This window comes from Canis lupus, chromosome 1, assembly GCF_048164855.1.
Source record: "Canis lupus baileyi chromosome 1, mCanLup2.hap1, whole genome shotgun sequence".
Lineage (NCBI taxonomy): Eukaryota > Metazoa > Chordata > Mammalia > Carnivora > Canidae > Canis > Canis lupus.
Genome location: NC_132838.1, coordinates 91,563,786 through 91,635,874, shown reverse-complemented (window position 1 = coordinate 91,635,874; position 72,089 = coordinate 91,563,786). Strand labels below are relative to the sequence as shown.

Below are 72,089 nucleotides of genomic sequence, written 5' to 3'. Positions count from 1 at the left end.
TCTGCCCTTCCAACGGTCTTTCCACTTGGCAGAGAGAACACGGGCCAGCCCTAGGTCTCTTCACAGAGCTTCTCATGCAAGGAACCCAGGTGGCTCCTGCCCTAAGCACTCAGATGCTACCCGAATGCTGCAAGAGAGGAAGCTCGTGCACGTACCTCAGTGCAGGAAGTGGGCATTCTTACAGCACTGCAGGTAGGAGGGTGAGTATTTTCACTTGCCTCCAGAAACTTCCCTGAAGTTTTAGCAAAATGGCTTTCCTCCTGTTTGGCGGAGCCACTCAGTGAGTAGCACAACCCGTGACTCCACCGGTACATGCCTCCATGGCTGATTAGCATGAGCAGTTGGGGTGAGAACATGCCCTTGGCTCTATGTGAGTCAGATCTGCAGCGGGAATCTTCCAACAGGAAAAGATGGAACTCCTTTTGAAAAGTTCTTGTCACCACCCACTAATGCAAGACTGTAGGCCTCTGCATGTTCTTCCCCTTCCCCCAGGTTTCTCAGAAATCCTTCCATAGTACATCCAGGGAATCCAAAGAAGAAGTCAAGTTAGTTGCCATGCACTGTCTCTGCTTTTGTTTTTCTGACACTGCTCCCCATGTCCTGTGCTTGGTGTGGGTCCAAGTGTGATGTCTACTTCTGCCTTGACTACTAGATATTGATACATTTGCCCGTCCCGATCACCTTACCAGGGGGACTGTAGCCTCCGATGGGCCCAGCTGCTCCTTTGGCAGGCCGCTGCCCCCAGGGCTCCTCCACCACCAATGGCCAAGTACCCATGAGATACCATAGCTGTTCAGAATCCTGTTGTGAAACGGGGGTGGAGGTGCACTTTTCCTCTCTTTAGCCTTCTGTTAGCACTAGAGGGTTCTCAAAGCAATAACCTATGTGCTCTAAGATCTCAGCTCTGGATCTCCTGAGCAGCTCTATCATTTTTACTTCTATTATCTCAGCTTGCCTCAGGACTCAGACATAGGGTGGAGGACTAGGCCAGGAGCTCATCCAAGTGACAGATGCTCTGATGTATTCATAATCACCTCTCCCTGGCTCTGTTCCTAACCGAGCTGCACTTGCTTCCTTTTTTCCATCCTGATGAGACCTGCCTGGGAGGCTCCTTAGCTCATCATACAAATCGACTTATGGCAGGCCCACCTTGCCTGTTTGCCAGACTCACAAAGCTCACCCCCCACATATATTGTCCAAGTGCAATTATGCTATATATTTTTCTATTTGCTGTCCCTCTCTCCATTTGTTCTATAAGGACATTTGAAACACTCAGCCACTTTGACAGCCTCTTAAGTGACAAAATACATTAACCAGAGATTCAATCAGTCATCTTCTTCCACATTCTATTAGTGGAGTAATGTTTCAAAAGGTTATAATTAGGATGAATTTGTTTGGCAGCTAATGAGGTCATCATGCATCAAAAATGTGGAGTAAAAAGTTGGTCTCTGTTTTCATTGGTATTCAAGAGTATGTGTAGCAGTAGAGACAGTAAAACACCTGATTTGAAGTGTAAGTTGTAATTGTTTCAAGCAGCTTAAATCCCATCATTAGGTAAAAGAGAAAAAAAAATCCATCATTAGGTGAATGTACCACTATTCTCGGCTGGGCATTTTTTTATTTTCGGCTGGGCATTTTGTGCAGGTGCATGTATATGGGTTTCTGTGTATAAGTTTCAGAGACATTTAATCACCTCCTCCTTCCCAAAATAATGTGTTTCGTTTTTTTGTTTTGTTTTGTTTTGTTTGTTTGTTTGTTTTTTATGGGTAGGACATTCTAGTGCAGAACATAACATATAAAGTTGTGGGTGTTGTTGGTGAATAAATTTCATGGATTGACAGGTAGCTCAGGGTTAGAGCAATGATTCCTTTTTTTAAAGGATTTTTCATCCAACTCTCAAACTGTTGCAAATTTGGAAGTTTTACATTTAATTAACAAAACAGATGACCAGTGTGGTGCTAGTAAGTGTGTACTGGCTCTCCAGGAAGGGGGCATCAGAGGAAAGAGCAGATTTGTGGCATGATCATCTACTTTCCTGATGTAAATACTTCCATCCTGTGGGGTTTCAAGATGTCAACGTGATGAACATGAACTTGGGAAGAGGTGCACAGGAGTGCACAGTTCTAGAGTATTTAAACCACATAGACACAATGCATGACAGTAACCTCAGAAACAGAGATGAGAGTAAAATGTAAAAAACTAAAAAGCAAGTGATGGGTTTTGGGACTCCTGGGTGGCTCAGTGGTTGAGTGCCTGCCTTGGGCTTAGGTTGTGATCCCGGTGTCCCGGGATTGAGTCTCACATCGGGCTTCCTGCATGGAGCCTGCTTTGCCCTTTGTCTGTGTCTCTGCCTCTCTGTGTGTCTCTCATGAATAAATAAATAAAATCTTAAAAAAAGAGAAAGTGATGGGTTTTGACTATTTATTACCTTTGTTTTTAATGTAAGTTATTTGGTTATGAGTTGACTTATCTTAATTTTAATAATGGCTGTGTTTAAGGAGCCACATTCACAAAATGCGTGAAAGGTTAACGATCAACTCTTGGGAACTGGTAGGAATGGACTCCAGTGCATTAGCACCTACATCCTGTTACTCAGGACTGTGGTACTTGGACTGGGATCCAAAGATCCCACTTTGGAAACTGAAAGCTACACAGTCTCATGAACACTCTGTACCATGAACACTGACAAATAGATGAGAACTGGTGGGTTCTCCATCATTTGTGGATGACGTCAGAGTGGACTTTCATCATCATAAAACCCCAATTCCTTAGAATCCTTAGGAAAACCTCTCAGTTGACTTGTTTTTAATGTTTTTATAAAATAAACAATTTATAAGTCTGATTTAGTGTTTGCTCAGAAAGGTTTCTAAGGCAATATATTCATTCATTTCTTAAAAGAAAAAAATCTCTGCTCTGGAAAAGGCTTGCAGGTTGGTATCATAAACATCCTATGTACCATAAAAAGACCAACAGACAACCAAATGAACAACAATACAAGGAAAGGTAAAAGAACACAAGTCAGGAAGGGAAGGTGCGCGGATGGTGTGATCTGCATCTGCAGCCCCACCCCCACCCCCCAGCTGGCCACCATCCCCCGTTCCAGTCTGCCAGCAGACATGACAGGCCTGGCAGGAGGGGCTCTGCCCAAGCAGATGTGCAAGTGCTCAGCCGAGGCAATCACATCCCTTCCCTCTGGAATTTGGACTGCAGGAAAAGAAAGGATTTGTCCAGTCAGTGATAGGAGTTGAAGCTAAAACAAGGTCATGAGGTAGCACCTGGGCCAGGTAGTGAGTTATAAGTAGAAATTATGAGCCAGCAGAGGGGGAGCGATGTGCCGAGGGAAGAAGGAGACAATTCTGCAAGAGGGAGAAACGAGTAGCTCGTCTCCAATCGATTTAAATCCCCGTCAGCTGGCCCGTTCTGGGCCATGCGTAATCTTTTTAATAAGCCAAGGTGAAAAGTAAGGGGGAGGGAGGGAATATGCTACACAGCACTCACTGCATCATAGGTAGGATCCTTAATTGTACAGAAAGAGGAACTGAATTTAGTACTTGTGCTGTTTTTTGTTTTGTTTTGTTGTTTTTTTTCTGTTTTGCCAGTGTTTGCTGTGTGGATCCTTAAAATGCTGAACAGAAGAATGGACAAATGTTTTCGTGGGAACTCTATACATGAGACAGAACATGCTTCACATGGGTCATTTCTTAGATTCATCCTTAACTGCAAAAGCCTCGAATTATTAAATAATTCAGAGAAGACATTTTACTGGGAGCTAAGTATTCATGGTTCAGCTACGTAGCTTTTCGAGAATTCAACCTGAAATAAAAGTCAGATAATCTTGGAGTACCCTTTGAATATCATGTATCAAAGGCAGCTGTGTGACAAAATTAAAGTCAAGCTTCTCATTTGTCACGTCTTCCACAGCCCCAGCCAGCATCCCATGTGACTGCTGTAGGTTTTCTGGTGATAGCGCTTAGGCAGGGTACTATCTTCAAAAAAAAAAAAAAAAAAAAAAAACTTGGAAAAAGTAATATTTCCATGAATTTCTGTAATATGCAAGGTTCTTTGTTTACGGTCTCCCATTGGAACTCCTTAGTGGTAGGAGATAGGTAGGCATTATCATCCCCATTTTTCACACGGGAACACTGAGGCTCAGAGAGTTGGTGCCCTACCTCATGTCGCACAGCTACAGAGTATGGGAGCTGGGACTTCAGCTCCAGTAATGATGACAACAATAGCTAAGATTTACTGAGCTGTAGCCACGTGCCAGCATTGTCATAAGTATGTATCATCCCCATTGGATGGATGAGAAAACTGAGAATACTCCTCACCCAAGTCACTAACACTTAAGAAGAGATAAAGGTTTTAAATGCTGATTTTTAAGTTTGTAGGCTTTCTTTGAAGCTGTGAGCCAGTTAGTAGCTGACAGTGGGGGCAGGTTTGGAGAACAGAGGAAGCTCATCGTATGGGGTCTGAGGGCTAAAGACCAAGGGAAGTTAGCTGAAGCAGGAATGGGAAGTTTTATTTTTTTATTTTTTATTTTTTTTAGGAATGGGAAGTTTTAGAGATACATTACTGATTGGAGGCAGGCCACTTAGGACTGGAAACTGGGAAAACAAGTGAGAAAAAGTATAATATCTGAAGAGGTAGGGAGTGGACATGATGGAGGACAGAGATTCAGTAAGCTGGATTTTAGGAAGCTATTGGTTGGTGTCTTTCCTCAACGATGGAAGAGTATATCTTGGTTTTCTAAAAAGCAGAGGCTCTTCCCTAGGGCCTCTGGGAGATTGAGAGAACAAGTCTTTTGGCCAAGTAGAGGACAATGAGGGAGAGCTAATTACTGTATTATTAGATATACTGGAGGTCAATGAATATTTGCCTTTGCTATAAAATTATTTACCCATTTGGAGCCCATACCTTCAAGACTTGCTTACACTACATGATTTTAGCCTCAGGCCCTAAGTGACTGGATGTTGCAGCAAATATCCTTGTATCATGGTGGCCCTGAATTCTGCTACCGACTGGTGAGTTTTCTGTTCTAGGGATACCCGTACTGGCTTCATCATACCCTAAGTATAAAACACAACAATAAGATTACTTTCTAAAGTACCTGGGTCAAGCGTTTATTGTATTTACAGATATCCTGAGGCCATCCAGATGGAGAATCTGGAATCATCTCTAACATTTCCACAAACCCACCCATATTCTTTTGCCCCCCCCCGCCCCTTGCTATGATCTTGTGGATTGCCAGACTGGCATCATCTTTTGCCTGAATTTGTACCAGGGCAGTTACACACCCCCTTCTCATCCATCATCTCTGGTGGATCTCTTCCTTCCTGGAGCTTCAGTCACCTGACAGATGCCAAAGTTCCCATGTGCATCCCCTCCCCTGATCTGACTTCACATCTGTTCACTGACCATGCTCACTTGCATGTCCCATTGGCACTTCAAACTCAACATGCCTAAACCAGGACCAATAGCTTCCTCCTGCCCCCGCCCAAACCAACTGCTCAAATGTCCGACATCGGTGTCAAGACCTTCCTATCTGCACGAGCCAGAAGTCTTGGTTGTTAGCTTCCATTCTTCCCTCTCCATCACCAGTATAATAAGTTGGTGTAACTGGACGTGATATAGCCATGCCAGCCCTCTTCAGACTAATGCACTCTCTAAATGGCAACGAGATGCGCTTTCTAAAATGCAGATGGGATCACGTCATTCCTCCAGTGTAAAAACCCCTTAATTGCTTTCTGTGCTCTCAGGATAAAATGGCAGCTCGTTGGAGTGACTCAAGAGGTCCTTGCCCATTGAGAGCTCCCCACTCCCTTCAGGTCTAACTTCCTGTCACCTCCACACTTGTACTTCCTTTGGTATACGCTGCTCCTTCCCTGCTTCTGAGCCTTCATTCCGGCTGCTTCCTTGCCAACATTTATCGCTTATGACCTTCCACTTCTTTAATTCAGATTACTTTTCAAATCCCAGTTTAGATGTTGCCTTCTCCAAGAAGCCTTCCGTGATTCTAGAGATCAGGTTAGGCGTTCCTCCTATGAGCATATACTACATTAGCACTTGGTACAGTCTGCTGAAATTGAAGTTTTTTCCTCTGTCACTGGGCTTATCACCTTAAGGGCACGGACCTGTTCATTTTCAATTGCAAAACAGCGCTTAGTACTGCATCTGACACAGGCTTGATATTCAGATTGCTTATGCTATGTACACTGTATCCAAAATACCTACCTGTCGATTAAATAATAATGGCATCAGTGGAAATTCAGTGGGCAATGAAGCCTTATTTGAGGTCCCCAATGCATTATACTAATATGAAGGCAGCTGAGAATTGTTGCATATCTTCTTGTAATCTTTTGTCCCAGAGGCATTTTAATGGAAATTTGAGTCATTCTTTTCAAATTCACTTCCATTTACTTTACAAAATGACTTCAGCACCTGTCTCTCTCTCTCTCTCTCTCTCTCTCTGTACCAGTGTTTTGGAGGCTTTAACATTCCTCTTAATGACTTCATTTCCACTTGGCCTCAACCACACCAGCTGGCCAGACCAGAGTCACACAGAACTGTCCCATGTCTGCATCTAAGACTCTGAACTTCACTTTGGAAACTCTGCTTCCTGTCCTCCCATTCTCTCACCATCAGAGTCAGCATGTCCAATGCCTTCTTCTGGCTTCTTGAAGCTTCCTGGTTCGGGGTCTAGCCCACCTGTTGTGTCACCTTGCCTCTCTGGTACAGACCTCGACACCGGCTGTTCTGACGATGTGTCTGCCATCATATCCAGATCCCTCAATCTCTTTAGATTTAACCACTTGTCAGTGGTTTGGAACCTGCCATGGAGGGTTTGCTAGGGCAGCAACAACAACTCTAAGACGTCTCTAGGATCAATGTCTTAAGATTCAAGCAGAGTTTCTGGACATCAGAAAGGCCCTCAATTAGTAGGGTGCTGGGTGGGTGGGACAAAAGAAATTGGGAATGTGTGTGAAGGCATTTTGTGGTTGATACAATGACAAGGGAGCTTCCTCAGCATTTAGCAGATGGGAATTGACAGCGTGCACAGGTAAGAAAGCAGTGTCCTCCCCTCGCAAATGGGGACGGCCCCTCCTTCATACGGTATCGCCACAGCCACGCTGCGCAGGTCCCCAAGACAAGTACCATTTATTCCACTTTTTGAGCTCCTTTGACAGTGACTCTTCAGGACCACCTGGGTTTGTAGTAGGTGTTCAAGAAAGGCTTGTGAAAAAAGAGTTCTGTGTCCCTACAAAATTGTATGGGATGAGAGTTTTTGTGGCTCGACCAGTGACTTCCCATTGACATACATTTTAATTTCAGAGGCGCTTTATCTCCACTTCTGATTGACTCTTAATTGGCAGTGGCTCCTAGCACTGAGAAAGCTCAGTTATTAAAATGGAACCCTGCAGGGAATCCATTTGTAAAGCGATAAATCCTTTTATAGTGTGAATAATCACCCATTAATTGATCTGGTTTGTAAATTTGAATTTTCATATGCTGCATTTTTTTCCCCTTAAATGTGGGCACAACCACAGTCTCCTTACTATCATCTCAGAGTTCAAGAACGGTCTAACATGGACAACAGTTATTCTGTCTCACAACTGAGTCCTTTCTAGGAACTTCCAGGCTTTCCCTTCTATTAACTTCTTTTATAGGACATCTGGAACAAGTCTATTTAAATAATGATTCGTTGCTTGTGAAACTATTGGTCCGTTCACTTCGTTTTAAAAAACAGCAGAGAAACTTATTTGTCGCTGGGGTTCTCTGGGCTGCTCCTCACAGACTTTAAAATGGTATTGTTTCTAGAGAGTTTTCTCTAATAGAGAAAGGCTGTCCGCCTCCCAAACTTTCTCACTAACGAAACAGAGTCTCAGAATGGCCCGCAGAACATTGCCACGTAAGTATCGGTGGCTGAGATGACAACAGAATTCAGATCACCTCATCTCTCATTACAGAGCTGCCTCTTGGGCACCTTGGGTGGCTCAGTGGTTGAGCATCTGCCTTTGGCTCAGGTCATGATCCCGGGGTCCTGGAATCAGGTCCCACACTGGACACCCCGCAGGGAGTCGGCTTCTCCCTCTGCCTATGTCTCTGCCTCTCTCCCTGTGTCTCTCATGAATAAATAATAAAAAAAAATTATTTAAAAGGAGCTGCCTCTTGACTAAAGAACATTTTCTTATTTCTGTGGAAGTATATTCAGGATGGCTTCCCATGAATGACATGATGCTGTTTTGAGCAATGGTCACCCAGCAAGTCACCTTAGAGAGTGTCACAGGTGTCTGTCTATATGGCCCATTCATATGAATTCCATTCCTAGCTTATTTTCTAGAAATGAACTCTGTTACACTAGGCTTTCCATGGGTAAACCCATGCTTGATAATATTTTGCCCTGCTGCTTTGGGTATTATAACAGTTCATGCAGAAAGTACTGGATTAGCCTCATCATAGATGATGATGGGGGATACAAATGTGCACGGAATATTATTACCAATAATTATAGAGGGAACAGTTAGCCTGGTGTTCAATCCAGGATGCCCTGGAGTGTAGGTTATAACAAAAAGAATCTTAAATGGTCTGAAGATACCTGTTTCTCAAGTAATAGTCCCATAGGGGTCTTGGGTAACATTAATTAATATTTAGCATAACTACAGGAGGTTTTTTTTTTTTTATTACTTAAGGTTGCTATGGCATGCTTTTTTTTTTTTTCATTTCCATTTCAGCTTTTTTTCCCCCGCCCCTTTCAGATTGACACGGGCATCATTCTCTATAATATATTTTCCTTCTATTATTCTGTCCTTGGGTTTATTAATCCATCATTTTATTTGGCCCTGCTTTTCAAATGTTAGATATGAGCAGTGATATTTGTCTTGGCTAGCAAAATACACGGGATGTGAGGATTCAATCTGAATGCGTCTTTCTTAGGTTCTTTTATGTCTCCACGAGAAACCCAGGAGACATGCCTCCTCTGACTTCATTCTCCTCTGCGTAACCCCCTCCCTATCCATACTGGAGCCAGATCCTGAAAGCTGGTTAATTATTTCCCCATCCAGGAGGGTGGGAGAAGCAGGGAAGGGAACGTACAGGTTTATCAGAAAAACCTAAGTGGCGCTGCCTCAGCACAGTGGCCTCTCCACCCAAAGAGTGGGTTACAAGCTAGAGACAATAACATTAAAAGCAATATTTCTGTCATGAGGCCTTCTCAGAGCTGTGAAACTAACCTGCTTGTATTTTTTTTTTCTACAGCCCCATAAAAGGGCTCGCAGCCAGAAAGTACAAATCCCATAGGCTGCTATTATGCTGATGACAGTGAAGAAAGGGGGAAAATTGTTTCGTTGCTGAATTGCAGATATAATTATGACATTTTATATATTTTGCAGCCTGTACCAAAGAGTTGTATTAATATCTACTATGCCCTATAGCAGGAGAGAAGTTAGCACCTTAATGCAGGGCACTCAAGGTTCTGATTTTGCTCAGATTGAATCCCCTGGGCTATTTACTAATATGAATTTTGTGGTTAAAGGGAAATTCACAAGCAGGTGATAATGGCTGCATCTTTTGCAGGACCAGCTGATTCATACAAATCATTCGTCCCGGCGCAGGGAGTGAAGCTAATTGCGCTTGGACAATGTGTCTTTCACTGCCAAGATCCGCAGCCGAAGAAGTCTGCTTACTTCAGCCAAAGATGGATACAATGGAGAAAAAAATTTAAATACGTAGCCAGAGCTCACGAGAGAAAGGTTTGGGGGTCAATTTGTTGGGCTTGCAAATCAATGCAATTATGACGGAAGAAGCCGAAACTTCTGTGAGTAAGGTCACCTCGTAGCCAAGTGCTTGTCTGTCGAAGACGGGTGTAAGAAGGAAAACCAGAACCCGAACCAGAACATCCATCGTCACGTTCCAGCGTGGCTCAGACCGCCAAGGCTGGGGTTGGTGATCCAGTCCATACCTTATATTGAAAATTAAGTATTCCTGGTGAACAGTGAGCCAATAAATATACAAACAACATTTTGGGAGATGCAGAATAGACAGGGAAATAAAATGTATAGTAATGAAATATTCATAACCTTGCATTTTATGGACCTCAAACACTGGTTCCATGATTTACACTATTTCTGTATGTAGTAGTATGGGATCTGCCGAACAATAATAAAGATAACATTAGGATGCTACCGCCTTGGTGTCACGGAGAAGGGAGAATTAATCGGCGTCGCACGATCGCTGTAAACTGGAGGAAATGGAAGCACATATAGGTGGTTGCTTCCCTGCACACTTCACGCTTGGCCCATGGAAATGGAGGAGATGAGAAATACAGTAATTATGAAAATGACGTGTGTCAGCACCCAGCTCCATACAAATACCCACATTACTCTCCCAGCTGGGGGTTGCTCAGGGGCGCTGGTACAGACCAGCTGCTCCCAAGAAAAATGTGGCGGTGATGACTTCGCCCGGAGAATTACCTTTCGAGGACATCTCGGCCCACCGGGCCCCCACGCTCACCACGCTGCATGGAGCTTGGTGGTCTCCTTGCATAGGAAGGGGTGACCTGGGGTCGTGGCTCTGGCTCTTGCCCTGGCGCCCTGGCCCAGCCCGGGTTGGGAGGGCCGCGGAGGCGCAGAGGAAAACCCGGGAGGGGCAGGTGGACAGCCCCCCGTCCTGCTTCAGAGGCCCCGTCAAACCTGCCTGCCCTCTCTCTGCGCCTCCATCTGAGAGCCAGCCTCCACTCTGGTTTCTCCTGTCCCAGGTGTCACGGCCACAGCTGCAGGCGCCGGGTCCTCCAGGCCGGGCCCATTCCCGCGCATCTTCACGGAGGCCCCGATCCCAGCGCCCTGGGCCCAGATGCAGCTACAGTAACGGGCGGTGCTCCGAGAGCACCAGCGAGTCATCTCCGCGCTTCTCCCACGTCTCCCACACTCGCTAGGGCCCCATTCGTCACCGGGACCCTGGTCCCACCCCTCCCACTTTTTAAATGAACAAAATCCATTAGCCGTCAACTTGCCTCTAAAGTATGAACCCAATACTCAGACTACACCCGCTACTAAAATTCCTATAGGGCAAGCGTGAATCATTCTCATTAACATTTCAGCATTTATCTTTTGTCACTTACCTTGTCACGGTAAGTCACCATCCCTGCCATGTTTCTTAATGAGACCACACAGTAAGCCACATTTCCTTCGGTTATATATTAGACTTTTGATGAAAATGACTCCACCTGCTTCTAGTTCTTTTGAGACTTATGGCGCATACTCGTTTCCCACACAATGACAAAACTTTTTGAGTGAATAAATGATCCATTACAGAGAGTCAGACGTTATACCCATACTGGTGACAAATACACACAACCAACAGATTAAGTAGAAATCTTGGGGGATAAATTGCTTTTCCTCTTTGCTCAAGCCTCTATTTCAATTGCTCACACCTGGGAGTATAGTGATGCACGAAGGGTCACAATAGTATATCCTCAGGAAGTGTTGAAGGAGCGAGTCAATGAATTTCAAGGTCCCAGTGAATTTTTCTTGCTTCTATGTGGGATGAGGGCAGCTGTCATGCTGTTCCAAAGGAATTAAATCAAGTCAAGAGTGGCTTAGTAGGAATACTGAGCTTAATTAAAATACAGTGTCTTATTCGATCTCCTAGAAGTATACTTTCTCCTAGGACTCTCTCTTTCTTAAATCAGAGGGAGAGGGACAGGCAGACACTGCACTGAGCATAGGGCCTGATGTGGGGCTTGATCCCGTGACCCTGAGATCGTGACCTGAGTCAAATGAAGAGTCGGATGCTCAACCAAGCTACCCAGGCACCTCCAGAACTTGTTAAGAGGAGAAAATCTTAGAATATTTTGGGCCCGATAATTCCAAAGTGTTTTATAGATACTGACAACATCCAAAGATTAAAAATGATGAAGGGTAAATCAATCATTGAAGGCAACTGTAGAAATCATCACCTACCTTGGGAAACCAGTGAAATGAGTTATTTCATTACTTAATGAAAAGCAACCATTCGTGGATCATGAGTCTCACCTAAAATACAGAGACTCTCCGTTGGGGCTGCAGAATTGGTTCTACACCCATCAAGTTAGATGGATGCCTCCAGCCACCCTGTCCTGCTACCCTGTCCATTGAGGGCCTCTACATTCCCTGAACATATTCCCTAAGACAGTCCTCAAGCGGGATGTACTTTATTCCAGAAAGGTAATAACAGTAGATCCTGGAATAAAGTTTTAAGGATAATAAGTTGCAAACTGTACCCTGTCCTTTGGTTTCCCCTCCTGCTGGCATCCTTATAAATGTCTCACTCTATAACATTTTGGTCTAAGTTGGATAAAACATACCTTCCTAGGGTTCTCTATTTGCTAATAGAAAAAGAGCTGAATTGTTGCCACTGAACTCGCTGTGAAGTGCTTTGACTTCAGGTGAGCTCACAATCAGCTTATCACTGCAGTGCTGTGATTTGGGTCATAATTAAAAGATTTTACTACAGAAAATGACTGTGCTGTTTGTACATTCCTTTCATGTCCTTGAGGAAGAACACCATCAATCACTTATTTGCCTTTTATATGAGTTTTTAAAGGCAGCACAGTGAAAGAGAGAAAGCTAGAGCCATAAAAGAGAGGCCTTCATTTCAAATCCTGGTTCTGGCAATTAGGAACTTTGTGAACTTGGGCAAATTACTTAACACTGTTGAGTCTTGGTTTGTTCAACAGTGCAATGGACCATAGCATCAGCCTTTCAGGGTTTCCTGTGGATTAAATGAAATAATACATGGAAAGCATTGGATTTATAGGACTGTGTTTAATGCTGTCTATTATTATTTTATCTTCTATTCTTTCCTTCTGCAGTTCCGTGTCTTTTAATATTATATCCCTCTGTGAAGTGATGGGATCCTGCCAGGCCCTAAGTTATGCAATAAGAAGTTATGAGAATTCACGACATCAGTGAGCTCACTTTCTTTTCACTCATGCAATGGTGCAAGGATGCCCCATCCACGAAGCATCTTCCATTTCTCCATGAAAATCCCTCTTCCCCATAACCCATTCTATCGCTTTGCTTCTTTCCCTATTTGAGCTGTAATTTAACCAAATACTGTGTTACAGTCTGTGCATTAGATGGCATTCTCCAGGGGATCTGAAGCTCCCTGAGGGAGGCCCAGTTTGGTCCCTCCGTTACCGTACTATCATATTTGGGGTCCCCAAAATATTTATTGACTTGGACAGGGAATGCAATAAGATGTTCTCATGGACTTGGAAGAGTAAAGAAAATTCATCCTCTTTCACCCTTCAGTTCATTACTCAGTTGGAGAATCAATCTAAAGATATAATCTTTGGGCAGCCCAGGTGACTCAGCGGTTTAGTGCTGCCTTCAGTCCAGGGCCTGATCCTGGAGACCCAGGATCGAGTCTCACGTCGGGCTGTCAGGCTCCCTGCATGGAGCCTGCTTCTCCCTCTGCCTGTGTCTCTGCCTCTCCCTCCCTCCCTCTCTCTCTCTCTCTCTGTGTGTGTGTCTTTCATGAATAAATAAAATCTTAAACAAACAAACAAACAAAGATATAATCTTCACCATGCAACTTCAAGAAAAAATGGTCTGCATCCTTCTGTTCCCATTGGGAGGCAACATAGGGAAATTCCCTGGGTTTCCTTACTTATTCATCTCCTTGAGGATGCCAGAGGGGATGTGCTTCATGATTCCTTCCTTCCCACCCTAAATACTACCTTTAGTACAACCAGAAAAAAAGATAAAGCCATGGTTCTCCATCTCATTATAGGTTTTATAAGATTCATATGTGGCCTTTGAAGGGCTGGTGAAGAAAAGCATGTGCCATCACAAACTATGATGAAGATATGACACAATCAGGCTGTGTTCTTTCAAAGACCTTTGTAAAATGACCTTGAAGATATAATTGTGCAGTGATGCTCTCTTCATAGACGATGAGAATGATTGCAGTCTTCATTTTTGGTGAAACTGGGAAATCAGGCTCCCTGACTACATAGGCTGCCCAGCCACCCTCCTTTCAGGGATAGGATCAAACTAAATACATTTTGAACACTGTGAGAGCTTTGGGTGGCTTATTCACTCCTTTAACACACCTTTTACCAACAAATATGGGTCACTGTTGCAGAGGTGCCAAGACAATGGGCTTTGGAAGCCCTGCCTGGTCTGAACTTTGCCTTAGCCACTTGCTAACTGGGTGACCTGGGGAAAGCTGTTTTACCTTTTAAAGTTGTTTTATGGTTTCCTCATTTATAGAGTAGGGAAAATGACAGAGCCCACCTCACAGGGTTGTTGTGAGGATTAAATGTGTTATCACAGGCAAAACATTTCTATAAATGTCCTGGCACATAGTAGACACTATACATTTAGCTAAAAAGCAATAACAAACCCCCCAAAACCTCAGTTTACAAGATACATGCATTTGGGTGGCAGGTATTAAAATGAATGGGAGTTTGCTGGGCTCAGAACCCTCATTCCAGTAGGAAGAAAGATACGTAAGCAAAAAATTATGGTTGAATTTGATCTGCATTTTCAAAGGAATACAGGGGCAACTTTATAGAGAGGGTAAGCCGGGCTTTCAGAGAGTAGTGAGTATTCTCTCAGCAGAGAAGGGGACACTGGGCAAGAGTGGTTCCATGAAGAAGGAATGGCATGAGGGAAGCCTGAATGGATGAAGGGATGTTGTATTCTGTAGTGGCAGCTGCTTGGACATGGCCTGAGAAGAGGCAGGGTGTTTAGGGCAGCGATAAATGATGGGACCAGACAGGTTAGGCCAGGGATAGGTGGCAAAGCTCGCATAGGTCATGCTCGAGATCATCACTGACTGGCTTCCAGAAGAGGTGCTCAAGCCAAGGGAGGTCACGATCACGTAATGAAGCATTCATTTCTTACTGCATTCATGTTTAACACTCAGGGAGAAGTCATAATAACTAAGAATTATAACTAACACAGACATGGTTAATTTGCAGTCAAATTCCCCTTGTACTACTGATAATCATCCTGTTGCCCTGAGCCAATCGCTTAAAGTCTCCGATGTTCATTTTCATCAGGGTTGTTGGGAGGTTTGAGTGAGATAATATATGCTAGTACTTTGTGAAATGTAAAGGAACAGGGAACCACGCCATATTAAACAATAAGTGCATTTTAAATTCTTTTGGAATGAAGAAGGCATAAATTCAATTGAGTGTCATGGCCCCTCTTAGCAGCCCGCCAACAAAGTAGTACATCCTCCAGAGGACTAGGAGGGCCAATGCTTAATACCCTCAGGCAGAAAGGAAATGGGACCAGGACAGGGACAAAGCTGAAGGACTCTAAAATGTAATGGGCTTGCCTTCTGGGGAAGTGAGATTTTTCTCTTACTTCTATTCATTCATCTTTATTTAGAGAGGACACCTACCAACCACTTGGGTGCTATTATGAGGACCGGAGATGATTTATATACCAGTCAGTGTTGGACAACTACCAAGAGGGCAGTCTTTAGGGTGAGACGTGTCGTTTTGACCTTTTGCTTATTTTTAAATATCCCTTGCAATTTAGCTAATCTAAGCCTTAACTTGCTTATCTGTAAAGCGGAGTTTAATAATAATAGTAATAATAATAATAATTTCATCAGATTGTTTTCAAGATTGCACATGGTAACACAGTAAAGAGCTCAGCATAGTGCCCTGTTCATAATGAGCAGCTAGTCAATCTGTTGTCTTTACAAATTAAAAAAAATAAAATTCAAATTGCTAGTGAATTACGTACCCCTGATGCCCAACTAGTAAAAGGCACACTTGGATTTTAAATTTAAAATATATGTGGCTCCAAAGCTCCTATTTTTTCACCTATATCATGCTGCCTCTCCAGATATGTCAGAGACCCCAACACAAAAGCACAGCACTGGTATAAAGATGAGGAATTGAAAGTGAGTAGAGATGATATTTCTAGATTGTCTGTCAAGTTTAGCAAAACATGTAAAAGTAAACAAGCAAGACCTGAAGGTGAGTTGCATATTTAAAATTCTTCCTTTTTAATAATCTAAGCTGTTATTATCATTGGATAAGAAAACACTAATTTTAAAAAACCGTATATGATTTTTTTTTACCCTGATGCATTTTTACCTCTAATGCAATGTACATAGTATAAATAAGTAATGTAATCAAGTTTACCTTTGGAAGAAAAAAGTTAATAATCTTACTGGAGAGTTGGAAATAAATGGTGCTCTTATTGCATTTATTACAAATCACGCAAATCAAACCAGCCCAACCTGAAACTCTATCATTTACATATTTTGAATCCCTTTGGGACTGTTCTCACTCTCCTCTGGACCTGCAGGCAGTGCATGATGCAGAGAAGCTGCATGGCATGGCGTTGAGAGCAAGTAGGAACTTCCACATCTGCCCGGTGACTTCCAAGGGCACTGGTATCCCTGCACTTGCAGCATGGCAGCTGGAGACCCCCAGGTGGCTGGACTGGCCTTCAGGGCTCCAGAATGAATTGTATCAATCAGGTCAGTGGGGGCAAACGGCTGACTCACACAAATGGATGATGGAAGGAAATCCACTGGGTTTGTGAGACCAAATAGTGACCTATGGGTAAGAGAGCAGAGAGGAAACAGGCATGGGTCAGAGTGTATGGGACAAATATCATAAAGAAGGGTAGAGAGGAAAAAAGAGGCAATTTGGGGCCCCAAGGGACCTCTGCTGAGTCCTGCTACTGGGCGAGTTTCCGCAGGTCATGACCAGGTGCCTGTACAATGTGGCTCGAGGACTCCAGTGAGACACCCACAGCCCTTATTCTCTGGTTTCTGTGCCTTCTTTTCACGCTGGGAATCTAGAGTTGCTAAATTAAAGGGATCTGGAGGGGCCCTTTTAGTCCTGTGCCCCAGCGCCTTGTCAACACTGCTATTGCTTATTCTGAACGTGGACTAAGCTCTTTCCACCGCTCCAAGTTGCTCCTCCTCCTGCCTTCTCTTTTCACCCATCATCCTTCTTCTTTCCAGCACTTTTTTTTTTTTTTAGATTTTATTTATTTATTCATGAGAGACACAGTGAGAGAGAGGCACAGAAGAGGGAGAAGCAGGCTCCCTGTGAGGAGCCTGATGTGGAACTCGATCCCAGGATCCTGGGATCATGCCTTGAGCCACCCAGGTGTGCCTCCAGCACTTTCAATGTCTCTATCAGCAGTGCTCCCACCAAACCCAAACCAAACTGAAAACACTCTCCTTCAAGTCTGCCCTAACGCCCTCACATGGCCACCAGTGGTCCTTGGGGAATGTTCTGAGACACCCCTTTCCTATCCCCCAGAGGCTCCCAACTCCTTCCCTCCTTGTGTCCCCTCTATAGGCTGTATGTCTGCCTATCACAGCATTTCCATGGAGTGGCATCCCAGGCTGCCTTCCCTTCCCTCCTCTCTCCTGGTGGCAGTGTTCCATGAGTTACTTCAGGGATGGGTATGCATTTCTCCTCTTTACAGTCCTGTGTCTGTTGCTGGGCCTGGGGTTGGATATGCTCAGGATGCTGCAAGTTTTGTTGCATATTTGTTATATTAGGATTCTGCACAGAATCAATCATGGAGACCGAGTGGTCCTGAGGTCTACAGTCAGTAAGCCAGAGAGTTGGGAGAGGCTGATGATATGGTTCCGGTCCAAGTGCAGGGGCCAGAGAACCAGGAGAGCTGGTGGTGTAAGGTACCAGACCAAGTCTGAGTCCAAAGGCAGGAGAAGATCGATGTTCCAGCTTGAAAACAGTCAGGCAGAGAGTTTTCTCCTATTCAGCCTTTTCATTCAGCTCAGGCCTTCAGAGGATGGATGGGGCCCACTCACACTGGGGAGGGCACTCTGCTCTACTGAGTCTATGGCTCAAATGCTGAGTCAATAGAAGCACTCTCAGAGACAGACCCAAAATAATGTTTAACCAAATCCCGGGCATCTTGTGGTCCAGTCGAGCTGACACGTAAAAGGAACTATCACACGCATCCACCATATTCAATCCCCACTGGAGGTTCCATCTCCTTTGGAAAAGCGTTAGCATCACAGCTCTTAGAAATTGCTCCCTTTTGCTTCCTCCAACACGTATTATCTGTACTATGTGACAGAAAACCTGATTGTGGCTCACATCTATTGCGCTGTATCTCATGAATTCTTTACTAGAATTCTTTACTAACATTGCAAGCTCCTTGAGGGTAATTAATTACTACATGACACACTTTTATCACACCCTTCATAGTTCTTGACTTGAAGCTTACACTTTAGTAAAGAACTCTGCTTGCTCATGGGACCAGAACAACAGGGGGAAGCTGTAGCTGGGTCTTGGATCACGTAGTGCAGACAAGAAGCACCAGTGGAAACTGGAGAAGGGAGGGACCCTCCATGTGTTCTGGGGCTAAAGTTTTTCCAGCTTCCTTTGCAGCTAGGGGTGATCGTGTGGATGCGCTCTGGCCACTGAGACATAGGTGGACTGTTGTGTGGGATTTCCAGGGATGCCTTTTAAAGGGAGGTGACTCCACTGGATGCTGTGCAGGTTTTCCTTTCCCCTTTCCTCTTCTGATTGCCAGGATCCCAGACTGGATGCTGGAACCCTAGTAGCCAGCTTGAGGATGGACGCTACGTGCTAAGAATGGCAAAGCAGGGAGATAGAAGGGGCCTTGAGTCTTTGTAGTGCTGCCCTACCAGCCCTGGATGGCTCATTTCTGGACGTCTTTCACATGAAAGAATAGAACATTGTGGTTTTTAAACCTCTTTTATTTTGGTTTTCTATTTTATGCCGTTGAACATAATCCTCGCTGAAACAGATACAAATTAACACTTGCAAAAGGATCGGAGGGAAGCACTGCCTGAAATAAAGGCAAATATTCTTTCAGTTTTTTTTAAACTGGCATTTTTAGTCATATCTGAGAAACAAGTGAACTGCTATCATCAGATATCTTTGGTATTACTAATATAAAAGATGTCCCTTTTATTCATTTCGCCCCCATCACGATGGATCCCTCAGTGATGTGGGGCTTTAGCTTGTCTTTCCACACAAGGACGATTTTCCTGTAAATTAGAGCAAAAGGAAAAAAGCCTTGTAAATCATCTTTCTCACTTAACTTGCCCATTGTCCTCTCTCTGCAGGAAACCCAGAGGTTGCAGAGGAAAGTGGCTGGTGGAGATGCAGTCGGAAGAATAACTCAGTTTAGAAATGAGGTGAGAATAAGTGAAATTAATGTAACAGCAGATCTTACTTTTCTTCTCTCCCTTCACAAGCTTAAAATTGGGGAGATCATCGAGAGGACTCTTTGTTTTAAATGAGTGCAAAACAAGGACATGTCTTTCCGAGGATCACACTAAAGGAGGCGGTAAAAGAAGCAGACTCAGAGGATGAATAAGAAAAAAATCCCACCGGCTTCTGTCTCCCCTGAACAACACGTCAGGCCAACACAAGGCATCCTTTTGCAGTCCCAGGTCTGTGGGAATTTTAAAGAAATACTCAACTCTTTAAGTCTTTGATAATTTCAGAAAGGTGTTCAGAATGTGGGCATCAAAGTATTGTCTTGCGTTTCTCAAGTTCTGCTATTTTCCCCTCAAGAATAGCCACAATGAAAGAACAAAATTGAATCTTTTGCAATGAGACAAATTCTAAAGCTTAAACTAGTGTGATTTAGGAAACAAAAAGTCCTGCTGTATAATAAAACAAAATGGCGCAGACCAAAGACAGACCTTATCATGAGTAGTCAGGATGCAGATGAAACAGTATGTTAGCATCATGAGGAAATGATCACAATAAACTCTGGAGGACTCACTTTCTGGATGCTCCCTTCACATAGCTGGCTAATCAGTGCTGGCCATTGTCTGGAAACCCAACTAGACTGGGGGCTGGAGGCTTTGGTTTTTCTGCGGGCCATTGCCGGGAAGCTCAACTGGACTGGAGGCTGGAAGCTTTGGTTTCTCTGATGGCCACTGTCTGGAAGCTCAAGTAGGTTGGAAGCTTTGGTTTCTCTCCATAAGGGACTCTCTGTGGCTGCTTCAGAGCATAGAGGCTGGCTTCCAGAGGGTGGTGTTCCAAGAGGGTGAAGCAGAAGCGCATGGCCTTTTGATGCTCTAGCCTCAGAAGTCATGTAGCTCTCCATTTACCATACTTTGTATTTAAAACATTCACAAAGATCCACCCAGCCCAGACTCAAGAGAAGGTGGCCCAGACCCCACCAATTCTGTGAGAGTAATGTCAAGGTCACACTGTAAGAAAAACAAGTGGGATGGGAGAGGTTGCGGTCCCCATCTTGGGAAAATACGGACAGCCACAATAGGAAAAACAAGTTCACAGTAGGGAAAGTGGGAGTCCTTCCATCACCCAATCAGCCTGAAAACTGACCTACCCTGTTACCAGCTCTTACACCATCTGGGAAGAGCCCAGAAGGAGACAAGATTCCAACCCCGCAGCCCATTAGCACCATGAGCAGTCCAGAAGTCACTGGGTGCACCAAAGTATGAAATTCAGAGTCATAAATGAATTTCCAGGCACTACCACTTTCAATAAACACCCCACAGTTATTGTGCTTTTACTAAAAATGAGGTGGTTTGGAAAGAAATGGTTCTCTTCTGTATACTGCCCACTGAGAGGAAGGACAGATCCAAAGCCAGGTTGCCAAGTGGGCCTCCATCTCAGGGCCTCCAGTCACGGCCACCCTAGGACCCAGGGAGGCAGGCAGTGCTCGCTGGGGTAGCCACGGTCTGGCCTCCTGCCGGGGACATGTGTGTTATTACTGTAACAGTGACCCAAGCTCTCCAGCCTGTGGATGCAAATGAGGCCACAGGCACAGTAATGAATCACATCTCATTGGCTAGTATCCTCTCCTGGTATCTCATCTCAGAGAGCATTTGGGGGGTACGCAGGGGTTATCTCCTGTATGGCTTGCCCTTTAAGCTTTTGCTCCTGGCCCTTCTGGCAGATGTTTCCTGCCTATGAAGTCATTCAAAGGTGGGCATCTCCTCACTGTTGCTGTAGCCAGTCAGGGACCTGATGCCTGCATTAAAGGGCCAAGGCGGACCTAGGGACTTGGCAATCCTCTGGGAGCTAAGACAGGCTGTGTTTAGAGCAGAAGGGTTGGTGGGGGGAGGTGTTCCTGCCCCAGAACCAGCCCGTCCCAGCCCCTGGCTCAGAGCCTCACTTATCTGGGTACCCGAGTAGCATTGCTGGAGCCCTTGCATCTCACAGAGCCCCTTGTGACAACAGTCTCCTCAACATCCACAGACATCCTCTCTCCGTGGGGCTCAGATGAGAATCCAGGGAAACCAACATCTCAAAAATAGATGCCAGTAGGCTGCCTGCCCCACCAAGTCATTGGACATTTCCAGACATGCCTGATTCCCAGCTGAGAACACAAATTAGGCTCAAACTTGAATCCCCTGCTACTCACTCAATGAGGACAGCACATCACAGTGCATTCTCCTGCACTTACTGTGAGGCAGGTAGAGCAGATATTATTATGGCTTTCATTCTTCTTTTTTTTTTTTCTTAAAGATTTTATTTATTTATTTGAGAGAGAGAGAGAGAGAGAGCAAGCAAGCAGGGGGGAGGGCCAGAAGGAGAGAATCTTCAAGCACATTCCCTGCTGATCATGGAGCCTGAGCTGGGGCTCGATCCCACAACCCCAAGAGATCATGTTCTGAGCTGAAATCGAGAGTTTGGTGCTTAAAAGACTGAGCCACTCTGGCGCCCCTGTCTTCCATTTTTCATATGCAGAAATTACTTCTTAGTGGGAAAAAGCAAGGAGCCTAAGGTGAAATAATAATTAAGATTCAGGTTGAACATTTGTGGAGCACCTGTGTGGCTCAGTCAGGAAAAGTGTCGGTCTCTTAATCTCAGCTCAGGTCTTGATCACAGAGTCTTGAGGTCAGGCCTCTTACTGGGCTCCATGCTGGGTGCGGAAACTACTTAAAAAAAAAAAAAAGATTCAGATTCAACATTTGAATAGAGGTCTTTGAACAGCAAATCTGGAACTCTCCTTGGAGTCACTTCTTAATGACAGGTCACCAAGCTTGGCCTGGATGCTCTAGGCAGTTAGACACATTTTCCTGTCTGTGCTCACAGCACCGTTGGTCTGTTGTCACATTTATTGCATTTTATGGCACCACTTTAAATGTCATTCTTCCCCACTAAATGCCTCTTGTGCCAGCAGAGTGCCTGGCATGGAGAAGGCACTTGATAAACATTTCTTGGTGGAATGAATATGAGTCTCTTAATGTTTCTCAAGTGGAGGTGCATCCTCCCAGCCCAGAGAGTGTTTGGGAGTGTGGGAGCATTTGTGGTTGTCACAACACTGCGTAGTGATGTTCCTAGCCTGTAGTGACCAGGGCCAGGAATATGGAATGTCTTGCAATCTGTCAGACAGTCCTACACAAAGAAGGGCTCTATCCCAAATGCTAGTCGCTCCTCTGTTGAGAATAATTGCAAGGTAGCTGAAATGCAAGGTCTCTCAAGACTTCAGGCTTAGCCTAGGAGCACCTTATTGCCTGTGACCCTGCTATTTGAGCTCTGGAGTTCAAAGCTCTGGGTCATTTCTTTCTTTATTTAACAGGTGTAAAATGATACTAATGAAAGTTAACTGCTATCTCCCCGACCCCAGTTACGGTTTACTGAAATAACATATGCAAAGTGCCCAGTAGAGTGGTGGGCCAGTAATAGTTTGGCTCCTTTCTAGCTGCCTTTGGGTAATGGGAACACTTGCTTGTCAGTGGATCAATCTGGTCTATGGTATGACTCAACAGAAAGGGATTTTGCAATGCAGGCCTTGTGTCCCAGAATCTGCCCTTGTGAAATGTAGAAAGTATTACAGTCGGCACATTGCCAGATTGTTATGAGGATTCAGTGACATGAATATGTAAAATTTCAAAGGATTGGCGCCTGGCACTTCGTGGTCTCTTGATAAACTGTTGCCACGATGAGCGATGAGCGGACGGTAGAGATTCAAGAAAAGCAGCGCACTCCCTGAGACATGAAGGCAGCTGATCAAATCATATTCTCTCTTCTTAACAAAATCAAGTAAGATTTCTTCAGCAAATTTCCCCTTATCCTCTGTTTCCTGCAAATTAAACAGATTTCCCACAGAGGACACGCTTCTTGACTTCACTTTCCATTCCCACCACTGCAGGCTAAGGGATGCTCGGGGCAAAAACATATATGATTCACCTGCTTTACTCAGTCCCTTTGTATCCTTCCAATTCCCACTGGTGAGTGCATTTACTTTCCACCTGTTTCTTATTAGAGAACATATGTCATAGCAACATTAAAAAAAATGTTGATAAAAATAGAAAAACCATAATCCCAACCTATCACAACTCTGTAAAAATTGCCTTCCAATGCTTTTCTGTAAGAATGCTTTTATAGCGTTGCTATCACAATGCACACAGTATTTTGATTTCTACCATATCCAATTTGTATTGTATATTTGCTACGTTTATATGTAGGTTGCGTAATTATTTTGTCTGATGGCAGCACAATTTTTCATTGCTTTAATACGCCATCCCATCTTGCTGGATATGGAGGTTGTCCTCAGAAGGTACTGCTGCCATAAACACTTACAAACAGTTTTTTAGTACTGCTAAAATATTGCACAGAACTAATTCCTCGTACTTTAGATACAGAGTCAAAACAGTGTGAACATTATGATTCTTGTTCTGTATTTTCTTACTACTTTCTGAAAAGGCCATACCAATCTGCAATGCCTTTAGAAGTATACAAGGATCTAATTTCACTGAAGCCTCGGACTGGATCATTTATAAAAAAATTTAACAGGTGTAAAATGATACAAATTAAAGTTAATTTGCATTTATTTGATTATTATCAAGCATGATTATTTTCCATATGTTTTATTTTCTCTTTTTCTTTTCTTTTTTGTGAATATTCACATAATCAACCTTATCTCCAAACACAGCCACATGTAGTAGAAGAAACGAGCACAGGATTAGTTGCAGGACCTCTAACAGCATCGTCTTCTAACTCAACTTCTTTCTGTCCAGCACACCTCTTTCTCTGAAGGAGGCTAACTTCTCCTAACTCTCAATCTAAATGGTTCTAAGTACTCTGCGTGAAACAGATGAAACTCAGCTATATGTAGTATCATACAGCATTACACTGTAGTTAGCATAGGTAAATATCTGGAATTTAACATGGGAATATCTAGAAATCCCAATGAATTCTAGGGTTTTCCATGATTTCTGAGAATCAGGTAAAGGTAAATAGGGAAAATTCTTCATTCATTCATTTACTCATTTATTCAACAGATATTTAGAGAGAGGGCCTAGAATACACTGGACTCCATAATAGATAGTTGGCCTATAAGAACGAAGACAATGTACTCCTAGGGGAGCTATGGTCAAGTGGAGGAGAGAGTTGAGCAGAGTAATTATAATGGACTGTAGTAATGGCTACAGTGGAAAGAATGGGGAGTGTTCTTTTCTTTTCTTTCTTTTCTTTTCTTCTCTTTTCTTTTCTTTTTTTTTAAGTGAGCTCTAGGCACAACATGGGCCTTAGACTCATGATCTTGAGATTAAGAGTCATGTGCTCTACCGACTGAGCCAGCCAGGTGCCCCAGGGAGTGCTCATTTTGGAAGGCTTCACAGAGGAGGAGACATTTGAGCCCATACTTGAAAGATGAGTAAGGTTTTGCTAAAAGGAGGATGGAGGAGTAGATGTAGAGAGGAAATTCTGGATGTAACAGAAGAACATGTAACAGGCACGAAACTCAGGAAGGACAACATGATAATAGTGAGAAGTTAAGCTTTTGGAATACATGGTATGTTGAGCAGAAACAGCTGGACAGATAAATTGGAATTAGACTTTTGCCAAGCCAAGGAGTCTGTTTTTTATCTTCTTGGAAGTTTGGGTACCAAAGGGAGTCAGTGGAGGGTAATAAGCAAGAGGGTGACATGACCGGGGTTATTCTACTATTACTCATCTCAAAGCTAGAGATGATTGTGTGAACTTGGGGATTCTGGATTTTGAGGCCTTAATTGTTTTGCATTTCCCCCACTGTTGAGCTCTGCCTCTATTTGCCTCTGCCTGGTGTCTGAAAATTTAGGAAACCTAGAATATACTCATTTTTAAACAGTATGATAATTTTGTTTTCAAATGATGTTTTCCTTCAAAATCCAACATCTTTTCAGGTGAAGTTCCTCTATGTGTAAAACAATGAGGTTCAACTGTGAATTTGAAACAAAGTCCAATAAACACAGTGTCCTGGCTTGGGTAATAAGTGAGATTGTCTCATGGTCTAAGTTGAGCTATCACAGATCTTGTGGCGAAGGAAAAGAAAACATGGTGGGACCATGCATGGCTCCTATGGCTTCGGCTCAGACACAGCACATGTTGCTTCTGCTTGTTTTGCATTGGTTAGAGCAAGTCATGCACTTGCATTCTGAGTTCAGTATGCTTCCTCCAGAGGGAAGGTGCTGGAAGTCACATGGACAAGCAGCCTGCATGGAGAGAGACTATGCTTATGCAGTATATAACACCAGTATCTATATCTAGATACATATCACAATTATTAAGATGGTTCTTAACTCGTTTTTGAGCACTGAAATCAGGGGAGAGCCCTTTCCACTTCCTCTTGGCTACATTCCCTCAACTTGCCAACCCTGCTCTGCATTTCAGGGTTCTGATCCTTGCAAACGATGCTTCTTGGGCTTCCATGATTTTGTTCAGGTTTGCTCAAGGGGAGACTCTGGCAGAAGAGTGGAGGATGAGTGGAGGGGAGAAGCCAAAGTATTTCTCCCCTTCTCTCTCTTGCATCTTGCTTCTGGTAGCATCCTCAGGCATGGCTGTACCCCTTCTGGAGCTCCAGCAGGTTAACCTCTAGGCCTCCTTCCCTGTGGGTCCCCCCCACTCCCTGTGAGTGGATTCTACCTGCAGGCTCCTCTATTTGTCCATCCAGCCCCAGGGATGAGACTGGTTTCCAACAGTTCCCAATTTCCAGTCGCTTCACTGCTTGCTCCTTTGGCTCTTTAAATGCCTTTGTAGACAGTTCCTCATTTTAAATCCCCTCCACTGAATGACCTGGTGTGGGTTCTGTTTGCCTGATTGAACCCTGCATAATTCAGACTCCATTCTGTTCTACAAATTAGTTACCCTTCTCAAACCTGTCTAGTGGCTAGAAGCTTCAGTCATCTTTACTCCAAAGGTAAATTTAATAGAGTTGGCTGTGGATACTTTAGAAAATGTGGTTAAACTCCTTTAAACCTTATATCCCAAGATATCCCAAGACGAGGCCCCTAGCTTTTTGTTCTAGGCCCAACAGAGAGAACAGTGTGGGCACAAATGAATATTTTAAATATTTACAAAATAAATATTTAAAAATACTTACAAGTTCTCATCTTTAAAAACATGCAGAGAGAATAAGATAGGTGGAATTAATGTGATAGCAAATGAGCAAGTGATCGGCCCAGGTTCCATTCCTCAAAAGCAGGATACACTTTTTGTGTGTGACTAGGGTATAGATCTCTATGTGGATATTGGCATTTACTGTGCAGGTGTGTATATATATATATATATATACACACACACACACACATTTAGCATTTATAAATCTATACATATATATGTACACATATATATAATACGACTGTTTTTAAAGGACTATGGTTATACAGAGTCTTCAAGCAGTTTATTTAAAGATATTTAGAAGGTAATGATCAAAGCCAAAGGATGATTCATTTAAAAGCTCTTATGTTTTGTGTCGAATTTTTATTGATGTCTTTGATACAATAATGGAAGCAAATTTCAAATTTGGAAGGGAGGAGACAGAGACACTGAGGAAAAAAGATTTGATGGCATCCAGACAGAAGGATTTTTTTTTTTTTTTTTTTTTGCCAATATGTAGTGAGTGAATGGGCAAATGACAGCCCTGGAGACGGTGGCATCACATGATGCTTCCCCTGAATTAACGAGGGGATTTGGCTTCAAGATCTACAAGGGAGAGAAGCAGCAAGAGTTGGTTTCTAGGGAACAGTTTGCTCATCCTGCTGGTCTGAAACACCAGCAGGCATGGCTGTTGCTGGGGAGGCATGACGGCCAGAGCATTGCTGAGTGTTTTGTCATGGTCCAGAGGGAACCCCTGAGGAACTCCTCCCTGGGGACTGTCATCACCCGGCAGACCAGGACCGCACACAGCAGCTGGGTGGTCATTAGGGTTTTCTGAGTCCAAATGATAGCAGGTTCCTGTGAGGGATATTTGCAGAGAAGAACCATAGTGGCTCTGAGTCCCTCATGTGCCTTTGTGCGAACTTCAGAGACAGATTGACCTGAATTCAAATCCCGACTCAGCCACTAACTGGCTACATGAGCTTGTTCATGTTATGCAATGTTTTGAATCACTATCTCTGCCTTCATAAAAATGGGCAGGAATATATATATATATATATATATATATATATATATATATATATATATATATAAAATGAGGTTTAGAGGAGCTTAACCACATTTTCTAAAGTATCCACAGCCAACTCTGCTATATATATATACATACACATACATATATATGCATTCAGTGATGAATCATTTTTATTACCAATAATAATAGCTGTTATTCACATGGTCATATTTGCAAAATGCTCACAGCCACTTTACAAGACAATCACATGCCTCTGATTCTCTCTGATGCTACAGGGCCACTTCAATCAGGTTTTCTTACTATACAGACTGAGATCCTGAAGCCCAAAGAGGACAGGCACCCTAGGCAGCTAGTGAGGAGGACACCCAGAACCATAAGCCTGTGTCTTGATCCCCAACCCGCGGCCCTTTCTACTTCACCAGGAAGGCCAACAGACAACACGCTCTCCCTGCCCACGCCCTTCACGCAGACGTGCCCAACAGCAGTGGCAAAGCGCATCAAGACAAATCTTTCTCTTTCTTTCATTTACCCCTGCCTCTTGCCATCTCTTGTTTTCATACCAGAGGCTTGATTCTCTCCTCTCTTGAATCTCATTCTCTGCTCATCTTCCTTTAAGTGCTCTGACATTCTGTGCCTCCTGGTTACTTTATTTTTTTAATTCACTCGACAAATGTTTATGGAGCCCTCTCAAGGAGTCAGACTCTGGGGAACAAATGTTTTATGGGAAATTCAAGGGGCTCACAACCCTGGCAGCAATGAATCTGCAAACAGGAATTACAGTGCCAGTGCTCAAGAGGGGAACAGAAGACCAGGGGACCCCTCGAATCTCCCACCCCATGGCGAGCAGTCCAGCTCACCGGCTCTGGAGTCCTGGGCCCGGGCTGTGAATCTCCACTCTCTCCATTCATGCCCTTGGGGGAACTGTAAAGACTCAAAAGGCGAATTGTATATCCCTCCTTTGTAAAGGAGGAGTCCTAACAGCACCTGCCTCGGAGGGCCTGTGGGACTTCACTGAGAAAACTTTTAAAGATTAAATACTTAAACGTGGTTACAGGTTGTCATCTCCCTTTAAATACAGAGCTGATCGGAATAAGGGCAGGAATCCATCTGGGAGCCCAGAGCATTCAATCAAAGCGATTTCTTATTTCCTTGAGAGGGAGAGTAAACAGATTACTCATTACTGAATAGCTGGGGTGGAGATCATTGATGAGACGGGATCAGGATCTTTCCTGTTTCTGCAGCCCAAAGCAAAAATCTCGCCGTGCTGCTCCAAACCCGAACGGTTCCCCCATCAGGAGAGGCTGAAGAACGGGCCCCTGGGGGTGGTTGCTGATCTGCTGATCTGGAGGGTGGCCTGCCCGAGCCGATGGGGATGAGCGAAGCCTGCGCAAATCCTGCATCTTACAACCTGTGTGGTCCAGCTGTGGGCTGAACAAAGAGCGGCGAGTGTGGGGGGAGAGCTTTGAACGGAGCCGGGACTGCAAGCTTCTGGGTGCGGGGAGACGGTTCGCTCGGTGAATACTCGATTTCTTTCCAGCATCCATTCCTCCCAAGGAGCCTAGGTCTGAAACCATGGGCAGATCCCCCTGTGTGCTGGCTCTGTTTCCTGGGCAAGAGGAGCTTATCACTTTCCATTCAGCTCCCCGCTAATAGAGAAGTTCCCGAAGCAAAAGCAAACACACACTGAGAAGGAAAAAAAGAAAAGAGGAAAGAAAAACGTGGTAGCCAGAACAAAACACAAATGTTCTCAGCCCTGCTCTAGGGTTTGGAAAAAAAACGAACTCTCTGGAAAAGGGATGCTGAATTAATTCTTCAACAGGCAGCACACTTGTGGGTTTTAGCCTAGGGGAATCTAAACTCTGTTAATCCGTGTGAATCTTGCAGTCCTTTGTGAGTTATACATGCATGTGTGTGCATGCTTATGTGTGTTCACATGCACTCGTGTGTGTGTGTGTGTGTGTGTGTGTGTGTGTTTGGGGATTGGTTTAAAGGAGACGGCTGTAGCTCCAACAGGGTGGGAACTCATTTTCATTTGGAATCAAATGCATTCAGAGCTGGATAAAATGAAAAACTTTATTCAGCATTTTCTGAAAGAAGCCATCCGAGGTCTCCTTTCTCAGAATCTAGGACCACAAATGCCACTGAAGTCACACAGCCTGTGTATGCGCACACACATATGTAATTTTTAATGTCCCCCACATGACCAGAATGGATTTGTTCCATTCAGTGGGAAGCCACAACATTTATTACATCTCTTTCTCAAATAAACCTCAAAGCGAGCATTTCATCTTTCCTCATGTAATCATCATAAGGTAGGAAATGAAATTTTCCCAAACCTAAAAGCATGTTGCTAAGAGCTCCAGGGCACTGCATGTCACTTCTTACTTTGATGTGTTTATGGGGGGGTGGGTGGGGGAATGACAAAAAAGAGAGAGAGAGGAAGGAAAGAAAGAGAAAGAAGGATGCATTGCATCTTCCTTGAGAATTTCAGAAAGCTTTTTTTTTTTTTTTTTAACTCTTTGTGTAGTGACAAGATGGAGCTGATTAAAACAAGACAAGGAAAGTCTTGGTGCCAGACCACTTCAGAAATGAAGCATTCCAGAAAGACGTGTAGGAACTCCTGTCAGAAACAGGGATGATTTCACGGCCCCTCTTGCATATTAATGAACTACACGTAACCTCAGTTTAGTGGTGCAGATGCAACATTTCAGGAGCTGAGCCAGGATCCAGCGATAAATGCCAACTCCAGGGGAAATACATTTCATGATAGAATTAGGAGATCAGCCATCTGAGACGTCCATAGAAATCGCCCACCCCCCACCTTAAAATGCAAGGGGGCTTCTGGGGAGCAGGGCGCTGGTGGCTGGGGGAATGTGGGGTGTACGGGATCATTCATCCCAACCTGGTTCCCGTACATTCGCTGAACCTCCAACTCCTCTTGATGCTGTGTGTTTCCTCAAGCAACACATCCACCCGCCCAAAGGTTGGGCTCAGGTGAATTGATTATTTTTGCTGCCTATTTTTCTGGTGTGATTTAAAAAAAAAAAAAAACTGTTTAAATGGATACTCCTTGCTTTGGAAGCAAAACATCTCTTTCTGCCTCTTCCCTTCGCCTCTGCGACTGGCTGCCAGGTGTTTCTGCTTCTCAACTTCTTGCAGCCTGTGGTCACATTTTCAGACAAGCTCCCTGCAATGCCCCCCTCTTCCGGGGCTCCTCCAGACCCTGCCTGCTCCTCGCCCTTGCTCACTCGTTCCCCTTTGCCCCAAACGCGTCGTACAGCCATCACTGTCGTCTGTGCTCACCATCTGTTTCTAAAATTCCTATGATACAGAAATCACATGACAGTGTGAGGTGCAGCCATTTCAATATTGCGAGGTTTCGCTTGGCAGGATCGGGAAGTGACGGCTGCTTGGTTCGGCCTGCGAGGCTGACCGGCTAACGTGGTGTCATAGGTAGCTAGCCTTCTAGAAAGATCTTCCGAAGGGGGCTGCTGACTCTCTGATGCTTTGGGGAACTTGAAAACGGGGAAGAAAGCTGCAGCCTTCACTTTCGGCGGAGGCCCAGGCCGGATTGCAGCCGGGAGGGCAAGAAAAGACGGGCAGAGCGATGCTCTGTGCTGCCACGTGAGAGAACGGTGCACGCCAGGCCTGACTCAGTTGCCCTCAGTCAGGTAGGGCCACGGTCATGCTACCTATGACAGCACTCTGAGACTCGACAGCTTAACGCCATCAGGACTCATTCTTGCTCACGGCCTGGTCCACTCCACGTGTCTGTCATCCTCCTGGATCAGTGGACTACCTGGTTTATGTTCATACGGTGATGGCAGGTGTGCAAGAGGAGAGATCCAGCCGTGCTTGTGTCACGTATGCTGACACTCCATGGCCAGCACAACTCATGGGACCATGCTCCATGTCCAGGGCAGGAAAGGATGAGTCACATGCTAAGTTAAGCCCGGGTTCAGTGGGGATCAGAAAATATACTCCCCCCATGGAGACAGGAAAGGGGTGGAAATAATGAAGTGGTATCATAGCATCTATCATACAAGCTTGGTAGGCATCCGGGTGCCCTCCCAAGTTCCCATCCATTCCTTCTTTTGGTAATCTGATTTTTGTCTGGCCTATTTAGTCAGCAGTTAGACCTTTTGGAGAAGCTGATGCCCCACCAGGTTCTAGAGAGAGTAGGTATACACATCAGGCTTATGTTACCAGCCTAATCCTATCCACTGGCCCACAAGTACTGGTTTGTAAATAAACACGTGATCCAATTTGGACCACTGAGAATGAAAGAGACATTTGCTAGGAATTCCTGGAAAGGGAGGTTGCTTTTCATGCTGCGAGAACTCCTAGGAGATACACTCGAAGTAGCGCGGTACGGAGCTGTGCATTTTGCAGCTGCTGAGGTGTGATGAGGAAGCTGGCACCCAGAGAACATAGGTGAGAGCGCTGCAGGAAAAGCAGTCTGTCCCCGGATCAACCCTAACCTGATGCTCACACTGGCTATTAAACTACTTTGTGATTTATTGAGCTTTTAAATTACAATCAACACTATTTTAGTGAATTCACTCTCTGTGTGACTTTGGGATATTGATGTGTGTGTGTGCGTGTGTGTCTAAGTCTGTGTAGTGTGAGATTTAATTCCTTTGGGCTTCAGATTCTCAGTATGGGAATAAGTGTTGTATTGCAATATTGTGATAATGTACATCAAGGAACTACCACACAGCAGGCAGAACCACCCTGCACAGGTCTGCAGGTTGCTCCCCAGAGGAGGGAAGGAGGGAAGGAGGGAGGGAGGAAAGAAGGGAAGGAGGGAGGGAGGACTGAAGGTAGAGCCCATTCACCAAGCCTTGTGCTTATGAGTTGCCTCCAGCGAGACAAGACATCTGCTTCTCACTTTCTCCACACTCATGGGCTAGCAGAGGTCCCGACAGAAGGCACGGAACAAACACCAGTCCCATCTCCCCGGCAGTCGTCAGCACACCTGTCGATAGTTAACAAAAAACAGGACTCCTTTTTGCTCAGCCATAGGACTCTTAATATCTTTGAGTTTCACTCTTGAATGAAAGCAATTTCCCCTCTATTTTGTGGTCACTTCTTTTCCCCATTCCTTTCCTGAAGCTTGTTTTCTTTGTTTTCTCCTTCTCACATTTCTCCTCTAGCTTCCCCTTTCTGCCCCCTTTCTTTTCTTCTCTCTCCTTGGCCTCTCGCTCCAGGAAGGGACTCCTGAGGACTCGGCCTGTTCAGCCTCTGGGTCTCTCCAAGTGAGGGCTGATTCACAGTCTCTAAGAGCGGTTTCTGGACTGAGGTGGAAGTGAACACTGATCCTGGTTCTCTGACCTTGGACAGTCTGAGTTCTCTGGGCCTCGCTCCTCCCTTCAGCGGGACTGACTCACCCACCTGGAGGCCCCTAGTGGAGGGTTAAATAAAATAACGTGTGTCAGGTATCTGAGACTCATAATGGATCAATGACCTCTAGCCTCTTCTCCCCTCTAGCTTCTCTGAATACAGTCAGAGAGTCAATGCCCAGCAGAGCTTAACCACCAGACATTTAGAGTGGGTGTCATTTGCCATGGATCTAAATAGAATGCTTACTGATGCCAGCATCTTCCTGTCTTCATCTTCTTTCCTGTAAACAAGTCTTTACCTAATTGTGTGAGGAGCCGAAACATCTCTCGTCTAACCATGGACAGAGAACATAGAGGCGAACTCTTTAGTTCGTGGCCACTGAGCGAATTCTGGGAAAGCTTCCTGCATGCCCTCAGGCAGATGGCTGGCCCACATATATTTCATATTTCAACAACACAAATTAATGTAAAACATATTCATGTATGTATTAATTAATGCTAATGTATTCACAAGAGATTCAGATAATGGACAGTCCATTCTGACACCTCCCTTCTAATTCATTCACCCTAAAGAGACTGAATCTTGCTTAATTTTAGGCTCAAACAAATAGATCTATTGTGATTTGAGGGCTCCCTTTCTTCCATGCTCCCAATGGCCGCCTGCTGCTCCCTAAGATTTCTTCCAACTGATGGAAAAGACTTCCGTAATGTAATCAGACCAGGGGAGAGATGGTGTCTGTGCAGATACTGGGCTGCGGTAGTGCTTGAGTATGAATGAATTTCTGTCTCAGAGAACTCAGATGGAAGTAGGTAGAAGAGTAAAATGGTAGTACTTGAAGAGGAGGCTGAAGATGAAGGAGAAGTCACTTGCGGTAGGAGGAGGGCCCAGAAATGGAAGCCAGGGTGAAATAGTCCATCACAAAGAGGCTGTAAATGGCCCAGAGTTGGATGTTTGTGTCTTGAAACAGAAGCTATCTTCTGAGGAAGTATTTTTTTTTCTTTTTTTGTGGAGTAGCATGACATAATGTTGGCAAGGTTGAATTTTAAGGTTGTTTTGTCACTGCTGCTTTTTTTTTTTTTACCCAGTTCCTTTCATAGATGAGCATTTTCCCCAGGGAACTATTTAATGGTGGAGCTTGAATCCAGAGTTATGAGACAATGAAGGTCTCTACCTTGGAGGATCTTATAATCACATTTGGATAAGTGTGCAATGATGTAAGACAAGTCTCGAATACTGACCCCTTCCTGCACAACGTACCCATTCTGTTGCCCTTGCCCTCATCTCTGCTAGATGTGCAGGTCTTTGGGGACCGGGTTATCAGAACTTCGGTTACTGGGATGTAAACAATTACAAAGAAAGCTCTTCCTGAATCTGGAGGAGCTGGCACTCTGTTTTCTTCCTGGTGTTATTTCTCTGTGCAAACAGGAAGGCTTTCACTTTAAACAAACAAACAAACAAACAAACAAACAAACCAAGAAAAATTACCCATGCATGAGAGACAAATCATTAATTCAAGGGAATGGGAAGAATGCAGACCAGATCTGGAATGAACACCAAAGGACTGTGTCCATGAGAAAAGCAAAATAAGCTCCCACATTTTTCTTGTGCTGGGTAGTTTCCAAAGCCCTTTCAGACATACCGTCACAACCATCCTCTGAGGGGCCCAAGGTGAGTAGTAGAGTCTAGGTTTATAATTCAGGGGGGTTTCTGCTTCTGAAAATAGGGAGTTTGGGAGAAATGGCTATTGTGGTAGCACCTCCAAGATGGCCCCCCAATGTTCATGCCCTTGCAGTATTCATCCTCTCCTCCTTGATGGTATGCTAGTGAGAGATATTCTGGTGTGCTAGAGAGATCTAGTGACTCCTAATAATTGGAATATGGCAGAAATGATGGGACATCACTTCTGAGATTAGGTTATAAAAAGGCTTTGGCTTCTAAAAAGGCTTTGGCTTCTGTCTTAAGGACTCTCTCTTGTTTTCTCTCCTTCTTGGGATATTCTCACTCTAAAGAAAGAAAGTTGCCCTTTTGTTGAAGAACTGATGTCTCCAGTCATCAAGCTGGTAAGGATCTGAGGCTGGCCAACAGCCATTTGACGGAGTCTGGATGCAGATCTTCTAGTCAAGCCAGAGACTGACTGCGGCACTACAGTCACATTGACCCCATCTTTTGGGAGACTCCTAGCCAGAGGCACTCAACTAAGCTGCCCCATGACTCCTAACCCACAGAAACTGTGAGACAATAAACATTTGTGGTTTTCAGCTCCTAAATGTTACGGTAATTTTTCATGCAGCAATAAATAACTAATACAAATGTCTTTTTATGCCTTGTTTTTGCTTGTAAAACTGAAATATGCTTATTATTAAAACAGAAACACAAAGAAAACAAAAACTACTCCAAAAGTTGTAACCAAGAGGTTACCAATATTCTCCAGATGCACAGAATGAACCATTCAAAATGTGAATCATATCAAACAATCCCTTCTTCAAAACCATTCAGTGGCATCCCCTTATGTTTGGAATATAATCCAAAATTCCTATTGTGGCCTCCAATCCCCGCTGTCCCTCTGATTACACGTGTCTACACTTCCCCCTCACTCACTGAGCTCCAGCCATCATGGCCTCTTGCTAATCATCAAGTCTATCCCACATGCTCTCTCTTTGTTTTGACAAATAGAAATTGTATACATTTATAAACATTTAAAGTGTACCATGTGATATTTTGATTTATATATACACTTTGAAATGCATAATAAACACATTCATCACCTCCCATGGTTATCATTTTCTCATTTGGGTGTAGGGAGAACACCTGAACTCTACTCTTATGTGTTACAGTATCATTAACTTTAGTTATGATATTGTGGGTTAGGTCTCCAAAACTTATCTTTCAAGGAAAGTCTGTGCCCTTTGATCAGTATCTCCCCTTTTTCCTTATGTCTAGCTGCCAGTAACCACAATTCTATTCTCTGTTACTATGAGTTTGATTTTTTCAAAGAGTTTGTTTGTTTTAAGATTCCACACTTCTGTGAGATCATCGATATTTGTCTTTCTGTGTCCGGCTCATTTCACTTAGCACCATGTCCTTCAAGTCCATCCAGGTTGTCTCAAATATCTGATAAGGGGTTTGATATCCCAGATATATAAGGAATTTGTGCAACTTACTTGCAAAAACATGAGTAACCAGATTTTAAAAATGGGCAAAAGACTTGAACAGATATTTTTCCAAAGAAGATCAATAAGTGACCAACAGATAGATGAAAAGATGCTCAACATCATTCATTGTCAGGGAAGTAGAAATCGAAACCACAGTGAGGTATCACTTCATACATGTTAGGATTAATATTATCAAAAAGTCAAGAGATACTATGTGTGGCAAGGATGGGAGATAAAAGGGAACCCTTGTGCCCTACTGGTGGGGAATGTAAATTGGCATAGCCATCATGGGAAGCAGTATGCAGACCCCTCAAAAAATGAAAAATAGAAATCCCATATGATCCAGCAGGCTGACTTCTGAGTATTTACTCAAAGGAAATAAAATTGCTATCTTGAAGATATATTTGCACTCCACATTCACTGCAGCATTATTCACAGTAGCCAAGATATGGAAACAATCTAAGTGTCCATCAACCAATGTATGTATATATATATATATATATATATATATATATATATATATATATATTTGCATATGTATGTGTGTCCATCAACTGATGAATGATTATATATGTGTATATATATATAAATATATATTTGTGGGGTGCCTGTGTGGCTCAGTGGTTGAGTGTCTGCCTTCGGCTCAGGTTGTGATCCTGGGGTCCTGGGATCTAGTCCTGTATCAGGCTCCCTACAGGGAGCCTGCTTTTTCTTCTGCCTATGTCTCTGCCTCTCTCTGTGTGTCTCTCATGAATAAATAAATAAAATCTAAATATATATGTAAATATACATGCATATATATATTTGTATATGTGTGTTCAACAGATAAACGAATATATATGTTCTATATATTTGTATATATACAGTAGAACATTATTTAGCCTTCAGAAAAGAAGGAAATGCTGTCATTTGTGACAAAGTGACCTGCACGCTCACCTCACTGTCATGCCCTTGCTCTTTCATAGTCCACTCCTTCTCAACATTCATCTCTCACATGTGACCTCTTCTGGTCTCTGTCCAAATTTTACTCTACAGAGGCACCTTCAATGAATAACCTCATGTAAAATAGCCCCTTTCTTATATATCCTTGAAGTAAATACCCAGTAGTGCAATTGCTGGCTCATAGGATAGCTCTATTTTCAACTTTTTGAGGAATCTCCAAACTGTTTTCCAGAGGTACACACACACACACACACACACACACACACACACTGGAATACTACTCACACATAAAAAAAAGAGACATCTTGGGGGAGCCTGGGTGGCTCAGGGGTTGAGCATCTGCCTTTGGCTCAGGGCATAATCCTGGAGTCCTGGGATTGAGTTCTGCATCGGGTTCCTTGCATGAAGCCTGCTTTTCCTCCCTCTGCCTATGTCTCTGCCTTTCTCTGTGTCTCTCACGAATAAATAAATAAAATCTTTTAAAAAAAATGAAATCTTGCCATATGGAATGATGTGGATGGAACTAGAGGATATTGTGCTAAGCGAAATAAGCCAATCAGAGAAATACAATAATCATATGATCTCACTCATATGTGGAATTTAAGAAACAAAACAGAAGATCGTAGGGGAAGAGAGGAAAAAATAAAATAAGACAAAATCGGAGAGGGAGACAAACCATATGAGACTTTTAATCACAGGAAACAAACTTAGGGTCACTGGAGGGGTGGGGGTTTTGGGAATGAGGTAACTGGGTGATGGGCATTAAGGAGGGCACATGATGTCACGAACACTGGGTGTTATATAAGACGATGATTCACTGAACTCTACTTCTAGAAACAATAATACATTATATGTTAATTAACTTAATTAAAATAAAAATTTAAAAAATAATCCACTTTACCTACTATCCTTACACTGCATTCCAGAGCTGAGCCCACAGCCGAGGCCTCACACTTCACTCCAGAGCTGAGCCCACAGCAGAGAACACATTTTATATGATGTTCTCCTTCCCTCCCTTACTCTGCTTATTCCTCCATTCTTGCCTCCTATGATCACTTTGCATGTGAACCCCCATCCCGCAGGTCCTTGATGGCTTCTGCTTTTGGGGAAACACAAACTTTAGATAGCCATTGATATTCAGGATTTATCAATTACAACTACCAGAGTTCTTTTTTTTTTTTTTTTTTTTTTTTACCAGAGTTCTTTAAATAAAATACGTAATACTGTTTAGTGGGATGCTGAGTTATAAATAACAGTGACACATGGGGCACTGATGTAGAGGTCAGAACAGGGTGGTGAAGAAACAGATATTGGAGGCTGAAGAAAAGATATTTTATAGAGTGACAAAACACTGGGTAAAACTGTTTTCTATGGTGGCCTACAAGACAGACTAGGAATTATTGAGACTGACTTGAGGGGAAGTGGTTGCCCAAACCAGAGTGATGGAATTTGTTGGCTTTTATTTTCTACTTTTAGCATATTATTGCAAAAAAAGAAAATCCTGGATGAATGGATAAGCAAAGGATGGTCTATGCATATAATGGAACACCAGTCATCCTCAAAAAGGGAAGGACTTTTGACACATGACATAACATGAAGCTTGAAGACATTATGCTATATGACAAGAGCCAGACATAAAAGGACAAATACTATATGATTCTGCATGTATGAGGGACCTGGAGCCATCAGACTGGTTTACAGAAAGTAAATGGTCGTTGCCAAGGGCTGGGAGGAAAGTGGAGAGTGAGTGTTGAATGGGATGGAGTTTTAGCTGGGGAAGATGACAAGGATCATGTGGGTGGTGGTGGTGGTTGCCCAAGAATCAAAGAATGGTCCATTGACAAATAAGATGGTAAACTTTATGCTACAGATATTTGGCTATTACAAGAAAAAAGGAGATAACCTCAGGATAGAATTGACAAGTTTGCTAGTGGGATGAAATGGATTACAGAGCCCAGAAATTTAGAGCACCAAAGATTGGAAAAACTGTTTGCTCTTAAGCCCCGCATAGAAAGAGACAAGCATGGAACAGGATTTGTGCACAAAGGCCCAGTCATGTTCAGCTCTGTGGTGCACGCCAGCAGAGGGCATGGCCTTACCAGATGCATCAGAATTCTAGAAAGCTTCAAGAAAGTCATCCCTGAGGTGAGAAAGGCATGGCGGGGGGGTGTTGGGGTGTGGTAGAGTAGGGGTGGAAACAATGCAAAGCAATAAGTTGGGCCTGACAGAAATGCTTAGGAAAGAACTTTGGGTATAGCTAGTGATACATGGAACTAAATGAAGGCAAATATGCCAGAAGCGACTATGTCTTTTAGGGCATGGGGATTGCCAACCAAACCACAAGCCTGGAATGAAAATCCCTCTAACTATTTGAGGCTTAAAACAACTTTCAGGCCCCCAAATTTATAATGGCTTGAAGTGTGCTGTGAAAACTGTACAGCTCCCAGGGAGGCTTTCTTTTTTCTTCACTTAGTAACTTTGAAAATGGACAATAAGGAATTTCTCAAGAGGCAGAACCAGAGGCCAGGAACCATGAGCGAGAGCTGCTCCCCGAGAGGAAAAACAGGGTTTAAACAAAGCCAGCTCTCTTGGCTAGGGCAGACAACCTCAGAATGCCAGCCTGGCAGGATCACGGTGTTGCCAGATACCAGAGTCTGCGGCATGTGGCCCTATCTCTCCACTGCCTGCTTGGGAATTCATATTACTTTTATCCTCTCCCTCTCCCAGAACTGAGTGGATGGGTATATTGGGATAAGATGCATGGAAAGTTACTTGCTTTTTAATTTAAAGTCTATTGGACCACAAGGAGCCACATCTGGACAGATGGTATGGACTGTGCTTCCTCTGGAAATGTAGGGCTTTGAGACGGGTGCTGGGCGAGCTGGAACTTCTGAATTGTCTTCCAAGTTGTCTCTGGGGAAGGGCAAATGTGTTCTGTGTGTGAGAATCAGAGTAAATGGCTATTTAGTAACCAGAGGAGCAGATTGTGGCCAAGACTTTGATGTGTTAGCCAGCACTCATTTTTCTACACGATGGGAGCACAACTAGACTGCATGTCCCAGCTTCTCTTGCAACTAAGTGTGTCCAAATGACAGATTTGGCCTATAGGGAGGTGGGGAAAAGTGATGTAGGTGACTTCCAGGCACCACCCATACAATCCTCCCAGCGGGACATCTTTTCTCTTTCCGGAATGCAGGAATGGGCACAACTCCCAGAAAGACCTTAGGGGTCACCTGTTGAAATGGAAGAACCACAAATTAAAGAGGGTCTGGGTCCCCAGAGATGAATATGGATAATAAAAATATTTCATCTTCCTGGGAAAAAAGCAGAAACAGAAATAAAGAACAATTGAATACAAGGCCACACCCTTGCTGCAGGCTGCAGGCTCCACCTCACAACACATGAATACAATCCAAATGGATTCTTGAGTTTATAGGCTAAATGGGAAGGGATGACCTTCAAGCCTTTTTATAACCTAAATTCTCCATTCTAGAATTCCTAATATGACTTCATTTCTCCATTAAGTGAAGTGCATACCCAAGCAATTTTTTTTAAAGGAAAGTCCTTGTAAATCTGAGGACTTTTCTTCTTTAAAGACAGAAATCATTTGGGAAAAAATGTGTAGGTCACAACCTTTTCATGCTCCCATGAATTCCTACATATGTTTCAGAAAAATGTGAGGTCAACGTGATATCTTTCCCCTTTGATGATTCCTATATTTTATTTCCCTTATAGTTAAAGAATTTTTTTCTTTATATTTGAGATTGAGATATTTTGCCAGGGTTTGTATAAATTTGGTTTGTCAGTTCTTAGAAAATGTGACACCGTAGGCTCTCTCAATTGGCACATTTGTCTTGTTCTCTTTAGGTAGGTTCCTTCAATTATCTTAATCTTAATTAACTGTGTGTGGCTGCCTCATTCCAGTGGCCTCTTTAAAATAGAGACTATGTCTTTGGGACGTTTGTATCTTCAGCCCTTGGTACATAGTAGACACACAGTGACAGATTATTCAAGTGAAGTTTAGACTTTTCTGGAAAGATCTCTACTAAAGAACCCATCTGTTGATAGATGATGCTTTATGCATTGGATTTCATGTGATCTCTTAGATCTATATGGACAAAAATAGGTTTTTCTTTAACCTATTAGTCTTTGGCTAGGTGATCTGCTTTAGGTAGAAGACCTTAGTAAATATGATGCCAGCAGAAACTGGAAGAGTACTTGCACACTGGGTCATGTTCTCTTTCAATGCTGAGGGAGCCCTGAGACTGCCATGTGAAGGAGGGAAGCTAGTGTATTAGAGGATTCGATGCCATGCAGATAAATGATAAGCTGCTCAACTTAGGTGCCACCCCTGCAACCTTGAGACCAATTAGTCTACCAACTGCCAGACATCTGAGCGAGACTATCTTTGTATATTCAGCTTTACATAAACTCAGCCAGGCCAGAAGTACTTCCCATTGACTCACAAAAGTGCAAAGGAAATCCAGATATTTGTTTTTTGTGGCCACTGAGTTTTTGGGTTGATTTGTTATGCAGAAGTTAACAGGAAGATAAAAGAAGCTGCTGAATTATTCTAATTAGAAGGATAACATTAGCTGACTTACATTTTAAAAAGATAACTCTGGCTTTCTGTGGGTAATAGTTTGGGGAGGTGGTGCCAAGAGTGGAAACAGAGCAGTTGGGGAGGCCATATTGCAATAACCCAGTTGAAAGTCTTAGTGGGTCTATTCTAAGGTGACGGCAGAACTGTCTAGGGTGGGAGAAGGGAATATACTTAGGATAGAGTTTGAGGAAGAATTGATTTCAAGGCTAGGTTTTTTGTTTGTTTGTTTGTTTGCTTTGTTTTGTTTTCCAGAGAGAAGAGCAGTTAAAAACTCTGGAATAAAAACCAGCCTTGTAATGGACCTCTCAAGAGGTATAAAGAATTCTAGAAGACAACAGAGCCAGGCCTTTCAATTTTAAGTGAAAACTATTTCAAACCAAGAATTCTGTACTTAACCTATCAATCAAATGTGAAGACAAAATCCAGATATTTCCAATATGCAAAGATTCAGAAATGTTTACCATGTGGTCATATCTTCTGAAGAATTAGTTGAGGGATTAGAGGTTTTATTTTTAAAAAAAAATAAATAAGAATGTGGAAAATATAAGCCATAAAAATGATAGAACTAATCCAAAAGTCTGTTTCAGATACTGTCTGTTGGCACTCAGCTCCACAATAGTCTTCTGTACTCTCCTCTCTACTTCTAGCTCTGACAGTCGGAAACTATCTTTTTGAAACTCCATTGCCAGCTGGTTCTGTTTTACTTTTTTTTTTGGCCAATGGTCAAATTTCGAATGAAATTAGGAAGTAGGAGGGAGGTAGAAGTACTTTTGACTATGTTTCAGTATCTGCAACACAATAGCACCAGTCCATTGGTAGAACTTCCAACAACACTCATGGAGCATGTGTTCCTGGAGCATCAAGGGACTGGAAGCTTGTAAGCTTCTCCTTGGTGGCAGAAAAGACTATGGTCTCAGGAGTTCCAGCAAGGGTGGTGGTTAGAGGCTTACTGGAGTCACTGTTCCCGTGTAACAGCATCTTTTCTCTTTTGCTCTTCCAGTCTTTACAACACTTTAGTAATGAACTATCTCAAGGTCTAATTCATCTCCCCCTGTGTTAATTATCTAGAGTAGTTTCTTTTTTTTTGCCCTGGGCATTGAATGATACAGAGTCCAATGAAATGAAATCATAGGCTGAGACATTTAGATAGGATTTGAAAGCAACTGATTTACTTTATATTAGGAAGTCAACAAACTCTAAGAATGTCTCCAAGAAGAAGAATGGAATGACTTCAAGGCATTAGAAAGGAAAGTCTGGGGCTCCTGGGTGGCTCAGTCCATTGAGAGTCAGTCTCTTGGTTTTGGCTCATGTCATGGTCTCTTGGGTCACAGGGTAAAACCTCACGTCAGGCTTTTGCTCATGCAGAGCTGGCTTGGGATTCCTTCCCTGTCCCTCTGCCTCTGTTCCTCCCTGGCTCATGTATATGCACACATACATTCTCTCTCTCTCTCAAATAAAATCTTGAAAAAAAAAAAAAAGGAAAGTCTGAAAAACATGATAAAGAAATCATGCACCACTTCTCTGAAGAAAATATGATAACTAACACCAGGAGAAATAAAATCCTAATAGGAAAGTCATGGTCAAAATATGAAGCAAACTAAAAGGTAGCATGATTTTGAGACTCTGATGAAGTAGATGAGTCTACTTCTTCCATTTGACCTAGATTCTAGGATCATCCTCTTGGTGGGTACAGTGGTCATCTCAGCCTCACAGAGAAAGGCATTGTAACCTTAGAACATACTTGGCTTTATGTGGGCAAGTAATAATCAACACTGTTCATTTCAGCTCTAAAAATCAATCTATCAAAACAAAATAAAGACTTATAATTATGGCTATAGACTGTAATGCAAATTTAAGGATCTGAGGACAGGAATTGGGCTTTGGAAGGGCAGAGATTCAGGCAGAGATATCCTTATCTTACGCATAGAGAATCAAGAAACACTGGATAAAATTAATGAAATATGACCTACAATGTCCTAGCACATCATTTAATGCTACAAAGTACTACTGGAAGCAGTGGTAACAATATTATAAAATTTATCTGTGCAAAAAGGGTATTTGAAGTGAGCTAAATCCTTATCTTTCTTAATGAAGAAGTCAATGAAAAATCGCTAAAATCAATAAATCAAGGAATCCAGTTACTTACTACTATTTAGAATTACGCATTTAGAGAAATGGTCTTCTCAGTAACAGAACCGGGGCCAGGCAAGGATGGAATGGGTATTCTATTATATTTTGTTAATACTTATTAATTTTTATTCTATACTACTTTTAATGTTACAAGTATTATTTTGAAAAAAGACTTTTTTGTTTTGTTTTGTTTTTTAAAGAACACTGCATTATGGAAGGAGGGTAGTCTGATGAAACATCCCTACTTACGTATCTTATAACTGAGCTTGTCTTCATCTATAGGATGAAGGAGTCTGGTTAGATAATCTGCAATGCCTCCATCTATAAAATACTCAGTATTTCTGGAGAATGGAATGCACTTTTCCTCCTGGAATGAGATTGGAAACCTCCTTTACATTCCTACATCTTTTATCCTATCTGAGGACCACACTTGAGACAGTGATTCAAAATACTGAGTTTTAATATGGGCGGGCAAAAAGAGTATAGTTAATGCAACAGATATTTATGATAGGCTTCTGAGAGTACTGGGCTCCGGAACTGTCATTTGCTAGATTAGAAAAAATCCAAATAAGCATCATAATGATTCATAACATATAATTAGAGATAGGCGAAGCCCAAGTATGCACTTTAAAAAGAGCAAGTCTATACTGACATGGCCATATTAAAACAAAACAAAGTATCGTGAGTGGAGTTGTGCTTCCTGAAGTTTGAAGTGACAGAAGGAAACATTTTTTTTCTCCTCAAATGCCTTTGTAGGAAACGCTGATAAGGTTTGTATATTTTGTCAAAAAATGATGCATGTATAAAATACTAAAAAGGGATGATGTCCATTACTCAATCACTTTTTTTCAAGTTCATTAGACATAAAATTATCCCCCAAATTAAAATTTGCACTCTATTATTTTTTCCATGCCCTCTTAGAGATTACTCTGGTAGAGGCCTGCCAAGTTATCTGAAGCCATTCGGCTCATTGGCAAGGCAGCTTTGTCCATTCATTGAACCCTGCAGGCCAAGAACCTATTCCCGTTCCTTCCATCTGCCACATCCACTTTGAATCCGGTGGGTAGTAACCATCCCTTCCAGAATGAAAGCCACCCCCCTTCAATCTGTAAGTCATCATTATGTCCTTTTCCATAATATTATGTTCTCACCAACACGGGTGCTTAACTGATACAACATAGAACAGCAGCAAAATCTATAAAAGGATTTCCTATCAACTTAGGTGCAGTCAGCTTGGGCCAGAAGGCATCCACTGACCAGATGGCCCACTGAATGCTTGCTTGCAGTATCCCGGAGAACTCCAAACTCCAATCATCTTAATCATTTTTGACTTAAAATATGGTGGGTGGTTGTACTTACTATCTGATCCTTATAAGAATCTATGTTTCTGCAAGGGACTCTTACCCTAGTGTTGTATACTCTCCATGCTGAGAAATTATTTCTTTCCATGCTGGGAAGATTGCTTTTTCTTTAAGTATGTGTTATCCTTCTTATATATATGCACATATGTTGGTGCATCTATACATGTGATGTTCTGCAAATTCAGGGCAGCATTTGTTTGGGTCAAGTGCATTGTACCTCAGGGTGGTGTGTGTCTCATGCAAGGCCTCCTTTTCAATGCCTTCTTTTAGTTTCTAAGTGCTGAGAAGAAAATGAATTATTCTAATGTATGGCTCTGCTGGAAGATGAGCTGATCCCTGGACTTGGCTTAATTTTTCATTTGCCCACATAGAGCAAGATAAGTTAGTAAATGGTTGGTAATTCTCTGCCTACAAAGCTTCTTAGATGTCACATTTCTTGTTTGGGGTTGGTGTGTTTCTTATAACAAGATTGCTACAGAAAATGTTGCTATTAACTTTGCAGGTGAACCCTGCAGGGGCGACTGAGGGAGTAGGCACTTAACTCCATAGTTTCTGTCAATGAGGCATCTCTGCTCGAGATCCCTGTTGAGGCTTCACAGTCCATCCTAACCTCCCACATTCAACATATGTCTCAATTTTCTTACCCTTTCCCAGCACCTCTGCTGCCACTTCAGGTCCTCACCCAGGAGCCATCAGCATCACCAGATCCATGCTGTTCAGTGATCATGCAGGCACCCGAAGTTTCCACATCCTCAGTGGGTGACCAGCATAAATAGCAACATCCAGGAATGACAAGCCTGCAGACACCTTCAGCTGGAAGTGAGACTCCTGCAGCTTCAGGGAAGCATCAAGGTGACACGATCTGCAGTTCCCAAATAATACAAATTAGTCATTACTTCCCTTACCAGCAGATCTCATAATAACGCGAATGCAAACCCAACTCTGGCATGGAGGGACAGCTGGGGTATGAATTAGGGAGGCTTGGTCCAATGAGATGCTCAGCCACCTAATGACTCACATGCAAATTTTCTGGGGGGCTTTGAGGAATTACGTAGCAGAAAAGACAAAAGCCGAGTGCCCTTTCTAGGCAGAAGTTTCCTCCCTTTCCCCCTGGCCTCACAGAATGTTAGCCCTGGAAGGGATTTTAGATCTCACATAGGTCAGGGCTATGCTTTGACAGAGGGTAGTAAAGTGAAGAGAGGAGACAGAAGTCATGCCTTTCTGAAGCCACTGAACCAAAACTCAAACTCGGGCATCGGGGCTCCTATGCTGCAGCTGTCTCTACACCACTTTGCCTCTCTCACTGTTCTTTCCTATCCCTCAGTATGTGGAGCAATAAGTGACCCATTTCCAAAAGCTGACAAGTCCTTTTTTTTTTTTTTTTTTTTTTTTTCACAATTAACAGTAGAATAGTGGCTTCCATAAAAGAATCTCTATTTTTAAAATTGGCTAGTTTTTGTACTTTCATCGAAAGATTCTCATTTGGCCACTTTAAATTGAAATGCAAAAATGGCATCTGTCTTCAGGGGGTTCTTGACAGATATCCTTCTTCTCTGTGGGTATTTGACAAAAGCAAGTTGATGGTTTAACTGAGTTCAAGAAGTTGAGCTAGATGTTCATGTAAGCTCTAGCCAAATTGTAGTGTTTGCCAATGGGTCATTCTGACTTGAGAGTAAGGCTTTGATGAAGACAGGAATGTTAGCCTTCTGAAGACTTGAGTAGGAAATATAAGAGCTCCAGGATCCAGCTCTATCACCTTGGTTCCCCCTGGACCCTATCTATTGAATTTAAACTGAAGACACCTGGCAAGGTCCCAGCCACATGAGGACATGTGACATGGAGATGCCACTATATTATGTTTGTCACAGTCTTCAGTCTCATCATAGGGCTACAAAACTGGATTTTCATCCACTGAAAGTGGGTACATTGTTCAGGGGCAGACTTACCCTAGCCAAGCTAGCAGATATTGATATTTAAAACCAGAAAATTACAATCTTTATTTATTAACTTATATTTGGAAGTCTTTTTGTGCTGTGAACTCTAATATTTATATTAGCACATCTCTCCCTTGTATGAAGATACCCATGGGCAGCCAGATAATCAAGAAATTAGCTGTTGGGGATTTTTAAAAAATAATTTATTTATTTATTTATTCATGAGTGACACACAGAGAGAGGCAGAGGCATAGGCAGAAGGAGAAGCAGGCTCCCCTGTGGGGAGCCCATTGTGGGACTCAATACCAGGACACCAGGATCACGACTTGAGCCAAAGGCCGATATTCAACCACTGAGCCACCCAGGCATCCTGGCTGTTGGGGATCTTATCAGGATAATGGGGGATAGGTGATTTTTAACATAAATGGCATAGGGTAAATTAGCTTGATGTCTTTATTTCTATACAGAAATATACCAGCAAAATCCTGATATTGAAGCCCCACTGGACAAGACTCCTCCCCTGGTCATGTTTGGTTTGGCAACTTAACAGTTGATACTGTAACTCTTTTGGTCTATACTTTCATTTCAGACCATTTCTTCTCTTGATTGACAGCATTTCTCAGGATCTGTTAGTATCTTTATTCTCCTACTAGCTTAGTTTTATTGGCATGGAACCATTCCCTTATTAACGTGCCTTATTAACTGTCCTATATTGGCTCTAATCCACCGTGTAGACATTGTACTCTGTCTGTAATACAATGCCATTACTTTCAAATTCTTGAGGTATAACACTGCCAACTCCACTCCCAAAGTAGGTACCAACAATAGTGTCCACATGTAGAAATTTGTTCTTTGTGATATGGTGAATGGTTGCAGTATAGCAAACCATTGTTTCATTAGAAACAATATCCCAGAGCAGTAATCCAAACCTTAATGTCTGCATTATCAGAGCTATTAATGATTTCCATCACTTTTGTTGTGGCAATTTAGTAGCATAAAGTTTTCTCCAGCACTTTGGGGACCAAGTTAAGAGACAACAGAATGCAGCTTTGTTGAGGCCACTCAATGGGAACTTAATTAGAAAAACATACAGCTACGCTCTATACCAAGAGAGAGGAATAATGCTATCTTCCCCCTCCTACTAACAAAGCCAAGGACTCCAGATGTATCCTTTTAGTGATTAGATCATTTTTTTTCAACCAAGTGCCATTTCTTGGTAATCTTTTTCAGCAGATTATTTTCCAAGAATACACTCCAGAATAGTGTGAGTTTACTCATGGGGTGAAGAGTATTTGTAATAGAAAAGAAAAAGAAAAGCACAGGACAGGGAGTCAGAGCACAGACACAGCATCTAACGATGACCAAAAGTTAGAATTTTCTCCAAACACCCTAGAAGCACTTAATTGAAACAGCTGTTTCACAGGGTTCTCATCCAGGAATGTCAGTGTTGCTTCATGACTGGAGAGAGTAATGAAAGTGATATACAGCTTAGGTTGTGTGAGATCCTTTTGGCTAAGTGGGAGACAAATTGAGATAAAACTAAGTCCAGTGAATAGAAAGCTAAGCTGGGAATAAGACAATCAAAGTTATAGAGCTGGGAATTGGGAGAAGTCTATATTTACCACTCTCAGCCTCAGTTTCAATCTTAAAAATGTGGGCACATATTAGTACTTTATCCAAAGCTAGTTCCTGCCAGATATTTCTCCATGAGCAAATCATTTTCCTTCCTTGAGCCTCTGTTTACCCATTTTTAAGCAGCTGAGGTGTCTGACTTTATATTTAGTGATCTGAATGTTCAGAACTCTTCTCTACGAGCTGAGTTCCAAAACATAATTCTCAGACTCTAATGCCCACCCGCCCCAGCAGGAAATCCAGTCCACCTCTATACTCATCAGTAATGACTTTGGTTGCAAGTAACAGAAGCTCTAAGAGTGACTTGAAGACTTAAGTGTTTATTTTCTTGCATAATTTGAATTCTAGGGATAGGCAGCTGCTGGCTTTTGTTCAGCGGCTCAGTTATATCAGGACTGCTGCGTTGGCAGCTTTCCTATCTTTTTGCCTTTGGTGGTGAGTTGACCACCACAGCTATGGCAGCAAATCCTCTTTCAAGGCTGCATTAAAAGCAGGGGATGGGGAGAAAAAGGGAGAGGGCGTAGGTGGCAGCAGCCACATCTGCCCCTTTTTTAGAAGAACAAAAGCTTTCTCTCAACCTCCCTGGCAGATTCAGGCAGATTCAGGCTTAGGTCTGATTGGTCAGAACTGTGTCAGATACCAATCCCACGCTCAAGAGATGCTGGGGAAGTGAATGCAGTAGAACTCAGCCATCACATGGATTAGTGAGGTCCAAAATATAACTGCATAAAATTCAGGACTGCATTGCTTTGAGGTTTTAACAAAATTATAATTTTTTGGTCTAGTTGTACTGTTTTACAGCAACATTGAAACATTCCCGTACTTAGCTCACCATCCACTGACCTGAGAAAATCCTGGTCACTTCCTAGCCCCATTCCTTCTCCTGAAGAAGAAAGGAACTTTGATCCACAGACAGAAGCTGGGCAGAACATGGGAGCCAGTACCCAGCTGTGATTGTGTTACTGTGGCTGTGTCTTGGTACCACACGATTTTACTCTACAGAGTTTAGCTTCACTGTGGAGGCAAGCACAGGTAGAATGGAAGGGATATCGAGATTATTATTCAGATAGTAAGATTACAGTTACCTTATTCACAGTATCTATCATAATGTCCCATTAAATTTCCCTACGTGTGTGTGCAGATATTAATTTATGGATATGTATACATTACATACATTATGTATGCTTTACATGTAAAGTATATATGTTATATATATTCTTTATATAATATACCTGTACATACATAAAGTATATATAAAGCATAAATTATAAAGTATATATAATAAAAATAAAAATAATAAAAAAGAAAACTGCCGCTAATACTCCTAAAGAAAGACAGTGGTAGGTTATGATAAATACAAAGTTTAGGTCATGTTAATTCAAAGGGAAGGCAGGAGGGTGGAATGGGGAACAGCATGTTGGTAAAAACAAGTTACTGATTGTGTTAGCTTGCCAGGGCTATTGTAACATAGGACCACAAACCAGGAGCCTTAGACAGTAGCCTCACAGATCTGGAGGCTAGAAGTCCAAGATGAAGGCTGGTTCCTGTGCAGGCTGTGAGGGAAGCTCTGTCCCTGGCTTGCAGATGGCCGTTTTCTCCCCGTCCCTTCACATCCTCTTGCCACTATGTGTGTCTGCCTCTGGGTGAACGTCTCCCCTTTTTTATAAGGACACCACACAGGATTAGAGCCCACCCGAATAACCTCATCTTCACTTACGAATTATATCTGGAATGGTCCTATTTCCAAATAAGGTCATGTTCTGAGGTAGTGGTGGTAAGGACTTCAAGATGTGAAGGTAGGAGGATGCAATTCAATCTGTGATACTGATATTAGGTTATAGTTCCTGTTGGAGGTGAAAGATAATGAGTAGTCATTATATTTTAAAAATAATTAGAAGAGAATGCTTGGGATAACAGTTGTCATGAACCAAGGATCACAATTCATCCAAATCTGTGGACCTGAGTTCCATAAGAAAAAACAAGAAAGAAAACCAGCTCAAACAGATCAGAGAGTCATTCTTAATGACACGTCCTGGGCCCACGGTATGACTAGATCCAGAGCTTCAAACTCTGTTAACAAAGTTAGCTTCCTGCCATCTCTGATCTGTGCTCTGCCGAAATTCTCAGGCACCATGTGGTTGGCCCCCATCAGGGTTCTCCGCAGGAGGCAATCTTCCTCCCCAGGGTTACATTGACTCAGAGGACTGGTCAGGGTTCTCGACACTCCGCTGATTGATTCTAATTCATTTTCCCAACGAAAAGCTTGTCGCCTGGAGGGCAGAGAACAGGTAACATGCAGTACTGCCACCAGCTCACAGGCACAGAGACTCAGTCCCCACACTGCTTCACACCAACCTTATAGAAAAGCCCACCCTCAGAGGCACTGCAACTCTATAGCATCATTGCCCTTCCTACTTTGGGGGCTTTGTCAGAATTACTTGGTCTATCTGGACAGGTTTCCTTCGCTTTTGGGGATAAGGGTTTTGGTTTTGATGTCTCTTCTCCAGATTTCTTTTGGGATCTCTAGGAAATATGGGTACCACCCTCCCCAAGCTCTACACAGCAAGAGATACTGGGACAGGAGGTCTCTGAGGAAACACACACACAAAATACACATTTTTTTTTTTTTCTGGGGCTGTGGTTACCTACCTGCCTTACATTTATGAATCAAGGTGGGCCTCTCAGGAACCTTTTTCTATAATCAAGTAAACCTTTCTTAAAGTGGTAATCTGTCTAGTGGATGGTATAATTTCTTTTTTGTAAAGTTTGCTTCATCAGGTACACTGAAATACAGGTCAAATGATAAGAGTAGGAAAATAATCTCAAAGTTCTCTACTTTATAGGTTATTCTATTTTCTCTCATGAAACAATAGGTAATTTGTACCTATTGTGCAACCTTCATATCTGCTACCAAAATAAAATATTCTTATCATTTTTCTGAGTTTTTAGGCTGCCTGGGATTTTTAAATTGCTAAAGCCTCAACTGATAAGTTCCTATGATTCTTGCCTCCTTGTACTCACAACATTGTGTTGTACCCCTCCTATACTGTATTAGAGTTGGTGTGTGTGTGACCAATACCTAAAGCAGAAGTGATGTTAGTCCCAAGCCTAGACCGTGGAAGACCTCATGAATTTCACCTTGCTCTTTCTTGATAACTCACTCTGGGGGAAGCCAGCTGCCATGATGCAGCTCTGTGGAAAATCCACATGGCAAGAAATGGAGATTTCCTGCCAAGAATCCCAAAGGAAATGAGATTTCCTGCCAGTGGCCATGTGAGAGAGCCCTCTTGGAAGCGGGTTTCCCAATCCCAGTCAATCCCTCAGATGATGCAGCCCCAGCTTCAGAGAGCCTTGAACTATCAGCTAAGCAGCTCCCACATACCTGACCCACAGAAACTGTGAGATAATAAATGTTCAGTGTTTTAAACTGTTAAGTTTTAGGGTAATTCATTATGCAGCAACGGATAACTAATACAAATCCTGACATTGAACAAAAGAACTCTGCAGAAGTGAGGTGCATACACTGGAATTATATTCTGGACCAGGAAGTGTTAAAGTCAGCTTAGTCTTTGCTCTGCTTCAGTGGGAGAATAACTGTCTAACTTCAGCAAATGGCTGTCCTCTGACTGTGATACTCCCTAGTAAAACAGCATGCCTTACTCATCCTTCCACTGCTAGCTCTATCACAGCACTTGACCTGAAAGAGGGATGTGACAAATTCTGGTTGAATGACTCACTAAAGAAAGAATGAGTGCTTATGATTCTTCTCTCAGAAAAAGGTGAGGACTCACTGCTGTTCCATGTTCTTCTTCAAGATTTGGTCCAATTACATTAGAGGATACAAGATAGATGTTTTGATCTATTAGACAAGAATCTTCAGAGACACCATCACCTCCACAAAGACACCCAGTGGTAGACTATCAGGATTGCTACACTTTAATAATAGGGAACCTGTTAAATACACTTTGGTAAAATTACATAAGGGAAGATCATGCAGCCATTTGAAACAATGCTGTAGAACTTTATTCTGTAATTTGGAAAAGATATTTTATGATATTTTGATTAGAATAGATCTTGACACACATTTGTTGAATAAATGGATGAATGATGATTCAGAAAAGTATATTATATTTTAAAAATAAAAATTTAATATATGCAGATATGTAGTGAGATGGAGAAAACCACATCTGAGATAATATTTCTCATAAATACTGTGTTTCAGGAATCTTTTAGGATGGCAGTAGTATACAGATAGAAGGTGAGACCCCCGAATGCTATGCTAGACAAAACATTTATGACTGGTAAATTATTGTCTAAGGAGCCTGGTTAATTGAATGCTTTTTTTGTTTGGCTGAGCAATAAAATAATGAATATATGCAAAATCTGAGGCAGAGCTGAATTGCTCTATAAAACATACCTGGCCTTATACGACAAAGAAGGAAAGAGGTCATAAGATGTTTAAGTTATTTTTAATATCCCCTGCCATGAGGGATTTTATATAAGAAAAATCTCTGATCCAGGAGTTCTACCCTCATCTTATGGACTATCCATGCTCATTAATTAATAGAGCTTTAGCTAAGATTCATCTCCTCTCTGGGCCTTAGTTACCTCATTTATAGAATAGGGGCATGTAATTTTAGAGATCCTCAAGCATAGTTTGAAGTGCATACTAATTTTTGTGGAAAAGACCAAAGGAATGATTGATGAGCATAAAGTACACTGGGTATAATTTTGTAAAGTGGGTATTATACTCCATTTCACATTTTAGAGTGTTCTAGGTGAGGGGTCATAGTGATTATTTGTGTTAATTTTTTTTACTTGCCAAGATAATAAACTGTCATCTGGAGTCTCCAATTCAAGAGCTTCTCCATTTTAGAAGAAGACTATATAGTTGCTTGTATATTTTTTGAACAAGAAGGAGAAATGTCTTTTATTTCAATCCTCATTCTTAAGTGAGGAGAATGTCAGCCTTTTTAGGATTGTCATAGTTTCCTGATATGTCTTAGAGGAGGGAAGATTACAAAGAAAGCTACTTAGCACTTATCTTGCTGTCTCTTCCAAAGTAATGCTTCTCACATTAAAAGGAGGCGAGTCTCAGAAAATATAGGTACATTCTACTTTTTAAAATGCACATACTCCATTTTAAAATTTTGGCATTTTCTAGAAGAGCCTACTCCCAAATCCTACAAGGAACTTAGTCTCATGTTTTTATACTGACATCTCTGTTTTGGCCAATAACTTTATTACTCAGGCTGACTTCCCAGTGTTTCTTGATCTGAATGTTTTCACTCCTGGTAATTCCAGAAAAGTCAACTGGATCCATAAAAGGAAAGATTAGGATGATTAGATATTAAAAGAATTCAGTGTCAACCTTTAAGGCACTTTTAAAAGTCTGACAAACATTTCTTCAAATGTTATCATTCTTGAACAGGGAGGTCACCTACTCTGTTTGCTGCTAGACTGGGAACCCAACCAATGCCTGGGAATGAATGACTGGATGAAGGAAGGAATGGGAACTTTGATAGAGACAATGTTCATTTAGATTCAGGGTGTGATACATATACAATACATAACAAATGTACTGTTTATGTATTATATATTTGTTATATATTTACATCTGTTTTCAGATATTTATTTATATATTCTATTAATCATGTATTATTTATATATTTTATGTTGTGTCATTTCTATAAAATATTTGTATGCATTTAAGGATGCTATCTTAGCATGTTTGTAAAGAATTCACTCATAATTCCTTTTAGTGTACCCTTGCAGATTACCATATACCCCACCTGTTCAATACCCCTTTAGATGCTCTTTCTTGGCCTCATCTGTTAGAGGTTCAGATGTCTGTGAGGTGACCAGCTCCGTATGCTCCAACCAGCTGCACACAGGTGCTGTCTGAGAGCCTCCTGGCTCCAGCAACAAGGCTTCCTGGTCGACGTCCAGATGTGGACCCCTGCAGTACTGTGCTTGGCACCCAGGCATCTATAGCTGGAATTATGGGGGAAGAGTTATGCCCCCACAGGGCCAGTTCTGATCTGAGAGAGATAGGAAGTGGTGAATACATTTATCTTGGTCCCCCCACAAGATGGAAGGTGCCGAGATGGACTGTATTCAGCTTCAGATGGGATGGTCCAGTGAAAGTGGGCAATTAGTCACATTTAGAGGTGGTTGGCTCCACAGTGGCTTGTACTAGCCCTCTTGCTTCTCTATTCCACTCCCCTGCCCCTCACTCTAGCTTCCTGGGAGCACCCTTTTTCCTGTTAGCTGCACAAGCCTCTGCCTCAGGCTCTGCTTTCCGGAACACCCTGGCTAAGGTTAAATTCCTACGGTTTGATTCAAGAAGCAGATTCTGTATCCAGTTTTTCTTTTCTACTCCCATATGTCTGGAACTCAACCATCTACTCTATTCTTTTAAAGATTTTTTTTTATTATTATTTACACATGAGAGACACAGAGAGAAAGGCAGAGACACAGGCAGAGGGAGAAGCAGGCTCCCTGCAGGGAGCCCATTGTGGGATTGACCCCGGGGCCGGGATTATGCCCTGGGCTGAAGGCCAGTGCTGAACCGCTGAGTCACCAAGGGATCCCCCACTTTATTCTTTCTTTAAAAGGATCAGGTGTTCTAGAAATAATAAAATAATCAATCTGTAGCAGGGCACTATTCTGAGATGTTAACTTGTATTCTTCCTCCACTCTCAACCCAAACCTGCATAGAGAATTTTCTGACAAGAGAAGAAGATACTTGGAAGACTTTGCCTTTTCTATCATTTATTTTCAAAAGTCAAAATGTTTTGGAGAGGTGCTAAGTATTCTTAGGATAGCTGGAGGAGAGAGCCATTGTTTGAGGATAATTGGGAGAAGAGAGACCTCTAAAAAAAGATGTTAGAGGTCAGACTGAGTTAGAAGCACTAGCTGAAGTAATATGAGAGGAGCCCAGGACTCACATTCTTTGTTGCTGACCCCAGAGCAGGCTACAAGGCAGTGATGTGCATTGGGAGGCTGGTTCTCTGGGGTGCCAGCCGTTGGCAAAGACTCTGATACTTCATGTATGTATGGCCGTTGGGACCAAAAGCTTCAAGGGTATGAAACTGGGACAATGGGCATCCTGGTGGTATCCGGCATGGATCCATACCAGGAAGAACCTTCTTGATATCTTGGCCCTAAGTAAGACCTTAATACTCTAGGACAATCCTCAGGTGCATTCCAATAATGAATGCACTAAATTTCTTGCCAGGCCATGGGGATTTAAGAAAGTAAGGAAATGGATGTTAATCACATGTCTTGTTTCTGTGGACTGGCATTCATACCTGCAACAACCTTTTTTTTTTTTTTTTTCTCTATAGTTGGTTCATTTTTTAACATGGACTAGCTGCCCTGGATCTGTATAAAGGCCTTGGTCAAACTTTCCTTCTAGCTTTATCTGAAAAGGTGGGGGGATTTCATGAAGTGTTACCCAGCTCATCACCACAGCCTCAGAAAAAGCTACTTGAGCTATTGAACTGTTTGCATTCTGATTGCAAGGATTAAAGGTCAGCTTCGGAAAGTAAAGGTAAAAAAGGATTAGCCAAAGCTAGTGACAGCCCAGCGAGGCAATGAACATGGCTGAGTTAATGTTGTGTTGCTGCCACTGGCGGCTGCAGGTGAGTTTTCAGAGGCTATCCCGTTGAAGGTCATTCTGGGCAGAAGAACTGGCATTTGGTTGATTTTGTTTGCAATGAATTATTTCTCAGAGAATGGCTTTATGCCACCACTTGCTATTATTTTGATGAACAAAAGCCTGGGCTGATGAAGGGCAGTGTGTATGGTGTAGTGTGTGCACGTGTGCATGCATTCTGGCTCGTTATAAACAAAAGCCAGTAATTTCTCAAGGGACATAGGGTATCCTAAGTGCACTGCTGAAATAGGCTTATATTTCTAAAGATAGTGGGTCCCATGAAGAAACAATGGAACTAGATTTGCCGGCTTTTCTGGCTCTAGTTGTTTATCAGCGAACCTAAGGCATTACATTGCTGTAGCATGTGTTAAAATTCTAAATGATGAAGCCAATTGCCAAATCAACTTGGATACCTGCCCCTTCTCTTTGGCAAGGGTGACCCTGTTTTTGACAAAAATCTTATGACTCTTGGAAACCATGCTAGTGCAGAAAGTCACTGTTGACCATCACTCTGAAGGGAAGAAATCCGAGGATACTAACTTTTCACATGCATTCCATATTGTGCCTGTAATGATGCCAGGATTTTTGCATATATTATTTTACCTAATCTTCATTAAAACTCAGAGAGAAGGAGCATATTCAATCCTCTTTGGGTAGATGAACAAACTACAGTTACAAAGCTGCACAGCGAATCAGTCAATATTGCATCAGTCAAGTACAAAAGCAAGTACAAACCCACAGCGGCATACAATAATAGGCGTCTCTCTTATTTGTCAGTGAGGAAGCTAGGGTGGCCTTGTTCCAAGCATCTCATTCTGAATCTCAGACTGGAGGTGATGCTACCCGAAGCATTTCTTCTCATGCTAATGACGTAAGTATAAGCGAGCAAACCCAGTTGTACGAGCATATTTCAGGTCTCTGCTTATATCACAATCACTAAAACTCATTGGAAAAGGCAAGACACATGGCCAAGCCCAAGGGAGTGAAGAAATACACCCCTCTTATCACAGGACCAATAAATACAGGTCAGTGAAGAATTAGAACCCAAAATCTAATCACCATAGTGAATATCAGACACCATAGTCCAATATAGTGTATCTCATTCTTAGGCCCAAGCTCTTTTGGTCATGCTGGGATGATGAGGGATGTACTTCTGTCCAACGCAAGTTCTCCTGGTACAGGATGAGAATGATGTAGTAGGCCGTGCGCAGCATTGAAAGGCCATGTGTGCAATGCCTCAGGGCTATCTTTAGAACTGCCCTGGCTTCTCCATACTCATTCTTTTGGTGATCTCATTTAGTCCCAAGGCTTTAAATACCATCTGTGTGCTGATGGCTATTATCATTTTTATCTCGAGCATGGACTTCTCTTTGCACTTCACATATGTTGGTCACCTCCACTTGGATGTCCAATAGGCCTTTGTCCTTAACATGGCCAAACCTGAACTCCTGATCATTTCCCTAGAGTGGGCTACCCTTATTGAGGTTCTTTTCCTTATCTCTGTAAATGGAAGACCTATGCTTTCCGTTGGTTCCTCATTTCCTCTCATAATCTATATCCCATCTACAAGCAAATCCTGTTAGCTCTACCTGAAAAATATTTCTGGAATCTACTACTTCTCCACATTTCTATTACTATTGACTTGTCCCAAGTCCCCATCGTTTGGTGCCTGGCATACATTAATAGTCTTTTAACTGTGCTTCCTGCTCCTGTCCTTTCCCTGTATACCTATTTCTAATAGCCATCAGATGATCCTTTAAAAAGTGAGTCCATCTTGTTACTCTTCTACTCATATTCTCCACTGCCTCACAGCTTACTGAGCGTGTAGGACAAAGTCATTATAATGTTCTATAATCTGCCCCTCCCTTCTGCTTCTCTCACCTCATTTCCTACTGGATTCACCATCTCTCACTCCTTTCTAAGCACATGGGCTTCCCAGTTATTAGATGAATTTCAAGGCAGAGGGACACTTAGAGTTTAGTGAATTGAGGCACACATGCCTTATGTTGCCAGTCAAAGGGAAATGTAGCAGACACCATAGGGTATTGTACAAATTCTCTTTCAATACTGAGGCCATCATTCCTCCAGCTGTTATGAGGGTTTGATGCTGAGGACTCATAGCTGAATTCTTCTCCAGGCATAGCTTCTATCCAAAGGGAGATGAATCACCCAAGTTGATAACTCCTCTTTGGAGGCAGCTGGCATTTGCTGACTAGTCGATCCAGGGATAGAAAGACCTGGCCCTTGTACCTCTATAAGGGGCAACTCTGAAGGCTGTCTCAGCTTTAGAGCTTATAGGAACCACATCACAGTTGAACTTCTTCCTCTGTGTAGTCCTACTTCAATCACTCCCTGGTAAAACTCCTGCCTGAAAATCTCCATCTCAGAGTACGTTTCCAGGGAACCCAACTAAAGACAGTGATTCCTTATGTTCTTAGCTATTCACTCAAGCAATGTTCTTTAAATATGTATCAGATAGGTTCTGAGGGGTACAATGTTGACTCTGATAGGCCTAGGGGGGCTTATCGCCTGGGAGGTAAAATACTTGGGAAGAGGCAATCACAGTGTGGGGTGGTAAGGACAGGAATGGAGTGGGCTGACAGGTTGCCCATTATGGCAAATAATTAAGTAGGATTGAAGCAGAGAATATGCAGGCCATGATGAGTAGTCTGGTACGTGCCTAGGGAGATAGGAGGGAATCTACTCAAAGATGAACTTGTGCAGCATATTAAGGATTTGGACATAATCAGAGGATAAGAGGGAGACTCAAAAGTGATGAGACATTTTCAATGAGACATGATCAGATTATTTCTCAGAAATTGTCTTGATGATAGTCACTGTAGAGATTAGGTCAGTAAGATCTATTGATAACATAAAATTCTTGAGGGCTTCTGGTTATTCTCACAAGGCTATTGGTCAGATTGTTATTTCTTTTACGAAGACTCATTTTTCTCTTTTAGTGCATTCTCTTCCATCAAGTCTGGACCGATGTCCATTTTGATCTAATTTCATTCTCCTTTAAGGTAACATAACTGGAGAAATATCTTTGTAATTTATGAAAAGAAACAAGAAGATTGTATGAGTGTCTTGCAGATGGAAGCAGGAGTAGGTAGTGAGTATATTGTGGGATTTGTTTCAGTTGATTCTCCAGAGTATCCTGGATCTTAATCCACATCTTATGGACCAATCACTGAATACATTTTATTGCAGTAATTTCGATGTATATCCTATCATCTTTATTTAATTCTAGGTTCCTAGAGAGCAGGGTTTGTGTCTTACACGTCTCTCACTTCACTCTGCACTGTGCAGGATCAACACTTCACTAGGTGTTCGGCTGATAGAATGACTGTGTGTGTCTATTTGGTGGCAATGGCAGGGAGACACTTGCAAAGCAGATGGCACGGGGAGTAAAGCCAGGTGATCAACAATAGCTGATGGCTCTCCCAGTGCTGGTTTGCTCTATGTTCACAATCCACCCAGAGAAGCTGTGATGGGGAGAAAATAGAAAATGGTGCCTATTATTTATAGCTTTCCTCCTTCTGCCTTCTGCCATGATAGGGATTTTTTTAGATTTAGGGGAGGAAGAGAGAAAAAATATTTAGGAGGAGTAAGCAGCAACAGTAATGAATGGGACTTTGGGGAGAAAGACAGGTAAAGAGAATCACTGGGATCTTTCTGTGTCATAAAATGTAATATCTTCTCTGGTGCTTCTGAGAGATTTCAGTAAATATTTAAATTACTTTTCAGTGCTTATTTGAATGTCAGTTTTTATCTTTTGCAGGACACTATGCTGAGATGGGCATTGAAAAGACTCAGTTTAAGTCATGCGTTATACCAGGAAGCAGACGGTTCTGTGAGATTCTCTAGAAAGGGCTCTCTCATATAAAGAATGAGACAGACCCTAGTTCTTGGGCTTGTTCGCCACATAAACAAACTTTCTGGGCTTTAAGATAAAACAGATGACAGTGGATGGCACCAAAGCTCATGCTCTCAAATCCTTTGGGAGGTATGTCTGGTCTGATTACCATAACTTTCAATGAACCAGAACTGGATTCTTTCAGAACATTTCTCTCTTCCCAGTAGGGACTCCTTTTCTCCCCTTCTGCTTCTCCCATCCTTTTGATAATTCTAGGAACTATCATTGTCAGAACATAGGAGGCTTCTGCTCTATATGTTAGAGCATGGAGCCATACAGGCTGCTTATTTGCCTCAGACCTTTTATCTCTATTCTTAAAATAAGGTTTCTGGCTTGTCCAGAGACCATTTGTCTTATGCGCTGCACTGAACTCAGGAACTCTACTTTACCCTTAAGTTCTGAGATCCCATCTCAGTAATCCATCAGGAGACCCTTCTTGTGTTTGGATGGTCCTCATACAACTCTGGAGGTTTGTCTTGACCCTATGCTCATAGCCTGATCACCGGGTACCACCTGACCAAAATCCCTAATGCAAGTGTCTAGTTCTAAAGCGCTGTTCCTAGATTATCTGTCCCTGAAGCATAGCCTACAAGGGCTCTGGAGAAAAGGGGTCTTGAGTTCAAATGCTGGACACGGTTCTTCATCTCTTGGAGCAACAACTCCGTTATCAGGAAAGTGAGACTATCACTGCCACCTTGAAGAATTGTGACAAGAAATAAAATCACGTGTGAAGTCCTCATGGACTCAATACTATGTTGCTGCTGATTGTACTCTCATGACTGCCCCTTTGAACACAGCTGGACTCCCACTATTATTAATAATCACCTGGAATGCCTTTTTTAGGTCTTGGCCCTTCTCAGGCCATCCGGAACCATTGCAGTTCACCAGGTTATGCCGAGCATATACTGAAATATGACAGCTGGAAATTTAAGTTCTTGGCAAATCTGAGCATGTTTGTTTAGGCACAGAGCACTGTGTTTTAGGGAATAAGAGGATAGACAACTTCATCACCCCCTTATTTGATGGTCTTAGTCCCTTTGGTCTATATTTGCTTTAGGTTCTCACCAGAGTGGTGCCTCCATGCTACGGTCAAATATTTATCACACAACCCAGCCGGGCACCAAGGGGGTTACCAGGGTTAATAAGAAAAGAACTAACACTTATTCAGCATCTGCTATGCAACCGCCATTGTCTCATTTACATCCTTATCTAATTTAATCATCAGAAAACCTAGCAAGACAGATATTATCCCCACTCTATAGATGAGCAATCATGGGTTTTGTTGGAAACAGAACAGGAGACTTTAGTATGCACAAGTTAGCTGACTTAACAAACAGAAAGAGTATAACAGTAACTAAGTTTTCCTTCACTAATTATTTGGATCAGTTCTTATTTTGTCAACATTAGCAGAAAGAAAATGTCCAATCTCCAAGATAATGTTTTCTACAATTTCTTCAAACCAAGGTTGTAGACACCATACCCAGAGAGGTTGAGATGACTAGCTCATTGACAGTAACAGAGCAGGAAGACTGAAACCTAGGCCTCTTGTTTTCAGATCACGGATTTAAAAGAGAGAGAGAGAGAAGAGAGAGAAGAGAGAGAGAGAGAGAGAGAGAGAGAGAGAAAGAAAGAAAAGCCTATACTATTAAGAGACCAATTAAAGTAAAATCCTTTTCTAGCATTACATATTCCTATTTTTCCAATTCTGTCCCTGGATCTACTTTTCTTTGCTTACATTTCTATTTTTTCTCCATGACAGAGTGCTTTCATGCCTATCATACTGTGCAAAGGGCAAGAGAGAATAAGGGAAATCCATGTGGCCTGTTAAGGGTAGAGTTGCTGCTCTTGACCCTTTGAAAATGGTCCTGGGGGGTTTGGGGGCTTTCTTCCATTGCTGCTTTGTTTTAAATGCTTATGAGCAAGCGTCTCTCACCCTTGAGTTTCTGTTTTCAAATCTCACAATCAGTTTGCCACTGGGGAGTCACGGGGGCCCTGATGCAATGTAGAGAGTGCAGAAGGGAGCACGAGTCTGTGTGCCCGCAGGGGCCTGCTGCAAGCTGACTCACTCAGTGGACCATGAGCCCATCTGTCTGACCATGAGTGGACTGGCACAGAATATCCACCAGGCCTGCAGAGCTGGCCAGGTTCACCCTCAGCTTCCTGCCTTCTCCTTATCAAAAGAGGGATGGACTATGATAAGATGTCAGGAAGTCTTCCTCACCCCCAAGGCTTGCTTATCAGGTATCAAGTATTGACATCCTTTAAGACTTCCATTCCTGCGGTGGAAAGGTGTGTGAAGCTCTGATCATTAGCGAATGGCATGGACTGCTTTCTTGAGGGATCTCAGAAGAGCAGTTCTGGGAATTGCAGACCAAGAGGAAAGACTGCCTTCCCAGTTTTTGTATATTTGTAAGAGAGTGTACTCTTCCTCACAGCTTACCTCCTGTAATGGTTAAATTGTGTTCCCTTCAACATTCATATGCTTATCTTCTAACCCCAAAGTACCTCAGCATGTAAGTGTTTGGTGATAAGGTCTCTAAAGTGATGATTAAATTAAAGTGAGGTTTCTAAGTAGGCTGTGAATCAATCTGAAATTTGGACACAGAAAGAGACACTAGAAACATGCATGCACAGAGGAAAGACCATGTGAGGATCCAGAAAGATGGCAGCCATATGCAAGCCAACAGAAGAGGCCTCTGACGAACCAAACTTGCTGACTCCTTGATCTTGGATTTCTAGCCTCCAGAACTGTGAGAAAATAAATTTCTGTTGTTTAAGTCCTCTAGTCTGTGGTGTTTTGTTGTGATAGCCCAACCAAAATAATACACGTTTCTTTCTGCTACCAGAGTCTCAGAGCCAAAGACATTGGGTTAATATTCATATATTGTCTGAAAATTGGAATTTTCTGGAAAACCAACAGGGGAGACAATACATGAATGGTCTAAACTTTTCATGGCTTCTTTTGGTCCTTCTAGCACTCAAGACATTATATGAAAGAGCCAAGAGCAGGTATTATCTGAAAGGCCCCTCAGTGGTGGCTGGAACACCAAATTATCTCAGGGGATAATACACTGTACCCAGATATTTTAAAGTGTCAATATTGCTATGTGGGTGCATGAGAGAGAAGGGTACATGGTACAGAAGGACAGAGGACCTGGATGCTAATTACAAAATAATAAAGTGGGAAGAGAAAAAAAAGCAAAATTTGGGTTGGCTGTGTATAAGAAATATTAATTACAGTCATTTATGTGAGCTGCTGACCATTGATAGCTAATTATCATGCAACATGAAAACAATTACGTATATCATTAAATATGTATCAGATTAGTTTTATTTTATTAGAATAATAAACCCCAGAAACAGAACATTGGGATTGGGTGGGACCTTAGAGATGAACATTCAGATCTAACCCCTCATTTTACAGATGAGGACACTGTGGCTAGTCTGTGTCAGCTGTTGATGGCAATGCTGGGACTGGAGCATACGCTTCTGGCTTTCCAACTTTGCTCGCCATGAGAAACCTGCTGAAGGTCAGTACCAGAAATCCACAAAGACCACATCCTTCTTGACTGTTGTGTTTAAGAAGTACCCAGTCGAGGCACTACCCTACCACGTTGCTCTGCTGTTTCCCTCACATTACCTACCAGTGGCTGAGCTTATCTTGTGTATTTATTTGTTTGCTTTTTCACAGCTGTAGCCCTAGTGCAGAGTAGGTGCTCAATAAATATTTCCCAAGTAGAATTAATGAACAAATGATGCGCCAGGAGAAAGACTCTAGCAGAAGCATCACATGGGCAACATGGCGGCCAGGATAGGACCACTCCTGAGGCTAGTGCTGAGGTTTTCTGCCTTCCTGCTTTCCATGATAGATCTGAAGGATCTTTGGAGACACCTGTTAAATATACAGATTCCCAGGCCCTTCCCCTGGAAATTCAGATCTGACAGGTCTAGATAGGGTTCCAGGAACTTGTATTTTTCTTTTAACAAGTATTCTAGGAATTCATTATGCTCAGGATACTTGGAAAGCACTGATTATTATTGTTGTCTCATTTCAAGACCATAGCTATCAAAACACAATCTAAAAGAAAGAGATAAAACCTTAATTTTTTGTAGTTCTGTGGAGAAAATTCCATGTTACGAGACCACTGGATAGTTTAAACAATCTATTGGTGGTAGCACAACAGGTAGCAGCTGAGAAACAGGAGCATGATGCAATCTTTCAGCAAATTATTCCATGCCGTGCCATGTCAGTGCTAGGGGTCAATGACATGGGACACGGAATCCCTGCATGCAGAGAACGCACTGTCTAATGGGGGGACTGATGAGACACTAGGCAACTCTTTCCAGTCTTTTCTGAGGTATGATTTGCAGAGAGTAAAATTTACCTTTTAAGTGTATAGCTCTGGGATATTTGCAAAGCACAGTCCCATCCTCCTAAAAATCCCTCTGTCCAGGTCCAGGGGGACCGGCTGTCTCAGTTTGCCTGGGACTGAGGTATTTCCAGAAAGGGAGACATTATAAGCTAACACTGGGACAGTCTCAAGCAAACCAGGACTTTTGGTCACACTTTTCAGTGAACCTCTCTCTCTGCCCCAACTCCAAGAAACCATTGCTTTTTATGTCTGACCGCCCTCACTTTGAATAATGAGTCAGAGATTCGCTCCTGGAGTTGTGTGCCTCAGCCCCTTATTCATCTTGATTGCTGAGTAGCATTCCGCTGTGTGGATGTGCCACAGATGTCTATCCATTTTCCAGGCAATTTTAATCTATTGTGAAGTCATTGTTAGGGGTTGAGTGACTGCCACAGGGATGTCCTGCCCCTGATATTCCCCTCTATCTTCTAAGATGACTCTCTGGTCCTGTGGGAATAATGAAGCTTGTCCGTAGGAATGCTCACTGCTGCCTCTCAATCTGCCATCTTGATGTGCGAGTATACCATAAAGGAGCAGGAGGGTGGGCAGGGAGAGACGGGAGGCGACACAGCTGTTGGCAGTGGTTTCTCCGAAGGATCCCAAAGCACTGCATACACTGAGCACAGATTCATTTTAGCCTAGATGCACGGCCCCAAAATAGCACATGGGCATCAGAGAGAGGAAGTCAGCTGGCACCTTGCAGGAGCCCAGCAAGCGAATGAAGGGAAGAGGAAAATTTAGATCCAAGGCATCAGAGAAATGCCTACTCTTATTAAAAAGTGCCTAGGTTAAGAAGATCAGATCTAGATTTTATAAAAGATCTAGGGAAAGCACCCCTCGCCATCAACCACATAAAACTCATTTCATCTCCTTGAGAAGGTAGGAGCCGGAGTCACTCGCAGTTAATGAAAAACTTACGGTGGGCAAAGTAAAATGCTCTCGCCTCGACTCAGGAGGCTATCTTTAAACAGTGACAGCAAATCCAGAGTCTTTCCCCCTTTCTTTGCCTTTTCCAAGAATAGACTGAAAATCCCAACCAGATTTCAAAAGAATATGCATCTACAGCTCTCCCGGTCGTCTCCCAAGCTCCTGACATTTTCTCCAGGTCAGAGACACTGCATGCAAATACCTGTCTATCTATTCATGTTCTGCTACTCAGGCAGTGAGGCAAAAAATCTGGACTCAATCCTTGCCTTGGGATAATTGCTTAGCAAACAGGATGCACATAATCCATTTTCATTATTAATACTCCAGTTAGGAGCCAGAATCTGTGTTTGGTTTCTCATAATGAGAGGTGCCTTACAATGGAGGTGATGAAATCTGCCATTCAGCTCACAGCATCGAGAGAAGGCAAAGAAACCCCTCCTGTGGCAGATTTAGATTCCAGACATTTCTGCTCCCCGTAAAGCAGGGAGCGAGATGGGCCCTCTATTGAAGAGCAGGACGTGTTGATTTTCCTGCCTGGGTGATTTTGGGAAAATGTCGTGCCTTCTCATTTGCTTATTGTATACGATGCGTTCTTAATCTGGGTCCGATAGCTCCTTCGAAGGCGTCTGCCCCATACGATCACACACCCAGGGAGCAGAACTGCTGGCGTGAAGTAGGAACCGAGTTTGAGAGCGATTGTCAAGCAGGGCTAATTCAGATGTAACCAGCACAACCCTCATGGCTGGCTCAACCACGCAGCAGAAACCTGGTTAGTTTTTAAAGGTTATTTTTTGTAAAATGCTTGAACTAGAGGTGTTTCCTGAAGAGAGTTAAAGGACTTCTCGGTGCAATCTGTTCTCATTCTCCTGCAACTTCCATTCCATCTCAGTGGAAGGCGGTTTGCTATTAAAAGAAAAGATAATCCATTATCACTGTGAGTCTTGAACTGCCAGGGGGGAGCCTGTAGCTGACTGCAAGGGAAGGCTGATAACTTGCATTTAAAGAAAAAAAAATATCAATTGCCAGTCGGTGTCTTGCCATCAGTCAGAAATACACCATAAATTTGTCCACGGGCAGAGGAATGGGGTCCCTTGGAGAATTTGCAATGGGATTTGAAGGCTTCCTATTTCCCTCGAGGTGATTAGTCTGGGCCCAGGTCGGATCTGCAGTGACTGGGTTGGTTGTTTTTGTCAAGCTCTTTGGTGACAGGTGTCCGTGTTACAAGAAACAAATTGGCACTAATTGGGCACTCCTGTTGGCATCTTGGCAGGAGGGAGCAACGATGACTTGATCGGGAAACTGCATGTTAATGGGCAGGGGCATCTGTGCTGGACACACCCAATCTGCCTTGTTGTTTAATGGTTGTTTGTTTGTTTGTTTCAGGAATTTGAGATGTGCCAATGTTGCGTGTGGTGGTTTCACCAGCATGCTCTCTGCCACCTATCCCCAGCACTTTACACACGCATGTGTGCATGCCCATTCATGAGTAGGCACGTGTGTGCACGCGCACACACACACACACACACACACACACGACCATGAGAGGATTTTTCAAAAGCCAGTATGCTGATGACAGTCCCATCACTCTGTTCACCCAAGATCCTCAATGAGAGATGCAGGCCAGTGACCCCACTACGATCAAAACACTAATTACCAGTGGGCAGCAGCATTATGGTTTTTGTTCTCTTGTGTGCTTGGCATCCGGTCTGGCACATAATAGATGCTGAATAAATATTTGTTAAATGAATATATATTTGTTGAGCATAATGACTGCTCACTCTCTCTTTCTCTCAGGACTATTACTGCCTAGTGATCGTCTCAAGTAGAATCTTGGACCTTTAGAGTGAGACCTTCACAACCTTCTGGAGATCCTGGTCTTGTTCAGACAAGAGACATCAGGGCTCGGGAGGTGAGTGACTGAGCTGAGAGCACAATGTCTGCCTTCTGAGCTCTGGTGCGCTGCCATCTCAATGCTCCTTCTGAGAAGACCCTTTTCAGAACCGACGCACTGCTGCTAATGAACAGCACAATGGACTATGAGCAGAGAAGCCTGATTTCTATATTGGGATTCTCTCCTGATTATGTGGTCTCAAAAAAATCACTCAGCATTATTGGGTTTCTGCTCCCTACAGTCTATTTGGGGAGATGGACAAGTAACTAGGCAATTACAATACAAAATGCCATGTTGGACTAGTGGGGAGACGACATGGAACACATAGGCAAAAAATGCTAATACCATTTGGGGGTAAATTATTTTTCAACTCTCAATAATCAGTACACTGAATTAGGACATATAAGACTCTTAAGAGGTGACCCCTGATTTAATAAGTCTTAGGAGCCCATGTGGCAATTCAGTGGCTGGCCCAGCATACAGTAATGATCCACCAGGGTGGGTAGAGGTCGAGTTGTTCTGTACCACAGGAGGTAGAGTGATTTGTGTTTTGTAATTAAGAGATGGTAGGATGGGGTGCGAGGGGTAGACTCAGGTAAATGCAAATGTGAGGTGTCTGAGTCTGGCTTACAGTATCTTCCCTATCGGTGGCATCAACACAGAATGACCCAAGCTTGGGTTCTCGTTAAGGACCTGAAAAAACTTTTGCAACCTTGTGCTTCCGGTCATTTTCTAGAAATAGAAGTCTAGAGAGAAAAGAAGAGGTGGGGTAGCTTGTTAGCTATAGATAGATTAAATATTCAGTCATTTATAGTAAGGGACACAGGAATAAGTGAAGCTCTCCAGGCACCCAGAAACTTTTCCATGTAGCCTTTCGCTACAATAAGTAGCCAGAATGATGAAGTTGATTGTACTTTTTTCTAATTCAGAGACTCACAAACTTCCATAGGATAGACAGAATGAAAACAGTAGAGGCGATGGAGTCTAATCAGGATGTGTACAATAATGATCTCACAGCACGCTCTTAGAGAAGCTTCAAGGAAAGGATCTGGTTCAGGCCACGCGGAACCACAGAGGAGACAGCCATGTTCAGAGACAGAAATTTCTGCCTATGGTGAGTTATTCTAGACCTGAGTTAGCAAGAATCTACCTTCCAATTTAAAGGTATTAGCAAAGACCAGAAAAGATTCTGTTTGACCTGGCTAAACTCACGTATGTTAAAGAAGGAGATGGGACCCTAGCACTTCACTCCAGCCTCGGTAATGATTTCACCATTAGAAAGGCCTTCTTATTACTGTGAATGCACTGATTCTTATTGCAGATGGTGGCTACTGAGTAGCTGTGGCATTACAGAGCGACTTTGAGATGGAAGGTCACTTCATGATGCGAAGCTGGAAAGAAAGATAACGACCTGAGTGTAAACTCTAATCTTACGATAATAACACCGAACATCCATATAGTGTTTTTATGTGCTAGTCATTGTCTCTATATTAATTCATTAAACCTTCATAGTGCTGTGTATGGGACTTCTGTTATTTCTGACAGACGAAGAAACTGAGGCACAAAGCAATTAAGCAGCTTGTCAAGGTCATACAGCACGCCAAGTGCCAGGGCTCAAATGAGGGTCTAGCACTGGAGGTGCTCCCAAACAGCCTGTTATAAACTGTTGTAGGGCAAATATGCACAAGTTATTCTCACAAGAAAACAAAACAGCCATGGGAGGGGGTTGCTATGGTCATTTTGACCTTGACAATGAACATGACAAGAAGCTGACTGGCTATTCCTGTGTGGCAAGAGGTAGTGTGTTTTGACCAAGGGACACAGACACTGCTGCTTGTAAGCAAGTAGGCAGCTTGGCAAGGCTCTGTAAAAATGAGCCATCCTAGAAGACACCACGCAGTTATTGAGGATCAGCAACCTGTAAATGAGACCTGTGGCTTTATATTCTCTGTTTTTACTTCCTTTATAATTATATCTTAGTATTTCAAAGGACTAGATTTTTAAAATAACAAGATTTTTTTTTTCATTTGGGTGAATGGAAAGCAAAACAAGTGTTTTCTTTTCCCTCGTACTTGAGATCCTGAAGTTGTACAGCAGGCACCATGGATGCTTCATCCCATATCCACTAGACCTACCTGGGTGCACTTGCTCCTAGAAGAGACAGGGCCTGGTATGTTGACTGCTTCTCATCACGGCTTCCTCCTTCCCTCTTCCTCTCTCCTGAGGCCTTTCTCTGACATCCAGAGGGCTTGCTCCGCTCAACCGGGTACAACCCAGATGACCAAAAGATTTAAATTTTCCAGGGGTAGCTTGGAGCAATGAGGGAGGAGAGTTGGTAGAAGAATCCCTCAGCCTCCTCAGTCTCTGGTGGGTGAACTCAGAGGTGTGGTTCAGTTTTCTAGAGAGTATCTAGCAGCTCTGAGCCCAAGGTGTCCTCAGCAGTAGCTTCCTCATCAACATACCCTTGCTTGGCTTTTCCCACAACCTTGTCTCACTTCCCAATCCCTCCCATATGCTCTCAGCGGTCACCTCCCAAAAGAACAACCACATCCAGGTCCTTACTCCAGGCTCTGCTTTTGGGAGAAGCCAAACTAGGACAAACTTTGAAAAAGGTGGCACCGTACCTCTGGTGCTGATGTGGTGGTAGCAGGGAGGCCTAGAAGCAGGGAAAATCAGGTGAGGATTCCCCCCCTCCCTGGAAGACTTTCCATCTAGAGCTTGGGCATTTTAGAAATCAAGGCGTTTTCCTTCATCAAAGGGAGCCATTCCTTTCCTTTGGCCCCACACATTTTATTTTGGTCTTATTAAAGGAATCCGTTCTGAGGCTGAGAGATCCCACAAAATGTATTTTAATCAAGTGGGTAACTGAAAAAAAGCAGCTTTCCTGAGTACAGATGTCTGCCCTTGGTACAGTGAGTCCAAGAAACAGAACAAGGAGATTGATAACCCACAGGGTAGAAAATGTCCTCAAAGCTCTAGTCCTTCATGGTTTGAAAAGTAAATGAAACTCCTTCATCCAGCCATCTGGAATCCAAAGGACTCTAGGCCCAGCCCCTAAAGGATAGAGGTGATGGAATGCGTTATGGTCGGCTCGTTCCCTTGTGTGGTTTTCATTAACGGGTGATCTTATTCATGGCTCTCCCATGTGCAGATCTCTCCAGCAGAGAACTCAAAGCCCTGTGGATGCCTTGCTTTCATGATTGGAAAGGGGCCTATTTGAAAGTGATGGGGCAAAGAGGAAGTTGGTGGTAACTCACTGGATTTGCAAAGGAGCAATATTCTGTGGGAGACTATTCAAGTAATATATGATGTGTGTATAAAATACTCAGGCTCTGTGACTCACATATGTAGTTATCAAGTTTTAGTGCCTGGAACACAGAAAACTTTTTACATTGTCAGTCCACACTTGGTTGTTTTGTTCAGTGCTGAGAAGCACACTTTGATAGGACTTTGACAAACTGGAGTATGTTCTAAAGGCTAGAAACTGACATAGACAGTATAAAGCAATTTGCTGGGGTGTTTCCCTCTCTGAGTGATAACTGCAGCTCTTCTCCATTCACACTGGGAAACAACTGAGAAATGCTGAGGAGCTCAGACGTTCATCTTTACTGCTGGCAAAACTGCATTCATAGATATGGTTTGGGACCTACACCAAATAGATTTTAGGAGCTGTGCTTGCAAGGACTGAACTAATGGAACAGACATCCATGTCAAGGAGCATCTGTAGACAAGAGCATCTCATATCTGTTAAATACAGAGAGCAAGGATGGAGAAGATTCTCTAGCTGGGCCTCTAGAAGGCAGCACTGGGCTTTCATCCAGGTCTTCTTAACATACAGAAACAAGAACAAGGTGAAATCACTAACAGGTTTGCCAAAAAGATGGCCAATCAGAGGCTTGGCCTCACAAGTTCTGGACTTGTATCCATCTCCTTCGTTAGACATGGTTCTCCTCAGCTCTTGGGGAAAAACATGAAAGGGACAGGAAAAAGTCAAATAGTCTTCCTTAATACTTCTGGAGGGTGAAAATTACTACTTTAAGGGCCAGGACAGAATCATGGCAGATGTATAAAGTGGTTTTCTCAATAGAAGATGTTTATCTTGGAGGAAGAGAAGACGTAGAAGATGTGATATTTGTCTGTAAGTATCTGAAGGTCAGCCATGGCAAAGAGGGCTGAGCAGATCCAGTCTAATGCACAAAAGCAAAGAAAAAAGGAAACATTTTGCTGAGTCTCTTTACTAAAGTAACTCTACCTTTTCCTCCCCAAAAGGCTACCCCAGTCACTGAAAGTGTTCAAGAAAATATTAGGGGTATCTATAGAATATACGTAAGTATTTATTTGGAATCTGGGAATATTTCCTATGATCCTTCTAAATCTGAGATTTTTTGATTCTGTGAAAGATGATGCAGGTCAGTATGAATCTGTCTTTTGTGTAGAAGGGGTAAAGATTGTTCTAAGCACAGACAACTCTTGAACATATATATGATGGAAACACAGAAAAAGAATAACAAGAGAATAGCTTAGGTAATAGAAAATGGCCCCTTCTATCTTCCTATCAAATCTTTATTTATATACATATGCCAGCCAATGAAATGATGGGAACTTCAAAACCTGCTGTGTTGTTCTCTTAATGCAAATGCTCTCAGGCAAGAAATAAGGCCAGCTAAGAATCCTGGATGATTCACATTCTGACAATCAGCCTAAAAGTAGGCGTAAAATAAATGTAAACAGAGACACCATTTCTATTTCACTCATCAACTCTCTGAAGAAAAATACCTAAATGGTTTACTACATTCATTTTCTAAAAAAAATTTAATTCCAGTGTGGCTAACATACAATGTT

At 42.7% G+C, this 72,089-nt stretch overlaps 1 long non-coding RNA gene across 1 annotated transcript; it reads right to left on the bottom strand.

Annotated features, from left to right (window-relative positions):
* Window positions 1-16,241: 16,241 nt before the first annotated feature.
* LOC140621623 (uncharacterized) lies at window positions 16,242-50,288 on the bottom strand. Its single transcript, XR_012021395.1, has 4 exons — window positions 50,159-50,288; window positions 49,285-49,455; window positions 45,520-45,737; window positions 16,242-16,564 (listed from the first exon to the last, which is right to left on the bottom strand). It is a non-coding gene; the product is annotated as an uncharacterized lncRNA (long non-coding RNA).
* Window positions 50,289-72,089: the final 21,801 nt, after the last annotated feature.